The sequence below is a fragment of the Xenopus tropicalis genome, chromosome 8 (genome assembly GCF_000004195.4).
Source record: "Xenopus tropicalis strain Nigerian chromosome 8, UCB_Xtro_10.0, whole genome shotgun sequence".
In the NCBI taxonomy this organism is placed as follows: Eukaryota; Metazoa; Chordata; class Amphibia; order Anura; family Pipidae; genus Xenopus; species Xenopus tropicalis.
In genome coordinates this window covers 132,305,462-132,377,550 of record NC_030684.2, presented here as the reverse complement: position 1 = coordinate 132,377,550, position 72,089 = coordinate 132,305,462, and the positions used below count along the sequence as shown (strand labels likewise).

The following is a 72,089-nucleotide window of genomic DNA, read 5'->3' as shown; positions in this document are numbered from 1 at the left end:
ATGTAGCGCTCTCTTTACAGACTTATAAGCAAGCTATATTTTATACTGGGGTCTAGCGGTGCATCTTATAACCCAGTCCAGCTGTATTCCACTCATGAACACACCAATCAGCTATTTCTGGTTTAAAGGTTTCTACTGGATTGAGACACATGTTGTTAGCGTGCTGTAAGAGCAGGGAACACCTTCCAAGTCCCTCAAGTTTATGAGGAAACCCAAGAAATAATATCAGTAACATGTTAACAGACCACAAACAGTCTCCATCTGTAACCTGTTCAACCACTTCATCCGAGGTATTCATCCATGGTGAGGAGACGCCACGGAACGTTCTTGTGCTCAAAGGGTTATTGGGTTTTCTTTCTTATGTAAAAGGAAAAACTGAATAATGTTCCAGAATTAGGAGGATTCTCAGATCATCTGGAATATGTGAATCACGCCCTTCATCTCATAAGTCATTTGATGCCCAGCTGGGTGCAATCCCACCGGCCTTATAGGGACATTGCACAGACAAATTGAGGATTGTGAAACAATTAGTGGAATGTTTGGCTTAGTAGAACCCGGCTCCTCCCTTGTTGTTAAACAGGAGCATTAGTTGCAATATTCTGCTCTATTGCATGATAATCTAAGCACTGCAGGTCCTGTTTAACAAGGAATTTATAAGAAAATAAATTAAAACTAGGATGTGTTTAAACAATACCATCATATATTGGTATTATAACACAATAGGAGGTCTCTGGGCAGCCATAAGAAATATGCATTGTTATTTTTTTTTAACTAGTTCTCTTTCTATTCAGACCCAACCAGGTCATCGGGTCCGTCAGTCTAACCACTGTCTGCTTCTTGGGTCAGTGGGACCCCAGCAACAAACTTCAAACAGAAAATGAACAAACTACTCAATAAACAAATCCAGATGCAATGTGTCCTAATACCATTGTCAACATTATATGAAAAGTTCATTTGGAAGTGACTTTCCCTTTATAAGAGGATTAAATCAGGTGTGGTTTCTTGTCAGTTAATAGAATGAATGTTCCTTATAAATGTTTACTGTGTTAATGTTGTTTTTACGCAACCAGATTTGTACCCAGGCAATGATCCAGTTATTCAGCATTGTGCCGAGCTACTAAATGACTTGAAGGGCAGATACAACTTGTTCAGCGGATTACTGTATACACATGCTATGGTAGTGTTCCCCCAAGGGGGACTGAAGGTTTGTGCTATGGAGGTTCAGCCTGAAGCCCAGTTAGGAGAAGAATTGGGGAAAATGGACCTGAAAGCACAACCTGAAGCTCCCTTAGGGTGAGATTTTGGATGAATATGTATTTGCTGTCCTAGGTATTCTTAAAATTATGGAAAAAATGTTTAATATACCATTATTTTCCTATATCTGTACTCATTTATGAGCTACGGGCAGCTTTGGCCTAGGGGTAAAGGGTTGACTGAACTGAAAAAGTTGTACCGCTGCCCCTGTACTAAGATCATCATCTGCTCAACAGATTTCCCTTTCTTGTTCAATTCCTATAGGAGTGGGGAATCACGCTGGAACTACTTATGGGGCCATTTTAATATAAAAGTAATTGTAGTTTTGCTCCCAAAGGACTATTGTTGGCAAGTTGTTAGGGTTAGCAGAGTTGCCTACACTCGGCCCATGGGATGGTTAGCACTGGAGAACAAGGAGCCAGCTAGCGATATGAGATTATGAGCATAGGTAGGAAGATTAGTGGGGAGGTACTGGTGGGGTTCAAGCTGGGGACATTGAGGGCCACAGGAAAGGGAAATCTGGCCTTAACAATGTGTAATAGTTTCTTGTATAGGTGCAGTACATAGAAGACGTGTTATTCCTTTTGCCTGTTGTCCCTACACGTGCCACTGACAGGAACATTCCATGGGTCTTTGAAATTTTCCAGACATGCCAAGCTCACTATGTTGGATTTCAGTTCTTCAGGCCTCCATCTTCCTTTTTAGGAAATCTGTGACCAAGGCATCTTCATCAGACCGACTCTTTGTCTTTGACCAATTGTCAAGTTCGTTATCAGAATATTTGGCCAATGGACCTGGCGGGGGTGGGGGAATTTCAGGTGTCCAAAAGTTTGATATCATCGGCCAGCACGTTGGTCTGAGTTAAGTTATATTTTCTTGTAAGGCTTTCAATAAAAGCCATAAAAACCCCACAGCATTGCCTTGCTAGAAAAGTCGCTTCCGCGTCAACACCAATCAAAATGCAAACATATTTTAAGGGGGAACCTAGAAAAATGATACATGTTTATATGTGTTAAACATGGTTCTTTGCTTCTGATTTTCAGTATTTATTATGTTTATATGGAGAAACATCTTTAAGTACATTGTTCTTCATGGCCAATCTAGAAGAGCTGATCTAGAAGAACTGGTCTAGAAGAGCTGGCCTAGAAGAGCTGATCTAGAAGAACTGGTCTAAAAGAACTGGCCTAGAAGAGCTGATCTAGAAGAACTGGCTTAGAAGAGCTGATCTAGAAGAACTGGTCTAAAAGAACTGGCCTAGAAGAGCTGGTCTAGAAGAACTGGCCTAGAAGAGCTGATCTAGAAGAACTGGTCTAAAAGAACTGGCCTAGAAGAGCTGATCTAGAAGAACTGGCCTAGAAGAACTGGCCTAGAAGAGCTGATCTAGAAGAGCTGATCTAGAAGAACTGGCCTAGAAGAGCTGTCAAGAAACAAAAACGCAGGTTTTCATGGCATCCTCCTACACTCCAACCCCTCCATGACTTCAGCAATTTTCCTAGAGCTGAAGGGATTTCGTGGAAACAGGACTTAATGAATTCTGACTTCTGGCCGAAGCCGTCTGTGTTTATACAATCCATCATCTCCGTATTATTGCATTTCATCTTTTATAGCTGCTTTTAATTCGTTCCATTTGCTTGAAGGCCAAGTTCCTAACAAGATAAGATTAACTGGGAGATACATTTGTTTTCTTTATTACTTTGTGTTCCCTTCAGCAGTGAGAAGAAAAAATAGACGGCTGAATGGGTGACGGGGAAGGTAAGGAACATGCCGAAGTGATTAGGCACCATTTTGAGATTGCCTTCACATCTGCTATGGAAGCTACAGACTAAATGATGACCTAAGCAAGAACAGATAAAAAGGAAAGGGGAGATTCTTAACCCCTGATTCCCTAATCTGGGTATGTTTTCAACATCATAAAAAGAGTGATTGAAAGGAAATTGACTCATTATACCTGATTAACATGCCCTGAGCTCAGGGGCCATAGCTCAAGTTCAAACCCCAGTAGATCTAGAAAGCAAGTAGTTAGAAAATGGATATACTATTTATGGCATTAAACTAGTCCAGGTACAATGATATAAAGTAGGCCAGAAAGGTAGATGCCGAACCTTGTTTTTATTTCCAACACATGCTGTATTATGATGTAGGCTGTATGGTAGGCAGAAGGGCCTGAGTTGCCATGGCCAAATAGTGCTGGAAGGGGGGTGGTGCTTCATCTTTGCTTCCACCTGAGGAACAGGGTGGATGTCTGATAGGAGCCTGGGATTAGGCCCTAGTAAAAAGAAGACCTCCAAGGTTAGTGAGGCCCTTGGTGAAGTTGTGGAGGAGGGAATCCATGAATGAGGTGTAGTTAGGACAGGATACTTTCTGTAATAGCACTTTCTAGGAAAGTAAGGCAGACAGAATTTATCAGGAAGAGCAGTCTGTGCTCCAACCAGGATTGATGCTAGAGATCTTGGGCAAGACTGGCCTGTAGTGTAGGGACCATAATACTGAATAGGGATTTAGGAAATGTGTATTCCCTGATTCAATGTGAGGGATCCAGGTACTTTTACAAAGGTCCTAAGGAAGCACCAAGAAACCTGGCCGGCTGTCTCCATGGGGGTATCATTTGGTGCTGTCTCTGAATGCTGTGATTGTGCCTGACATGTATGTGAAATACCTCAAGGATTTACGAGTATAACAACCCTCTGCCACATTAAGAGAATAAAGCCAGATGGTATTTGTTTTATTCAAGAACTTTCTGGCATCCAGTTCTTTTATTTAGTCAGACAGCACAAGTGAGTGCCGGAGATTGGGCTACCACTGGTCGGCAAAGCAGTTTTAGGCTAAAAAGTGCACTTTAGCTACCCAGTGATAAAAATTAGACTGTAAGCTGCACTGGGAAAGTAAAATCCCTGAAATGTCTTGCCCGATATATAAATAATATAGAGAAAAGCGAATAGCTTTTACTATATAGGTAGAATAAAAGACAAAAAACAAATACTTGCAAAATGGAAGCTCAGTGGTTATTATAACAGCTCTGCAGTGCTAGGGTCCCTGGTTCAATTCCAGCCTGGGCACTACCTTCGAAGAATTTTTCTCCCTATGTCCAAACGCATACAGACAGGTTAGCTGACTCATAGTGAATGTGATAGGGGCCTTAGATTGTAAGCTCACTGGGGCAGGGACTGATGGGAATGTGATAGGGACCTTAGATTGTAAGCTCCACTGGGGCAGGGACTGATGGGAATGTGATAGGGACCTTAGATTGTAAGCTCACTGGGGCAGGGACTGATGGGAATGTGATAGGGACCTTAGATTGTAAGCTCACTGGGGCAGGGACTGATGGGAATGGGATAGGGACCTTAGATTGTAAGCTCCACTGGGGCAGGGACTGATGGGAATGTGATAGGGGCCTTAGACTGTAAGCTCACTGGGGCAGGGACTGATGGGAATGTGATAGGGACCTTAGATTGTAAGCTCACTGGAGCAGGGACTGATGGGAATGTGATAGGGACCTTAGATTGTAAGCTCACTGGAGCAGGGACTGATGGGAATGTGATAGGGACCTTAGATTGTAAGCTCTGCTGGGGCAGGGACTGATGGGAATGTGATAGGGACCTTAGATTGTAAGCTCACTGGGGCAGGGGCTGATGGGAATGCGATAGGGGCCTTAGAGTGTAAGCTCCACTGGGGCAGGGGCTGATGGGAATGTGATAGGGACCTTAGATTGTAAGCTCACTGGGGCAGGGACTGATGGGAATGGGATAGGGACCTTAGATTGTAAGCTCCACTGGGGAAGGGGCTGATGGGAATGGGATAGGGACCTTAGATTGTAAGCTCACTGGGGCAGGGGCTGATGGGAATGGGATAGGAACCTTAGATTGTAAGCTCACTGGGGCAGGGGCTGATGGGAATGGGATAGGGACCTTAGATTGTAAGCTCCACTGGGGCAGGGGCTGATGGGAATGTGATAGGAACCTTAGATTGTAAGCTCCACTGGGGCAGGGACTGATGGGAATGTGATAGGGACCTTAGATTGTAAGCTCCACTGGGGCAGGGACTGATGGGAATGTGATAGGGACCTTAGATTGTAAGCTCACTGGGGCAGGGGCTGATGGGAATGTGATAGGGGCCTTAGATTGTAAGCTCACTGGGGCAGGGACTGATGGGAATGTGATAGGGACCTTAGATTGTAAGCTCCACTGGGGCAGGGACTGATGTATAACATCTATAAAGCAGACTATGTCGGCGCTATATAAAAAACAACAATAATACGCACAAGTGTTTTATGGAGCATCACACGTCAGTGACGACGACTTGATTTTAAGAGGATTTACTACTGAACGGGTCCTGTATTTCTTTCGAATCTGCGGGACCAAAATTATTGGGTTGAGTTACAAGAGCGGGGAGTTTAATAACACGCTGATATAGGTATATAATGAACAACAGTTGTTCCATTGTTCCATTTCGTTTTAATACTCCGCCGAATGAAGTGTGTTTGGCTGGGAAACCCTCCCCGATCCCTTATAAATACCACGTCGTTACACAAAGTCTCTGTCCTGAGAGTTCTGCTATCCCTCCCGCGCTGGGGATGATTAAGAGGCTCACACTGCCCCAGCGGCGTCAATGGATAAAATAACTCAAAGCACGGAAAAAACCCAAAAATCAGCATTATTTCAATTAAAGTGAATCAGTGAGTGCCAGTCCTTCCCAGGGGATCATGGGAGGTGGTTCTGCCAGGCTGTGGGCTTGGTGCCATGCTCAGGATGATGGAGTGAAACGCAAGGAAATGCCGACTCTGCGGGCAAAGCGAAATGCGTTGGCAGCCGTGCCTAAACTAAAGCGAACGCTTATTTGCGTGGTTTCCACATGAAATCATTTCATGGTGTGTTTTTCTGAACAAATCTAATTATACCCATTTATCACAAAGTTGACCTGGAAGCTTAAATCATTTATATTCTTTCCTTCATTCTTTTAATAGAACAAAAGGCAACGGGATATGGCAGCCTGGGCCCGGATACTTTAGTGTAAATATGGAGGAAATGCATAGTAAGCGCTCTTTATTCTAATTCACATGAATTAACCCTTTCCTGGCAGTGATACCTCATTCCAGCTGTTCTCAAGGTACAACAGCATTACATTGTGACCCTCTGCCTCAGCTGGACCCTAGCAAGTTAGTGGAGGAATTGATTTAGTTGAACTGCAACTCTCTTTCGGGCACCAGTTATTCTTAATCAAATAGATGATATAGTGAACGGTACTTTGCCTTAGTTCCTTTCCAATTCATGGTCTCTACATGAGGAACCAACTTTACACCACTACTCCTCAGTGGAGCCAATGCTGCTCTTGCGTAGCTGGCCGTGTTACACAATCTGCTATCCACAATCTTAGCTTCTCTAAGAATACTTGTATCATTAGGGTTCCAAACTTGATACTAGGGTCACATTATGCTCCAGGCTCCAAACACATTCACTCCTGGTACTAGGTAGAGACAAAACAGGAACATTTCCTCCTGTCATATAACTAATGGGCAGCAACTATTAACAAGATACCTGAGTCAGTTGGAGAAGCCTCCGTCCCACAGGGCATATGTAACAGAAGTGGCACGTTCATAGGTGAAGTAGAGGTTAACACCATGGGTCCTCTACCCATATTACCCCCTATCAGCAACTTCAGAATTTCAAATTCAAAATCCAGCCCTTCAGAACACACAGCACAAATAACTGGATAAATACAGTGCCAATTCCATGTATAATACCCCAGACAACATAGCAGGATAAATACAGTGCCAGTTCCATGTATAATACCCCAGAACCCACAGCAGGATAAATACAGTGCCAGTTCCATGTATAATACCCCAGAACACACAGCAGGATAAATACAGCGCCAATTCCATGTATAATACCCCAGAATACACAGCAGGATAAATACAGTGCCAATTCCATGTATAATACCCCAGAACCCACAGCAGGATAAATACAGTGCCAATTCCATGTATAATACCCCAGAACCCACAGCAGGATAAATACAGTGCCAATTCCATGTATAATACCCCAGAACCCACAGCAGGATAAATACAGTGCCAATTCCATGTATAATACTCCAGAACATACAGCAGGATAAATACAGTGCCAATTCCATGTATAATACCCCAGAACACACAGCAGGATAAATACAGTGCCAATTCCATGTATAATACCCCAGAACCCACAGCAGGATAAATACAGTGCCAATTCCATGTATAATACCCCAGAACCCACAGCAGGATAAATACAGTGCCAATTCCATGTATAATACCCCAGAACCCACAGCAGGATAAATACAGTGCCAATTCCATGTATAATACCCCAGAACCCACAGCAGGATAAATACAGTGCCAATTCCATGTATAATACCCCAGAACACACAGCAGGATAAATACAGTGCCAGTTCCATGTATAATACCCCAGAACACACAGCAGGATAAATACAGTGCCAATTCCATGTATAATACCCCAGAACCCACAGCAGGATAAATACAGTGCCAATTCCATGTATAATACCCCAGAACCCACAGCAGGATAAATACAGTGCCAATTCCATGTATAATACCCCAGAACCCACAGCAGGATAAATACAGTGCCAATTCCATGTATAATACCCCAGAACACACAGCAGGATAAATACAGTGCCAATTCCATGTATAATACCCCAGAACCCACAGCAGGATAAATACAGTGCCAATTCCATGTATAATACCCCAGAACACACAGCAGGATAAATACAGTGCCAATTCCATGTATAATACCCCAGAACCCACAGCAGGATAAATACAGTGCCAATTCCATGTATAATACCCCAGAACACACAGCAGGATAAATACAGTGCCAATTCCATGTATAATACCCCAGAACACACAGCAGGATAAATACAGTGCCAATTCCATGTATAATACCCCAGAACCCACAGCAGGATAAATACAGTGCCAATTCCATGTATAATACCCCAGAACACACAGCAGGATAAATACAGTGCCAATTCCATGTATAATACCCCAGAACCCACAGCAGGATAAATACAGTGCCAATTCCATGTATAATACCCCAGAACACACAGCAGGATAAATACAGTGCCAATTCCATGTATAATACCCCAGAACCCACAGCGGGATAAATACAGTGCCAATTCCATGTTTAATACCCCAGAACCCACAGCAGGATAAATACAGTGCCAATTCCATGTATAATACCCCAGAACACACAGCAGGATAAATACAGTGCCAATTCCATGTATAATACCCCAGAACACACAGCAGGATAAATACAGTGCCAATTCCATGTATAATACCCCAGAACTAACATATATATATATATATAACAGTACCAAGAAAAAGATACCGCACTCACAGGACTTACTTGAGAAAATCAGTGATTTATTATTCACAACATAGCACTGACGTTTCGGCTGTCTCCGCAGCCTTTTTCAATATATAACAGTGTATATATATAAAGTGTTTCTAACACTGAAATCTAAACTTGCTCTAAACTTGAAAATGAAATGGAAGATCTGATTGGGTGGCTACGGGTAACTGCACAGGCGCAATTATTTCAGTTACCCTAGTGAAACACCTTTATTAAACATCCAGTAAAGGTTAGTCAATGTTCTCTTGTAATGACAGAAGCTCTTAAAAATTCCCATAAAAGTTATCAAATAGCTTGATATAAAGTTAGAGTTGGCTCATCATGTTATTGTGAAGCTTCCTACGGTGTTATTGGCCCTAGCACAGGATCTTGTGATACCTTATTAGCCGACTATGTTGGACCAGTGACTCTGCAGGAGGCTTTTATTTGTGGGAATGGCGGCTGCCATTAATAATGGCCTTTTCTGCATAGTAACCCTTACGGCAGTGAGAGCTAAACTCGGAACGCAACCCTGTGAGGTCCACAAATCCACCCAAGTGTTAGACCTTATCAAAGCAATCGGGGGACTTGGCTGGAGGGCTTGAGCGCTGTTTTAATATGCAGCATTAAAGCATGTGTTTGGCATAGTGGGAATTTCCCATATGGACGTGCTGTATTAATCCTTTCAAAATGAATCACATGTGCAGCGCAACAGGAAATTGAACACTGCCAGAGGTAAACCCGAAGCCTATAGAAGAGGTGATGGGCCATGGCGAGTTGAGGCTCTGGGAAAAACAACATTTTGCTGAAGATTCAGAATGAGATAGCCAAGAGAAACAGCTCTTCCCTACTTCAATGTCAATGGCCCATGCTGACTAAATGGTATTATTTTGCAATGTTGTCTGTACAAGGTAGGGTAGCATAGTGGATAAGGGTTAGCACTGTTGCCTTATAGCAGGGATACTCAACCTTCTTCACTTGTGAGCCACACTCAAATGTAAAAAGTGTTGGGGAGCCAGACAAGCATGAAAAAAGTTCTTCGGCTGGATGTCAAATAACTGCCCTGGTAGGCTATTTGGTGGCCCCATGTGGTCTGCTGGCTTGCAGGAGGCTCTGCTTGGGGTAAAACTGTGTCTCCATGGTTCCAAAACTTGCCAGAAATGTAAATATGGGCACCTACCTTGAGGCCACTGGGAGCAATATCAAAGGCAGTGGGGAGGAACATGTTGCCCCCGAGCCACGCACTATGGTTTGACCAGGACACTACCTCAGAGCACCAGGATAGGTTTCGCCTAGTAGTTCACGCTACCTCCCATAGTCCAAAAGCATACAGATGGACTAATAGGTTCCTGATGGAACTGACCCTCGTCAGAATTGCAAGCTCCATCGGGTTACAGAATGAGATACATGGTTAAACATTCTATAGAGAGTGCAGTATGATGAATAACAGGGAGCAAGCTGTTAAAAGAGATCATAGACCTTCTTCTAGATTTTGCAGTCCTACAGGCAAAGCCATTTGCAACCCTTCTTTGGGTTGTTTATACTTTGTACAGCATTTGATGTTGATGGAATCATACTTCACTCCAATCTTTACTTAGATCCTTCAGAAAGTGTCAGTAGCCTACAGTTGTGGTTTCTGGACTTATATGGTTCAAGCCCTCCTGAGGTCTAACTTGTGCCCAGAGCCTCTTTAGCTCCAAACAATGTTAGAGTTACGTTCAGGAAAACATTATTGTCTCCATCAATCAGTAATAGTTTTAAGAAAATCTTGGGCAGCAAATATGTCTATGCCCCAGTTGCTCAATTAGACTTTGGAGCTGGGCTCCAAGGAGCAAAGAGGCAATCTCCATATATGTCTCTAATTGGCCTTTAGACTGGGACCTCCCAGCCAAGGCTCTGAGTCCCTTAGTGGGGTCAGTTTACCAGTTGATCCAGGGACTGGTCCGATTGCCATCTTGGAGTCAGGAAGGAATTTTTTCCCCTCTGAGGCAAATTAGAGAGGCTTCAGATGGGGTTTTTGCCTTCCTCTGGATCAACTAGCAGTTAGGCAGGTTATATATAGGCATTATGGTTGAACGTGATGGACGTACGTCTTTTTTCAACCTAACTTACTATGTTACTATGTCAGCTCAGCCCCACATTCTGGGAACAATTGGTCTATGGAGATGTGGCTATAAAAGCCACATATTGTGACATTATAGTTCACAACACACCCCTATCGATTTCTGAGCTATCTGAATCGGCCAGAAATCGATCGGGCAGGTTAAAAAATTCAGTCGGATTGGGGACCACATTAGCTCGTTGATGCGGTCCCTGAACTGACTGCTACCTTAACAGTCATTATAATTTGATTGTTTGGCCCCAGGGCCAAAGGACCGAATTAGCCTAAATTCCCCCGATATCGCCCACCCGTAGGTGGGGATATCGAGAGAAGATCCACTCGCTTGGCGACATCGCCAGGCGAGCGGATCGTTACATGTATGGGCACCTTTACTCTTGTCTTGTATTCTTGATGCTCAGATCTGTCTCTGTATAAGTGATGTAAGTGGGGAATGTGCAGGATCAGTGGAGTTCCAGTGGTGGTTAAGCATCGACACTACAATCCCAGTATCAGTTTCCATCCAGAAGCTCTTGGAGGGGATGCTGGGGGTTGTAGTCTCGCTTGTAGCAGGCCTTGAGCTTCACCTCTTGGGGGCCTTCAGGCACTCAACAACTGCTAAAGGATCCCTGGTTTATAAAGCAGTGCGACTAGGGATGAATAATGTAACTGTGGTTTCTGTACAGAGTGGGAATTAAATGCGAGGAAGTGGTCTCCCTAAACTTAACAAAAATGTATTTTTTTTATTTTTTTTTTTTAAAAAGGGAAAAATTGAGCTGGCAAATGAGAGGCAGAGAGGTCTCTATGCTTTAGGAGCTGTGAGTTTTGCACAAGAAAACTTTCCATCTGCTTCAGAGTTAACAGCGCTCTGTGCTGAGCTCAAAGCCTCGGGGCAGCCGTTTCCACAGTGTAACAATCCTCTTGATGATTCAGCCTCTCGCTCTGCACCAGATGTTGGAATAAATAATAAATGCGAGGGAAGGCCACCTAGTATCCTCTTAAAGGGACATATTTGTGGGATTTTGTGAGAAAACCAGTGGCGGAGTCACTTTAGAGAGACAAACTGGGGTTCATCCGTAGCACGGGTTGGGTTTGGCACCGTTGGAGAGCACTCTTTGGCACGGAGGTTCCCTTTGTGAGGAGTGCATTGTTATATATCATGAGAAATTGCCTGGGCTTGGGTCACTATTTCCAAGCGTCAGAGCTTTAGGGAATGCCAAGTATCTGCCAATGAAAGGTTTTGTTTTAGTGTAGTTTTTATCCATTTAGTCATGGGCAGCACAGTGGCTTAGCTGACTTGCAGCACTAGGCTTTATTCCCACCTAGGCACTATTTGCTATTAGTCTGTAAGCTCTCACTATATCGATATGGGTTCCTCCATGTTCTCCAGTTTCCTCCCACAATACAGGAAGGATAAAGATATGAATTTGAGACTAAAAGAATAGGAGGTTATATATGCTACAGCTTATGTTTAGGGCTTCTGTACCAGCCCAAGGCACCCACAGGCCTTTATCAGGGAAGATCTGTGCCTCTGAAGATGCCCCCAGTAGCCCCCCAACTTGTTTTATGCTGATTCCCAGCACATGTTCTTGGCATGTAACCTCTCTCTCTGCTAATGTTTTGATAATTTGCAACTACCCCTAAGCCAAAAGTCTCAAAAGCAGCCCCGAGCCCACTGAGCATGTGCAGTGCCACTGACCCTCGAAAGATTGACTAACAAGATCAGATGATGGGGAGCTGTTGTGGATAACCTCGAAGGCCTGAATCATTACAGTTATAAGGCTGGAACAGTAAGTGCAGTATATAATATACAGCATTTCTATCCATATCCTTTTTCAGGCATTAAAGAACATATGACCCCCCCCCCCCCCCGCAACAAAAAAATAATCAGTGAACAGCCTCTGAAGTATTTAAAAATATGCCACTCTAGTTGTTCAAAGGTTAATAGTAAGGCTGCAGCATCCCATTAATCACTTAGGATTCCTTCTCTAACCCACTCAAACCCTCCCTTGGGAATTTGCTTTGGCTTTTGGCTACTGAGCATGCTCAGTTCTTCCCAACTCAGGTTACTAAACACACCCTCTAGTCTAGCAGCCAAAGAAAAGATGCCACTGCTGGTTTCCTCTGCTGGAGAGACATGTTTTTTCTCCTAACCTCTTCTCCTGAGCTCAGCTTAACCATTACAGTGCTCAATTCAAGCAGAACTTCTTATCACGTTAAGTTCTGCCCGTGTAAGCCTGCATTCTTCAACTTTACAGTGCACGTGTGTTGTTTGTAGATGTAAATGTCACTGTAAATGTGCGAGAGGGGATATGGCTGCCGGGTGAAAGCTGCTGTTTGTTTTAGGAAAATGTAATGGTGCTGGGGAACAGAGGGGATATAGGCAGTAGAAATGGAGTGGTTTGGGTGGGGGAGATGTGCCCAACTTATATACATGGTAGGAAAATATATGGTTTAAGAAACCCTAATGTAAAGTCCTAACATACCTCCCTCAATTAACCCTCTGACAGCATCTCCAGACCTGGACCGATCCCTCGCATCTATAAAACCTCAGTAAAAGTGAATCACTCGCCCTCGGCCGCCCAATCGCCTCTGACCACGTCTGCCTATTCAGTATCCCTCGTGCTACACATCCCCCAGCTGAACACACCTTGGCTAAAATCTATAAATACTGCCGGAGCCAACTCAGCGGGAAGACAGATACATATAAATAAACAGGCAGTTTGTATGAACTGGAACTCACTTCTTTTTTTCTAACGGATCCTCCCTGCCAGATCCAACACGTGGGTCAGTTTCTCATCGCTCCGAGGTGATGATCTCTGGTTCTTTCCTACGGTGTCTTTCCAATAATAAGTTGTAACGCGGCCAGGGTGACAAGAATCCCAAACAAGAACCATAATTCTGGGTTGGAATCCTGCTGACTTGGAAATTTAATCATCCAATCAACTCACCTCTGGCTTCATGAACAATGGAAATGTCACCTTCAGTCTCACATTCCTTTTTGTAGCCGTCAGGGTCTGCGCCCAAATGTCTTTCTACACCTGTAGAAATAAGAACCAGCCTGGAATCAAATGCTCATGTTAAACACAAGGGCTGGTTGCTGGCCACCGAATTAACACTTTCAAGTCTTATACAAATTGTTATGAAATATTATAAAGCATTAGGAAGCATAGTGGTACCCTATGGTTCTAGGTTTGATACCAACCAGGGCTCTATCTCAAGGAGCTTGTACGATCTCTATCTTCTTTCATGGGTTAAGGTGGCCATACACCTTCAGATCCGCTCGCTTGGCGATGTCATCAAGCGAGTGGATCTTCTCCCGATATCCCCCACTTACGGGTGGGCGATATCGGGGGAATCCAGGCTAATTCGGTCATTTGGCAATGGGGCCAAACAATCGAATTATAACAACGGGTATAGGCAAAGTCGGTTCGGGGACCGCATCAACGAGCCGATGTGGTCCCCAATCTGACTAGATTTTTTAACCTGCCTGATCGATATCTGGCTGATTTCAGGCCAGATATCGGTCGGCAAGGCCCATCGGCAGTGTCCATTCTGTTGTGGTAAGTACCTTTTCTTCTATAGTTGGAATTGAATCTTTGATATAGAGCAGTGATCCGCAACCAGTGGTTCCCAACCCCTTGGATGTTGCTCTCAGTGCCCCCAAACCAGGTAGTTATTTTTGAATTCCTGACTTGGGGGCAAGTTTTGGTTGAATAAAAACAAGATTTCCTACCAAATAAAGCCCCCTGTAAGCTGATAGGGTGCATAGAGGCCCCTAATAGCCAATCACAGCCCTTATTTGGCTCCTCCATGAACTTTTATGGTGCTTGTGTTGCTCCCCAAGTCTTTTTACATTTGACTGTGGCTCACGAGTAAGAAAGATTGGGGACCCTGGTATAGAGTAAAATAATGGGATGAGTTGTCTGTTGGGGATCTATATGGGGTGAATCCCAATGACATGCATATAGGAGTGGCTCTGTAGAGCAGCAGTTGTAAGAAGATATGGCAGTAGCTAGATAAGATTGCAGAAGAAAAAGATGGCGACAGTAGGTCAAGATGGTGACAGTCAACCTGCAGACCTTCAGCACAGCACCCACAGCAAAATAATGTCTTTTGCCCTAGACTGGGCCCCCCTAATTAATATAATGATCTTGACTTTAGGTAGGGTGCTTATAGGATCCAATGCCAGTATTATTCTTGGGTTAATACAGTCTAGAGCAGTCATCTTTCATTTTGTTCATGCCACCATTTGAGGTCCAAGAGTTGGTCAGAGCCCACATTAGCTCGTACCAAACTTACAGACATATGAAACCATTCTTATATTATTAATTCTGTTTTAGTTCTGAGAACATATAAGAGAGCAAATGAGCATTCACCCCAAAACTTACCCTAAATAACCTATAGGTTGGGCCCACCATGCACTTCACCAGGCCCCTTAGGGTAGCCAGTTCCTCAGTTTGGGAACCATTGGCCTAGAGATATACAGTATGCAGATTGTACCTTGCCCAATGTCTGTTTTTCTGAGGATTTCAGTACGGGGTCACGTCTTACACAAGTGCACTCAACTGAGAGAAATGAGGAGCAGCTGGGCCATTTCTGGGGATTAGTATGTTGTATGTAGGCTAAGTGGGAACAAGGGAAACAAAGAACTAGTCCCCTCAAGCAGAAGGAGAATCACAACTTGCTCATTGCCCATTTATAACTCATCATTAAGGATTAAGTTGGATTTCCAGTGGGAATGACGGCAAATTGATACTGTAAATACTTACGGCTCAGTGCTGGGAAGAAACTTCCCAAAGTCCCCAATACAGGAAGCGCTGCTACATTTTTGCAGAAATTCAGGATTGTTCTTCACGTGGCCTCAGATATCAAAAGAAAATGTAATTTCTCAATTTAACTTATGTTAGAGAGTCACAAGAATGGGCAGGGGGGGTCACAATGACCTACAGAAATAGGGGTTGGTAGCACTAGGTAGGTACCTAATATATAGGGGCAGAGACAGGGGAAAGTGTTGGAAGGGTTACTGCCTGCCCTGCTCTCATTTCCCTACAGAAATAGGGGTTGGTAGCACTAGGTAGGTACCTAATATATAGGGGCAGAGACAGGGGAAAATGTTAAATATTTATTTATTAAATAAATCCAATAGGATTGTTTTGCCTCCAATGAGCATTAATTATATCTTAGTTGGGATCAAGTACAGGTACTGTTTTATTATTACAGAGAAAAGGGAATCATTTAACCATGAAATAAACCCAATAGGGCTGTTCTGCCCCAATAAGGGGTAATTATATCTTAGTTGGGATCAAGTACAGGTACTGTTTTATTATTACAGAGAAAAGGGAATCATTTAACCATTAAATAAACCCAATAGGGCTGTTCTGCCCCCAATAAGGGGTAATTATATCTTAGTTGGGATCAAGTACAGGTACTGTTTTATTATTACAGAGAAAAGGGAATCATTTAACCATTAAATAAACCCAATAGGGCTGTTCTGCCCCCAATAAGGGGTAATTATATCTTAGTTGGGATCAAGTACAGGTACTGTTTTATTATTACAGAGAAAAGGGAATCATTTAACCATGAAATAAACCCAATAGGGCTGTTCTGCCCCAATAAGGGGTAATTATATCTTAGTTGGGATCAAGTACAGGTACTGTTTTATTATTACAGAGAAAAGGGAATCATTTAACCATTAAATAAACCCAATAGGGCTGTTCTGCCCCCAATAAGGGGTAATTATATCTTAGTTGGGATCAAGTACAGGTACTGTTTTATTATTACAGAGAAAAAGGAATCATTTAACCATTAAATAAACCCAATAGGGCTGTTCTGCCCCAATAAGGGGTAATTATATCTTAGTTGGGATCAAGTACAGGTACTGTTTTATTATTACAGAGAAAAGGGAATCATTTAACCATGAAATAAACCCAATAGGGCTGTTCTGCCCCCAATAAGGGGTAATTATATCTTAGTTGGGATCAAGTACAGGTACTGTTTTATTGTTTTTAAAAATTAGAATTATTTGCTTATAATGGAGTCTATTGGAGATGGCCTTTCCATAATTCGAAACTTTCTGGATAACGGGTTTCCAGATAACGGATCCCATACCTGTATATCCCTTTGAACAGAGACTCCCTATATATTTCTGCATCCAGACTCATTTACAGACGCTCTGTCTCTAAAATCCAGAGAGGCATCCTTCTTTTCACGCCAATATATTTCAGTAGAAACTCTAAACAAATATCTAAACACACATACACACACACACAGAGCACATTTTACAGTTGTACACCCCGTCATGCCCATCTTGTCCTCTCCCACCTCCCTACACTTCCCTCTCCATCAATCCCTTTCCTCACTTGTCTCACCCAAACATGATTAAAGGGAATGAAAAGGGCAACACGCATTCCATAGGAAAGGTCATTGCATTTAACCGCTTCCAGCTTTGGCTGGGGTACAAGAAGAGTTACTTGGCTTTGGTGTTTAGTAGAAGAAAAGTTACCAGGTTAGATTTGGGTTGGGTAGAAGAAGGCTTATTGTGTAATCTTTGGGTTGCTTGGAAGAAGAGCTACTAAGCTAGCTTTAGGTTGGGTTTCAAATAGCTTTGATTTGGGTAGAAGAAGAGTTATTTATTTAGCATTGTATTTGGTAGAAGACTTAGCTTTGGGTTGTGCAAAAGAAGAATTACCAAGTTATATTTGGGTTGAGTAGTAGAAGAGATACTGAGTTAGATTTGGTTTGGGTAGAAAAAGAGTTATAGACTTAGAACTAAAAGAAGAGTTAACAATTTAGATTTGGGTTGGTTAGAAGAAGAATTGCTGACTACGTTTTGGGTTAATTAGTAGAAGAGTTACTAAGATATGGTTGTCTAATACAATGTTTATAATAATACTAGGGGAGACCCTGATAGAAGCTCAAGAGGAACCCCACTACATCTCGGCACTGATTTTTCCCTCTCAAGTGACAGATTTGATTGATCAATGCCTGTATCTATCAATCAATTGTCCCTCTCCTTCTTGCACATGCAAAATGTGCCCCCCCCCCCCCATGAATTTCAGTGACTTAGAACTTGCTGTAACTGTTGTGGGGGCAAAGAGGTATAAAATGATAGAAGAGCTAAGCAAAGTAAGGCTAAGGGAAACTCTGCTAAGCTAATGAATACGGCAGGCAGCCTGTCACTAGCCGATCCCATTACTTATCTCTGGGAGATGGATTTTGTGGCTTAGGGTAGAAGGGGGTGGGAAGAGAGAGCCAGGGTGATTTGTGTGTCCGATTGAATCATTGCTTATACAGAACCAGCATGGTTCCCCCCTCAGCCTCTATCAGTAATGATTTCCACTGAGACTTACATTTTATTTGCTTTCCATGTGAGGGCCACAATTCTCTCACAAGCCTGCAGACTATGAGAATAAATAATGCTGATATTTTATTTAATGCTGTGCTGGGCGAGATACATATGGTTATGTCAGTCCCGGGAAAGCCAGACACCCCCTCCCACCTCTACTATCGAGTTCTGCATCCATCATTCTCCCTTCACAGGGGAAATGAAATATTAATCCTCCCTGACGCCAGAAGCTATTGGGCAGATATCTGTGGGATTCGATCATCTGAGTTAGACCCCCATATATCTATTCATAGCGCGGTCTTCTGAAGATATCCAGCCTCTTGCAAAACCCATTGGCAATTACATCTGAAAAAGACGTTAACTCTGCAAAAGGAACAAAATATATGGAAATAAAACATTGTGTGTCCTGCAGGGACAATTTCAGGGAGATGTCACTTTCTGTATATTTTTAGGTTGGTTTCAACTGATATTGTGCTTGTGAAATCACCATCTAGACTGCAAGCTCTTGGGAGCAAGCTTATAGTAGTGACATGGATGCTTGTTTCTTATATTAAGGGAAACATATTTTAACAGTCAAGGCCTAATGGCAGCTCCGGCTAGTGATGAACCCTAAGGGTTAACCTGATATCTAGTGGTGCAACTAGATGTCCATGCAAAGTCTGATAAGTGTCACCTCATAATACCCATGTCCCTAATCTCCACCAGATTCCCTATCAGTAGTTGTCAGACTTTTGTTGATTGAAAACTCCTATAGAGGATCAACCTTTTTTCAGGCCTCCCTTTATTCATTACAAGGTTATAGATGTAAGAAAACATCTAACCCTAAGTGGACTTCAGGCTGAGGCTCCCTGGCACTGCTGCAGGCCAACAATTTGGTGGCCTTTTTTGGCTTTATATTAACACCCTTCTATTCATCTATACCTCTCAACCACACCTACAATGTGGTATTGTTAGAAGAAGACTTACTGGGTAAGCTTTGGTTGAGTATAAGATGAGTTACTGAGTTAGCTTTCAGCTAGGGTACAAGAAGAGTTACCTAGCTTTGGGTTTGGTAGAAGAAACGTTACAAGGTTAGATTTGGCTTATTGTGTAATCTTTGAGTTGCTTGGAAGAAGAGCTACTAAGCTAGCTTTAAGTTGGGTAATAAAGGTTTCAAGTAGCTTTGGTTTGGGTAGAAGAAGAGTTATTTAGTTAGCATTGGGTTTGGTAGAAGACTTAGCTTGGGGTTGTGCAAACGAAGAATTACCGAGTTATATTTGGGTTGAGAAGTAGAAGAGATACTAAGTTAGATCTGGTTTGGGTAGAAAAATTGTTACTGACTTAGAACTAGATTGGGTAAAAGAAGAGTTACAGAGTTAGATTTGGGTTGGTTAGAAGAAGAATTGGTGACTTAGCTTTTAGTAGAGTAGAAAAGGTTAGATTTGTCTTGGGTAAAAAAAAGGTTACTGAATTATATTTGGGTTAATTAGTAGAAGAGTTACTAAGATATATTTGGTTTGGTTAGAAGAAGAGTCACTGAGTGATATTTGGGTTGGGTAGAAGAAGAATTACTGAGTTATATTTGGGTTGAGTAGTAGAAAAGATACTGAGTTAGATTTGGTTTGGGTAGAAAAAGAGTTACTGAATTGGGTAAAAGAAGAGTTACCGAGTTAGATTTGGGTTGGTTAGAAGAAGAATTGCTGACTTAACTTTGGGTAGAGTAGAAAAGGAGATAACAGGTTAGATTTGTGTTGGGTAAAAGAAAGGTTACCGAGTTATATTTGGGTTAATTAGTAGAAGAGTTACTAAGATATATTTGGGTTGGTTAGAAGAAGAGTTACTGAGTTATATTTGGGTTGGGTAGAACAAGAGTTATTGAGTTATATTTGGGTTGAGTAGAAGATGAATTACTAAGTTATATTTGGGTTGAGTAGAAGAAGAGTTACTGAGTTATATTTGGGTTGAGTAGAAGAAGAGTTACTGAGTTATATTTGGGTTGAGTAGAAGAAGAGTTAATGAGTTACAATTGGGTTGAGTAGAAGAAGAGTTAATGAGTTATATTTGGGTTGAGTAGAAGAAGAGTTAATGAGTTACAATTGGGTTGAGTAGAAGAAAAGTTATTAAATTATGTTTGAGTTGAGTAGAAGAGTTACTGAGTTATATTTGGGCTGAGTAAAAGACGAGTTACATTTGGGCTGAGTAGAAGAAATGATTTCGTTAGCATTGGGTTGGGTAGAAGAGTTAAGGGGTTAGCTGGGGCTTGGTAGAAGACTTAGCTTTGGGTTGTACAAAAGAAGAATTACTCTATTCTACTCTATGCTGTACGTCTGGGAACTGATTCAGACAGGGGTTCGGAGTGTGATACTTCAAATGAGACAGCAAATAAATAGAAGACTCATATTTCAAGGTTGCCCGTTTATATGTGACATCCACATTGTTCATTTAGAAATTCCAAAGGCATTTCACTTGTTATGTTCCTGGAGAAATCCAATGAACCTCACACAGATCTGCAGCAACTTGTTATGTAGCATAAAGGCCAGCAAATACAGAAACAACATGGAGCACTGATGGTAGTGAGGGAAGGGCTGGATGTGATAGCATTTTTATTTTCTGAAAGACTCTCATGGGTGGGGTAACAATTTCATTTCATCCACTGGGATGTGAGATCATAAGCAAAATGAATGCAGGGACAACTAACTATGTTGTCTGGGACTTCTAAAGCTATATCTCAGCGCGACTAAGGGGACGAGGGCTAAGCTTAGCGCCTCAACAGTAGCTCAGAGCACAATTAGCTGCTGTGGACACTAAAATGGATACTTACACTTCTAGGGTTGCTACAACGCTGAACTGTTACTTTAAGTTCACTATATAAAATACAGCATTTGTAGTGATATTCTTTTTCAGGCTTTACTTCTCCTTTATATTCACCCAGTGAATGCCCTGTTTTTCGTTTGAAAGACCCTAACAGGTATAAAACCCCAGGCCTTTTGGCTATCACCTGTAACAGAAATCCCAGTATGCGGATAGCCAACTAGAGCTTCAAAAGAGTCGTTATCCCAGGAGACGGCTCAGGGGACCAGCGAGGAGGGGAGCAGGAGATCTGGCTAGCGGGAAGGTAACAGCGTGATTGCACAGGATGGGGTGTTTGTTTATGAGAGGAGGGAAAGTGATTGCAGGAAATTGGATACACGTTCTGGAGATGAATTATTTGCATGCACCATGGATAAACAGAACGGTACTGGAAGCGATTAGCTTGGGTTCTGTAGGACAAACAGAATGTTTCTGACCTGACTAAGCAATATGTATATATGTATGGGGAAACTGTAACACAAGAAGGGTGAAGAGAGGAAATGTAAGGACTGGACTAGGGAGGCTATCCAGCACCTATCTAATAGTTGAAACTCTATTTATACCTGGTACCTTTGTGTTTTATGATTGGCTAAAAGCCACACACCTACTTGTAACCATACATTTGTCCTTGTGATTTGTTCATTTCAAACAATCCCTTCCCCAACCCCTAAGGTAATAAAGTCAGCCTACTTGGGTGGTCATTTCATTCCCCCTTTTCATTTAGGCTCTTTTCGTTGCAAATTTTCTTTTAGAGAACAGTAGACCAAAATAATACAACGTTTTATCCTGCAGCCTTGGTTCTAGACTGGTCTACGTAGTGCCATATGGCTTTAAGCCCTTGACATCTTTGTCTTTGTTTCCGAATATGGACGACCAACCCTATAACAATTTGGCTAACGGAAATATTAAGAAGTTAATGTGTAACTACAGGCTTGCTGTTTTCATATGAGCCACGGTGGAGGACGACATGGAAGAGGAGCATTCAGCAACAAGAGAAGATGGAAGAAAAGACTTGAGGAGACCTAAGGGTCCACTAGTGTTTCTGCATTGTCCTGTGCTCTGGCCAAGAGCAAAAGAACATTAGTCAAAGTAAAGGTGGCCATACACGCTAAGATCCACTCGCCTGATGACCTACAGGTGGGCGATATCGGGCTAATTCGGTCAACGATTGAATTAGAACAACGTGTATAGCCATCCGTCGGTTTGGGGACCGCATCAATGAGCCTGATCGAGATCTGGCCGATTTCAGGCCAAATGTCGGTCAGGCAGGCCTGTCATTAGGGCCCATAAGCTGCCAAATCGGTCTAAGGGACCGATATTGGCAGCTCGAATCGGCCCATGTATGGGCACCTTAAGTCATACTGCCAATGTCTTAGGCAAACTGCTCATAGCCCTCCTGACCACCTACCATAGCCCAATTCAGCGGGAATAACCCAATAACTTTGCTCATAGCCTGTACAGCAATGGTTTTTGATCTGAGGGTCAACATTTGGTCCAAAGAGAGCCATAGTTCCAACATTTTTTGGGGGGTAAAAAAAAAAAAGAATCACACCAATATTAAAATGAAACATTCAGGAATATCTAGAAAATAAATAAGCATTATCTTCATAAATGGAATGCCTCCAGTTTCTTGCCTGTGTTCTAGAACCTACTAAATGCAATAGCACCACTCCAACTGTGGAGTACTGGAGAAATAACTACCACTCCACTTCATTCCCACACTTCTACACCTAGAGATGTCTATCCCTTTGTACTGAGCACACAGAGTGCCTCAATAGTCCTAGTGGCCACTGCAAATCACCCAGTGGGCTTAGTGGTGGCTGCAGATCAAAAGCTGCTGATTAGTGATGGGCGAAATGTTTTGCCAGGCATGGATTTGCGGCGAATTTCCGCGTTTCGCCATTAGCGGATTGTTTCGCGAAACGGATTGTTCCGCGAAACGGATGAAAAAATTCGCCGCTGAAAAATTCGCCGCACGTCCAAAAATTACCGCCGGCGTCAAAAAAGAATTGTCGCAGGCGTCAAAAGAATAGCCGCGCGACTAAATAATAGCCGCGGGCGACGAAACAATAGCCGCGCGACAAAGTAATAGCCGCGTGCGACGAAACAATAGCCGCGCGACAAAATAATAGCCGCGGGCGACGAAACAATAGCCGCGCGACAAAATAATAGCTGCGGGCGACGAAACAATAGCCGCGGGCGACAAATTTTTTTTGTCGCACGACATTTTCGCCGTTTCGCGGATCTTTTTAAAGATTCGCGAATTTTTCGTGCGAAGCGAAACGGAACAGATTCGCTCATCACTACTGCTGATCCCTAAACCCTGATCCCTAGGAGTTGCAGTTGCGAGGGTTATTTTCTGTCCCCGAGTGCTGCTGTTCGAGAGAAAGTCACGGGTTTTGGAAATGTTGCCCATGCAATAATTCTTTGGAGCCCACTTTGAGTTTAGGATGGGGGGGTGAAGTCTCCTATGTATTTAGATATTTATTACAGCAGATTCTTTGTATCCCCTGTGTGTGTGAATGAGTCACATATTCCTGTATCCCATACCATTGTAATCAGAGCGAATGCGTCATTTTATAAAACACAAATAGACTGCGGTAATCAAAACCACGGAGATTACTCGAGATATATATTACGTCTTTTTTTTTTGTCATTTAATGTAAATAACTTGTAACCACAATGCCAATCAAATGAATATAATAGCAAAACCATTTGCTGGCTATGCTTGCTACATTACTTAATGCCCCCCCTTTCCCTTGTCCAAAAGAGCCTCTTGGCTGAGGCAGGTGAACATGAGCTATGACCTTCATCCCACTCCTCCAAGGTCAAAGCAAATGAGACTGAAGCGAAGAAGATTTACGACGTGCGGCATTGAGCTATATGAAGCGGAGAGGCCTCATTTTCTGATACAGGGATTCACACAATGGCGACTGGGGTAGAATTTGATCTATGGGGCTCTGGGCCCATTATTAGAAAATAAATGATGGATTGGCGCCAGATTTCCAGTTCATAAACCTGAACCCGGCAGGCAAGACATCAAAGCTCCGGGACCAAGGCCTCTTCTTATTGCCTTCAGCCACTTCTTGCTTGACAAGGGCCAAGGGGTCGCAATATCTCAAGTCCAGGCAACCATTTTATCCATAATGAAAGAGGGGAGCGGGTGAAGCGATCATAACGACGCTCAGCGGGATAGAGCTATTCCGCCGTGCCTGGGGTCTAAGGCCTGCCCCATTACTGACCCCACTCAATAACTGGTTTTCATTATCACGGGGGAACAAAAAAATAAGCGTGAATCAAAAGGAGGTGGAAAGAGCATTTGAAAGACATTGAAGCTCCGGCCTCCTCCTGTGGCTCCTATAGGGGTTTCATTTCATCTCTCTCTGGGGCTTCCTCTCCTCACATCAGGACCTGTTTAGTTTCAGCTGTCAGTAGGAGGTCAACTGCAGGGAAGTGCGTGGCCCCCGGGGTCCGACATTGGACAGTGACTAAGGAATGAGGCCAGAAAATCATATGGATTTAACGCCCTCATAAATCCAAAAATGTTAAAGAGCTTCAGCTTGAATAGAAATGTTTCTATAGGGCAGTAGGTCATAGGAGGAAAGGCAAGTAGCAAGATGAATACAAATGTGGCCTCACAACTAATATAATGTTTCGCTGCCGGGGTCACTGACCCTAGGACACATCTTTCTGGTTCTCTACTCCTACCCTGGGCTGTGCACAGTAGCATTAAAGTTAGACTCTAGGGCAGGAGCACAGCCCACTCCCAACGGACCCCTTGGAAAGAAATAAGCACTAGAATACTACCCCATAGTTATATGCAATACCCATACCCACCCATCTCCAACCAAGACCAAGCCCAACCCATGGCAAGCCGTCATTATGCCACTGATCCACAGCTTTAGGGCCCCACATTACTGGTCTGAGGGAAATGATTATAATTACTGGGATGGGGGCCTAAAAAAATTGGCCTTTTCTTGGTCATTGGTGGGAAACATAGGAGACATGGGCTCAACTATGGCCTTCAAAAGAGGCCTGCACTGAAGAAGGATGCAGTATGGGCAGACTGCAGTCAAGTTTGGGTATCAGGTTTTGGCTAATAGGTTTGGCAGTGGGGCAATAACCTTATCCCCCCTATGGGGGGGGCAGGACCCTCCCAAGTTGGAAAATGTTTAATACAAACCTCCATTTTTGCAGTTGGCTCACCTGAATGTATATTTGCACCTCCAGAAGTTTCACTTTGGAAGAAGTGCCAGCTGCCGAGGCCGGAGATAGGCCTAACTAGGAATGTAGTAGAGTTAAGGAAGGTTAACTGAGGTAAAGCAACCTGAAGCGCTGAACTGGTAAGGTACAGAAAACCAGGAAAACTGGTCCCTTAATAGTGGAGAAAATAGCATTAAACAACCCTGTATATAAAGGAATGAGATGATAAGGCAAGGGGGTAATTATGTGAGCACAGCAATCCCTTAAAGGCATATTGTAAGATTTATTACCATTGGACAGATGTCAACAACTTCTATGATGAAGCTTTTAACTACTACATCTCTGCTCTTGTGCCCCTCACCCCACCCACCAAGCTAAACTTTATATGCTTATTAAAGGGCTAATTTCTCTGGAATGCAGGTAAACTGATGCCGATTGGCTCTCTCCTGAAAGGTAAAGCGGGGTCGATCCGTTTTAAACCCAGCGCCAGATCTCCATCCTGACGTCGCGCTCCCCGCAGGATTACAGACTTGCTTGCATTCGCAACTTTCTGCTATTAATATTTCCAATGAAATTTGCCATTTAATATCTGACAAATGTGCAAATAAACGGATCCGGCCTCCTATAGGAAGGCATTATATTTCCTCGGCCTCGTGTGTAATTGAAACAAATTGCTCATGGTTTGGCTGGGGTGCAGCTCGGACTATGTGCTGAGTGGCTGGAAATGCAGCAGAGGGAAGGGAATTCCTCGGGAAATGGGGCTGATTGTGTTTGGAGACTGGTATCAGTTACTTCCAGTGTCTTGGGCAATGACAGGATAGATATGCTTAGACAGATAAAAGTTTCAGCAACTCCCTGCACCCTTCCGACAGCTTTCAGGTGTTGGGCAGTCAATACCTACATGCAAGATATTACAATTCCCCTTGAGGAGTATGGGTTTCTGTATCACATTTCTATACATTTTAGTAACATACATTGTATTCCTTCACATAAGTACAACAAAAATGTTGCATATCTATGGTCTGATCAGTTTGAGTCTGGAAGGATTCAGTATGTTTGAGTCTATATTTCTGGATCTTTGGCTTATAGAAAGTTTACGTTGGCTGCACTTTCCTTTGTCTAACAGGGTGACATGATCTGTAACGGGACTACACTGACCTCTGCTGGCACTAAAGGTACAACACATGCAACATGGCATTGCTTCCATCAGCTACAGCTGTACATTTCCACTACTACTTAGTTTGCTTCATGGCACTATAAGAACTAATTGACAAAATGTGCAGATTTTGTTACTCAAATTATATAATTATCAAGGACACTGGGACAAATAGTTCCAGGGGTACCCAGGGCACAAATAAGCACTCACCCCAAATCCCCCCTAACTGGCCTTCAGGCTGGGCCCCCTTAGCCCATAACAAGGTTACAGATATATAGAAACATTGGGGTAACAGTCACCTTGCTATAGTTCCAGGGGTACCCAGGGCACAAATAAGCACTCACCCCAAATCCCCCCCTAACTGGCCTTCAGGCTGGGCCCCCTTAGCCCATAACAAGGTTACAGATATATAGAAACATTGGGGTAACAGTCACCCTGCTATAGTTCCAGGGGTACCCAGGGCACAAATAAGCACTCACCCCAAATCCCCCCTAACTGGCCTTCAGGCTGGGCCCCCTTAGCTCATAACAAGGTTACAGATATATAGAAACATTGGGGTAACAGTCACCCTGCTATAGTTCCAGGGGTACCCAGGGTACAAATAAGCACTCACCCCAAATCCCCCCCTAACTGGCCTTCAGGCTGGGCCCCCTTAGCCCATAACAAGGTTACAGATATATAGAAACATTGGGGTAACAGTCATCCTGCTATACTTCCAGGGGTACCCAGGGCAGAAATAAGCACTCACCCCAAATCCCCCCCTAACTGGCCTTCAGGCTGGGCCCCCTTAGCTCATAACAAGGTTACAGATATATAGAAACATTGGGGTAACAGTCACCCTGCTATAGTTCCAGGGGTACCCAGGGTACAAATAAGCACTCACCCCAAATCCCCCCCTAACTGGCCTTCAGGCTGGGCCCCCTTAGCCCATAACAAGGTTACAGATATATAGAAACATTGGGGTAACAGTCATCCTGCTATACTTCCAGGGGTACCCAGGGCACAAATAAGCACTCACCCCAAATCCCCCCTAACTGGCCTTCAGGCTGGGCCCCCTTAGCCCATAACAAGGTTACAGATATATAGAAACATTGGGGTAACAGTCACCCTGCTATAGTTCCAGGGGTACCCAGGGCACAAATAAGCACTCACCCCAAATCCCCCCCTAACTGGCCTTCAGGCTGGGCCCCCTTAGCCCATAACAAGGTTACAGATATATAGAAACATTGGGGTAACAGTCATCCTGCTATACTTCCAGGGGTACCCAGGGCACAAATAAGCACTCACCCCAAATCCCCCCCTAACTGGCCTTCAGGCTGGGCCCCCTTAGCCCATAACAAGGTTACAGATATATAGAAACATTGGGGTAACAGTCACCCTGCCTCGACTGGAACTCATACGACATACATTCATTTCCATGCAGACACATCTCTATAGAGAAAAGAAACAGAAAGGTCCATTTTTGGCCCAACTCAAGAGGCTTCCCACAGGGAAACACATTTATAACGGGCTGGTATCCAGAAGAGGTTCTTCTCAGGCAACACCAGACCACACACACAACCCGTTCAATGGGAGGAACATCTGGCCTGTCGATTTCTCCAAAACGAACAAACACAAATCTTAGACAAACACCGGGATCCAACACGGATACATTCACACGAGCAGATCTAATAAAAAGGGGCTTGTCACCTTCCAATGGAATTTTTTTTTAGCAAATCCCAGATCACTCCCACGCTTTTAAAGAACTACAGAACCAGGTATGGCTGCATTATGTATACGGATAAAGATTTGTGATTGGCTGTCTGGCAAAAACCCTAATGAGCACATCATTCCCTGAGTGTGCCCATTACACCTGCACCAAGGGAATAAAAACTCATTGCTCGGCTAAATGTTGCCAATTTATTGTGCAGCCAATAAACCAAGAGATAAATATGTCCACAGATCTATGGGGAATACCCAATGCATCCCTGGCTCGTTATTGGCAATGCCCATATCACTGCTGAACATGGCCCGCTGCCAATTCTCTCTCCCATTCCACTTCTATAACACGGTACAGCTCCATGGTGGTCTTGGCATCTTCTACTGACGAATGCCCATGGCTGCCAGTCTGCAATAGAGAAATAAAGAATGATGAGTATTGAGATGGAGGTGTTACCAGTTTAAATTGCTTGGTGTAGCCTGTTATACCGGTTATAGGGCTATGGGAAGCAGCTGGACATGTGTCTGATAATAAAAACTAAAGTGCCTCTTTACTATTAACGATTATGGTATGAAAACTACTGTGTGCCCATGGCTTCACTGCATGACACAAACGTAAAAGGGAATATTACGGTCACATTTAGGGTGAGGACACACTGGGCTACTAGTAGCAGCTATTTTTCAAGGTTACTAAAGGCCAGAAAATCCCCTGCCATAGACAATACTGAGAATTGCCTCTGCTAAAACACACAGAGACATTTATGAGTAAATGATCAGCATTGTCTTTTTTAGTAGCAGCGACAAGTAGCTGCTACTAGTAGCTCTGTGTGTCTTCACCCTTAGAGGTCTGTTTCTGATAACAAAATACATAAAAGACTGAGCCTTTGCTGAACTTACCTGGATATCTTTGTGCAGAAGCAGCTTGGAGAGTCTCTTGAGTGAGGCGACTTCTTTTTCTGGGAGCCCAGCTTTGCGGTTCAGGAGAGGGATCTTCGAGGTGTCCCGGGTCATTTCCTGGGGGTGGAAATAATTGAGGGCCTTGTAGTCATTGTGGATAGCGTGTCCGACCACTACTTTCCCATTGAGGATTTTAAGTATCTGAAAGAGAAAATAAAAGGTGCAAATAAATTCTCTTATATGTTCATTCAGAGAGCTGGAACCTCAGTGTTTTCCTGGTGACAAGACTCCTTTGGCTAATTACTGGTTTTAACCAGTAACCAGTGGGAACCAATTGTTATGGATAACAGGCTGAGGACAAATTTGTCTCTTATATCCATATATAACATATCCACATTTTATTCTCTGGCTGGAATGTACCACTGAGTATGTTAGCAGGTGGAACTGTTATGTTTAGGACTTTAATCCTACAATTTCAATCTGAATATTAGTTTTAGATCGTTGTATTAAAATGTACAATCGATACCCAAATGTTCCCACTAAAATCTAAACGTGTATGGCTTTATACAGATTGCTCAAGCTGAACCAATCCCCTCACAGCTTACTTAGAAACAGGATAGTAACCAATGCAGTAACACAACATAGTCTGCTTGGTTTGTATGAAGACTAGTAATGCAATAAGGTATCAGAGAAGGCTTATAGCGAGCATATGTATTTGGCCTGGGGTTCCATTGCTATAAACATGGTGTGCACATCCCTGCACCCAATAATCTGCAATGTATTTATTACTGATAGCTTCCCCTCATTCATTACTGCATTACTTGCCCTCACACAGCTCAGCTGGTAACTGCAGTCTTTAAAAACACAGGTATAGGAACTGTCATCCGGACACTCATGATCCAGAAAGCACTGAATTCCACCAATAAATTCCATTTGAGCTAATAATTTACATTTTTAAAAATGATTACCTTTTTCTCTATTATAAAGCAGAACTTTATATTTGATCCCAAATAAACTTCATGAATCCATATTGGTGGCCAAACAATCCTATGGGGTTTTTCTCATGGTGAAATGATTTCTTTTTACTAGGCCTACAGTATGGAGATCCAAATTATGGAAAGATCAGTGTAAAACTGAAGGTACCAAGCACTCTGGATTACAGGTATGGGACCAGTTATCCAGAGTGATTGGTACCTTTGGTTTTACAGCAAGCAGCTAGGCAATACTGAATTGTCTGCAAGGATTGGACTAGAGATCAGAAGGTGGAAAATGGCACAGATAATATAGTTTTTGAAAAGGATAAAGAAGGGGAAATCAGTCATGAATGGGTAGGCAGAAGACATACATGCAGAAATAGATTCCCAGAAGAAAATAGACAAGACATTTTTTTTGACTGGTAAAATGTAACAGTAATTCCCGTTAAAAGGGAGAGAGCACAGAAAGCAGATGGGTGAGATTTTTAAATAATAAAGACGATTTATAAAAATGTTTTTTTTCTGACAGGGGACAGTTCATATTCAGACTACTGCCTGAAGGTGAACATCCTCTTTAAATATTAGATTAAGTATGATATCTGAATTCCAGGGCTGTGGAGTCGGAGTCATGTAGTTGGAGTCGGAAGCAATTTTGGGTCGGAGTATTAAGTAGGACTCCATAGCCCCGGCAGGGCTCTGGAGCTAATTTGGGTAGCTGGAGTCAGGCACGGTATAAATTGAGGAGTCAAAGGATTTTTGTACCAACTCCACAGCCCTGCTGAACTCCAATTCTTCCTGTTCCAAACCTACTTTGTAAAATTTGCCTACTTGTGTCTGTAAGTTACCTTCCCATCTAGATTGTAAGCTCAACGGGGCAGGGACCTCCATCCTCTTGTGTCTTTGACTCTTACCCTCCCATATAGATTGTAAGCTCAACGGGGCAGGGACCTCCATCCTCTTGTGCCTTTGACTCTTACCCTCCCATATAGATTGTAAGCTCTACGGGGCAGGGACCTCCATCCTCTTGTGTCTTTGACTCTTACCCTCCCATATAGATTGTAAGCTCTACGGGGCAGGGACCTCCATCCTCTTGTGTCTTTGACTCTTACCCTCCCATATAGATTGTAAGCTCTACGGGGCAGGGACCTCCATCCTCTTGTGCCTTTGACTCTTACCCTCCCATATAGATTGTAAGCTCTACGGGGCAGGGACCTCCATCCTCTTGTGCCTTTGACTCTTACCCTCCCATATAGATTGTAAGCTCTACGGGGCAGGGACCTCCATCCTCTTGTGCCTTTGACGCTTAAATTATTGCAACTATATCTTTTATTTGTGTTTTTTGTAATACTTTGTATTTATCTATTATCTTGTACAGCGCTGCGTACAATAAAGATATACATTATTGCTAGGATCACTGTTTCCAGCAACTATATTTACTGTGTTTTAATAGAGCATTATATTCAGACCCTATTAGAACTATCTGCTATCTCCTTTCCCTGCAAAACCTGACATTAACTGTGCCAACACCCCCCTCCCCACCAAAAGAAATGAATTTATCAATTTCCAAACCTCTTTCTGTGCAACATCAAAAGGAGTGGCGTTCCTCAGGTGCTCTCTTCTGATTCCACTCCATCTAGTCCTATAATCAGTCACGGGGCTTTTGGGTTTAATGTATTTGTCGTACATCACATCCCCAAACCAGTTTACGATGCTGCAACGGGCCAGGTTGCTGACTCTTCCGTTCGGCCCAGTGCCCACCATTTCACAGTCTATGGCTACGGCTTTGCGAGATGGCACTGCTGAAGAAGGAAGGCCGCTATCAAACTCATTTAAAACACTGTCCTGGGGCTGCCCTGGGAAAATGGGGACCTTTGCGTTGAGGGTATGCCCATTCACCCTTGCTGGTTCTGATGAGCCCGGGCCCTTAAAACTGGCCTTTGTTGTTTCCTTTGGCGTAAAAGTAGCCGAACGGGAATGATGAGGACCGGAGCTGAAATGGTTAATCAGGGTATTAGACTGAACTGGCTTTCCTTGATGTTTGATAGGCGCTCCTTGCTGGTGAAAACCATTAAAGACGGTGCTGCTTTTTGTTGCATTAGACCTATTAAACTGGTTCCAGGTCCCACCTTGTTCCCCTTCTTTCTTGCCTTGTGCCCACGACTTGGCCTGGTGCCCCGGGGCGCTGTTTGGCACAGGCCGGTTTGGTCTCGGAGGGCACTGCTTTTGCTTCAGCAGACCTTTCCTCTCCAAGTACTTCCTTCGCTTGTTGAAGCGTTCATGCTTCTTGTTGGTGTATTCAGCCTTTCCAGAAGGCTGGCTGGCACCCACATTCAGGTTTAAAAGCAGGTCCGACATGGCCGACTCGTAACGCGGGACGGGGTTTATAAAAAACTATGTAAAAATAAACAATTGCATAGTCCCAGACTTCTTACTCTTGCATATAAAACATCCCGTGGGTGGAGCGAGAGAGAAAATCATCTCCTTGCCTATAAAGATAAGAAAACAAATGTATCAATAGAACTTTATGTATATTTAATATTACGTTTATTGTATTAATGGTGCCAGGATACTGGGCCCTAGCACAATGTTACACCGTACATACCCTCAAAAGTAAACATATCTTATATATATATATATATATATAGTTATCATGCTGTGTAAAAGGTGAAGTGAAGTATTAACGGTGATGTTGCCCAGGGCAACCAATCAGCAATTAGATTTCAACAGTTAGAAAACCAAAGCAAAGCATCTGATTGGCTGCTATGAGCAACATCACTGATAATGTTTTACTCCACTTTTTACACAGCATGATAAATATACCCCTGAATGTCCAAGACCATCTATTTATAAGATTTCAAGGAGACCATGGAGCTAATATACTGACATAGCTGCTAAAATGAACCAGTGCATTACCCTTGATTTTTACACTCAACATCCAAAAAACAAATGTTCTATAAAGCTACAGTCACCGCTACTTTGTACAGGTATGGGACCTGTTGTCAAGAATGCTTAGGACCTGGGGATTTCCGGAAAAGGGATCTTTCTGTAATTTGGATCTCCATAACTTAAGTCTGCTAAAAATAATTCAAATATTGAATAAACCCAATAGGATTGTTCTGCCCCCAATAATGGGTAATTATATCTTAGTTGGGATCAAGTACAGGTACTGTTTTATTATTACAGAGAAAAGGGAATCATTTAACCATTAAATAAACCCAATAGGGCTGTTCTGCCCCCAATAAGGAGTAATTATATCTTAGTTGGGATCAAGTACAGGTACTGTTTTATTATTACAGAGAAAAGGGAATCATTTAACCATTAAATAAACCCAATAGGGCTGTTCTGCCCCAATAAGGGGTAATTATATCTTAGTTGGGATCAATTACAGGTACTGTTTTATTATTACAGAGAAAAGGGAATCATTTAACCATTAAATAAACCCAATAGGGCTGTTCTGCCCCCAATAAGGGGTAATTATATCTTAGTTGGGATCAAGTACAGGTACTGTTTTATTATTACAGAGAAAAGGGAATCATTTAACCATTAAATAAACCCAATAGGGCTGTTCTGCCCCAATAAGGGGTAATTATATCTTAGTTGGGATCAAGTACAGGTACTGTTTTATTATTACAGAGAAAAGGGAATCATTTAACCATTAAATAAACCCAATAGGGCTGTTCTGCCCCCAATAAGGGGTAATTATATCTTAGTTGGGATCAAGTACTGGTACTGTTTTATTATTACAGAGAAAAAATTGAATTATTTGCTTATAATGGAGTCTATGGGAGATGGCCTTTCCGTAATTCGGAACTGGATAACAGGTTTCTGGTTTTCCCATACCTGTATTGCTTATTTTTATATTAAAGCCCTCTCCTATTTGTATTCCAGCCTCTCATTTAAAATCATTTCCTGGTTGCTAAGGCAATGTGGACCATGGCAACCAAATAGTTGCTGAAATTCCAAACTGCAGAGGTGCCGAATAGAAAGCTAAATACCTCAAAAACCATAAATAATAAAAAAAAAAATGAAACCCAACTGCATATTGTCTCAGAATATCACTCTCTACATGATGCTAAAAGTTAATTCTAGAATAGTGGTGATATTGAGACACAATAAAAGTGGAGATAGATTTGTCGGATTTTCCACCTAATTCACAAACCTCTATCTCTACTTTTGTGACTTTGTCTTTTAAACAGACAGTTTTCAGAGTTTGTCGTTTTTCCGACATTTTTTTATGAATTTGCCTTTAGCTCTTAGTAAATCTGTCGGTGCCCCCAAACCCAGTCCCACAGCTACAGGAGCCTTGGGGTAAGGATTTTACCAGCAGGATTTTGCATTTCATATGCCATTTGTCATTTCACTTTGGGGCATTTCCTGAGGGGTAATTTTAGTTTGCCCGGGGAAACTATACATCAAGCTGGGTTTTTTATGTTTAATATATTTCTGTGTAATGTCACTTCTGTAACAAATTCAGCCCACACACCAACATGCCCGGTGAATAGAGGTCCCACAGGACTAGGGCCCACTGGGTTTTTATCCAGTGCCCTATTGGGCCAGTCCAACCCTGTACCCCAATATCCCAGTGTGGGTGCCAGTGTGTATGTGCCACCAAGATGGCTGCTGGGAACAGGTGGGGGCCAATGCGGTCAGGCAGCTCTGTAGTTCAGGACATGCTATGATAAGACATGCAGAGATAAGTTGGGGCAAATGTCAGTGAAGTGATTAAAGAGGGGGCACTGCTGCTGCTAAAACTAAACATTTGCCTGGGAGGCTTTACTTTTCCTTTTAATAAAAATGTTTACAATATATTCACTCAAAATGTTATTATTGCCTCATTGATTAAGCTAAAACTAGCGTAACCATGCAAATGTGAGGGGAAAACTTATATATAAGATATAAATTAAAAAATTTTTAATCACTGTTTTACTTGTTTATAAAATGTTAATGAGGCTTTTTGCACCTATTGTTCTAGGGTGAGACAGAAACTTGTCCCCTAACAATAGGCTGCTAATCCCCATTACTGATCCCCCATCCCATGTTACTGATCCCCCAATGGGGCCCCTACCTTAGGTGTGAAGTGGAGACTGGGTGAAACCAAACAAAACAGAAGAGCTTAGAATTGATCTGACAGTTAGATTGAGCTTTACTCCATTTTGAAAATGTCGTTAAAACGTAGTAATAAATGTCGTTTAAACGGCAAATTCACAAAAGTGTCTGTAAACTGTCTTTCTTTCACCAAAAACGGCGGTTGAGTCGGAATTTAGGCGGATTTCTGTTTGTGAATCTGGAGAAAGTGTTTTCCACCACTTTTACTCCAAATAAGGTCTACCTCCACTTTTGTGAATCCCCCCCCCCCCCCCTAAAGTGTTGTCCCTCTTATAGAAGTTCTCCTTGTCAGGGGAGTATAACACAACAGGAGGCTATGGGGATAGAGACTAGGGATAATGGATCTTAAGGCAAGAGTGAAACTGCAAGCTGCCTATGTAACAGCATTAAAACAATGATACACTCACATAAAATGAATGCAAGTGGCGCATAAATGTAGGTGTTTGGTTTGGTGGCCTAATGCCGTAAAGCAATAACCGATTACACTGGCACAGAGCCTCGCCTTCTGGCTGGGAAACGAAACTAACGGCACACAGAGAGAATGGGGACTAGAGAGCGGCCGAAGGGAAGGCAATTCGGAGCTATATCAGTCGGGACAATGGGGCATTCGGAGACCAGACTAGTAATCGGGAGGCCCAACAGGGTTAGGAAGCCAAGTAATGTCGGTAAGCGCCACAGGGAAGGCAAAAACCAGCGCACACAGGGGGACCACTAACTCACCTCGCTTACGGGCTGAAGCGGAAAGGAAACTGTGAACCAACTTCCGGGTTGTGACGTCACTCTCCATAGCAACCGAGAGCGGAGTACTGCAACTATGGCGGGGCTGCCAACTCTCTCCAAATCCCTTACAGACACGTTGTGGGCACTAGCACTGAGCCCCAAACGTCCGGGGTGCGCCGTTTAGTTAATAAGCCGCGGCACCGTAGCTCCGCGAATTTCCCATAGGGCCTCACGCTTGATCACATGTGTGCGTCAGGTCACGGCTGTGCGTCAGACTCACGCACTGCTGGAATGACGCATGCGCGGTAAGGTAGCGGAGTTCGGAGCTAAAGTAAGGGAAATTGGCTCTGTGACAGACTAGTCTCGGTGAGTTCTTTGAGGGACGCTGGGTATTTACACAGGTTGTAGTTACAGTCGTACTGTGGGGTTTATTTACGGTTGTGTCTAGTTCCAAGTTGGTAATGGAACAGATTAGGAAATAGATCTTTTAATATAGAGGGGCTAACTTCTAGTGGTAAAAGGAGCAGTAATATAAACTATACAATTTGTATATATATATATATATATATATATATATATAATTTCCTAGTTGGTAATAGAACAGTGTATCTTTACATATAAGGAAACAGACATTTTGAAATAGACTATATTCTAGTTGGAAAAGGAATACTAATAGAAACTAGACAATATATATTTATATATAGTCCCACCAAACTGGAATATATTCCAGTTTGGTGGGACTATATATATATATATATATATAGATAGATAGATAGATAGATAGATATTCCAGTTTGGTGGTATTATATATAAATATATATATATAGGAATAGAAGTCACTGGCACTCACGTGTAAAGCACAAATTCTGCCTGGGTGCAGTGTCCAAAATCCGGACACAGAATAGAAAATAAAGAAGCCGCTCTCACAGGACTTATGTGAAAAAATAGAGATTCCTTTAATGAATGGTGGACTGACGTTTAGGCTGAACACCTCAGCCTTTCTCAAAGTCTCAATATATATATATAGATATATATTCCAGTTTGGTGGTACTATATATAAATATATAGATAGATAGATAGATATTCCAGTTTGGTGGTACTATATATAAATATATATATATAGATAGATAGATATATATTCCAGTTTGGTGGGACTATATATATATATATATAGATAGATAGATAGATAGATAGATAGATATTCCAGTTTGGTGGTATTATATATAAATATATATATATATATAGATATATATTCCAGTTTGGTGGTACTATATATAAATATATATATATATAGATAGATAGATATATATTCCAGTTTGGTGGTACTATATATAAATAGATAGATAGATATTCCAGTTTGGTGGTATTATATATAAATATAGATAGATAGATAGATAGATAGATAGATAGATATTCCAGTTTGGTGGTACTATATATAAATATATATATATAGATAGATAGATATTCCAGTTTGGTGGGACTATATATATATATATATATATATAGATAGATAGATAGATAGATAGATAGATAGATATTCCAGTTTGGTGGTATTATATATAAATATATATAGATAGATAGATATTCCAGTTTGGTGGTACTATATATAAATATATATATATAGATAGATAGATATATATTCCAGTTTGGTGGTACTATATATAAATAGATAGATAGATATTCCAGTTTGGTGGTATTATATATAAATATAGATAGATAGATAGATATTCCAGTTTGGTGGTACTATATATAAATATATATATATAGATAGATAGATATTCCAGTTTGGTGGTACTATATATAAATATATATATATAGATAGATAGATATATATTCCAGTTTGGTGGTACTATATATAAATATATAGATAGATAGATATTCCAGTTTGGTGGGACTATATATAAATATATATATATATATATAGATATTCCAGTTTGGTGGTATTATATATAAATATATATAGATAGATATTCCAGTTTGGTGGTACTATACATAAATATATATATATATATATATAACAAAAGAAAAAGTGGATGCCGCACTCACAGGTCTTAATGAAAATAAAGAAAATTTATTGTGTCAGACACATTTTCTTTATTTTCATTAAGACCTGTGAGTGCGGCATCCACTTTTTCTTTTATTCTATATGATTTTGTATACTGCACCCAGGCACCTGTGTCCTTATAGAAACGTGAGTGCCTGCTTCTCCTCTTTTTGATATATAGATAGATAGATATATATTCCAGTTTGGTGAGAGTCTTTAACAAGCCACTTAATATAATATAGTCTGTTAAGTATTCATTCTGGAGGTATAGTTTTCCTTTAAAAAGAGTATTCAAAATGATATGATAAAGTTGCAGATCTATATTAAATGAAAAAAAAAAATCAACATTTTATTTCCACTCATTACAACATTATTAAAAACATAATACAAAAAAATATGAAATTGTGAATGTTTCCTCTCCCTTTCACTCCATTTAGTATTTCTAGTGTAGTTGTGGGAATAGTCTATTTCCTAGTGGGAAACACGTTATTCGAAGAAGGCGCCAAATAGGCTCTGAATGTCGAGTTTTGGAGACGGTCACATGTTCAGGCGTCACTCGCTGCCATTAGTAACTGGGAACTAGTAGCGTGTCAGTCTGCTGGGGGCTTTCCATGCCAGCAATGAGAGCAGAGACTTTCACTTTCTTGTTTCAGCTATAAATCATGTAAGGCCTTTTATTGTAATCTTAGTTCTGTCTAGGAGAAGAATCCTTAACCCATGAACAGAAAATATACATCTGTATTACATTTCCACCCATATTTAGAGCTTTGAAAGCCCTAATACAAAGTGTTCTGCAGCTCAGGTACTTGTGTCACTAGGCTGCTGTAAAGCAGTGCTGTGATGATGGAGATTTTAGTAGCCCCGCCCCTGTAATGTACTGTCTAGAAATTATGTTGCATGAGGGTTTAGTTTCCCTTTATCACCAAGCACCTGTTCCTATTCTGACTTCACAGGAGTATTTGTTGTATAATATTTAATTTGCTTTTGTGTTATTTTACTAGCTTATACATCATCCTGTACTGAGAACCTTGAGCAAATCAAATTTCTTAATACTTAACTTTAAAATGAACACATCAAGCCATACCTTTGAATTTGCATGATTCCATCAGCCACCTGAGGGGCTTTGATAAGTCGCAGTCTTTCTTTGCCGTCCCCCTAAATTCATGTGAACATAGCCTTGTCTGCCCAGCCTCGTAGCAATCGGTAGGCAACACAATAGCAGGTCTCCCTGACACCTTTCTTGAATTTGGATTCATTGGCCAGCTAATATGCATTATACAGTGAGAGGCAGAGGGTTCTGACACCACAAATACAATAAAGGCAAAACAAAGCAATGCATCCTTCTAAAAAGCCACTTATCTCAGTTATTGGCTGCTTTGTATGTAAATCTGTATGTTCATTGTATATGCCCATTTATTGTGCAGCGCTGTGGAATATGTTGGTGCTTTCTAAATCCATAATACTAAAGGCTGTGAGAGATATTCATTTTCTATTTCTATTGTTTTACAGCATCAATATCATGTCCAGCCTCAAGTCCTTAACTCCGCTCCAGCAAAAGCAGCTTGCCGAATATATTGCCAGGGTTTTGTCTGTTTATGGTTTCATCACAGATTCCTACATTATTGTAAGTATCCCTCCCTGTATCATTCTGCCTCGTGTATTCAATATACAGACAGAACCCTCATGTAAGAGGAATGCTTGTATCGCTATAATTACACACAGCACTGTATCTTTATATTGCCATTTATATCCTACAGGAATTTTTCACCGACAACCTGTGGGAGCAACTTCCAGAATCCTGGAGAAAGGCCCTGTCGGATCTTTCATCCCCTGAATTAGCTGAGCAGCTGCTGTCTAATGGAGGGAGAGATTCTATCAGGTAAGGGGCTGTTTAAAAATATTATATTCAAGTGCTTGACACTCTAAATAAATGTTCTGTTTTTACAAGCCTTGGTACAGGGGGAGCAAACATTACATTAGCTGCTTACTATGATTGGCTAGATAATAAATAAGCTAAAGGCTGCCATGTTCTTTGTATCAGGAGTCCGGATAGAGACTCCAGAAAGATACAGAGTATAAATCACCCTTTGCATCCAGGCTGGTTCTGGTGACCCATTGTAGTACTGAATTGTAGTATCTTAAAGGAACAGTAACACAAACAAATTGAAGTATTTTTTAAGTAATTTAAATATAAAATGGAAAAAGTTGTGTGTTTGCTTTAGCTACTATACATTATATAAACAAAGCTGTTATGTGTCCAGGAAGGAAGCTGTTATGTGGCAATTCAAGCTAGAAAAAAGGAGAAAAGGCACTGTTTGCACAGAAGATAACAGATAAGCTCTGTAGAATACAATGGGACTCTACACAGTTTATCAGTTATCTGCTGTAACCTGTGCCTTTTCTCCTTTTTTAATTTGAATGGCTGCCCCCAGCTTGGTTAATAGGGTTTCTGTAGCAAACGCACATCTTTTACCAGTGCAGGGCAATAGTAAAAAATATTATAATTACTTTGATACACATTCATTTTTTTGGTGTTACTGTTCCTTTAATCTTTTGTGGTGGGGCTTTAGTTACCCTTTAGAATAGTGAAACAATGCCTGGGTGCCTTGTATAGCTGCAGTCCGTCAGAGACAGTATACATTGAATGAAAGCCGTGCTACAATGTTGTTTTCCAGTTACAGGTCAGTATGGCCGCTGAGCCTGTTAGCGCTGAAGGCGACGGCACACTGCCTGGCGTTTCCCAGGATTCCTGTGAATGAGGCGGCCAACAAAAACCATAAAAGGCCGGAGGAATTTTGTGAAAATCACTGCCAGAGCAACAAGCTGGATCCTCTCTTCCGGAAGCATGTGAAGCCGAAAAAACAGCACGAAATCCGGCAGCTGGGCAAGGTGAGAATTTACATGCTACTCAGCTCAGACAGCAGTCTGGGAATATGTGCTATTGGTTTTTGTTTTTAACCCTTTATACAAACATTGAAACGTTGACCCGTTATACAAGTTTAAAAATAGTACGACTTCATGATTTTCCTTAGCTTACCAAGGTAAATTCTGTATGTATGCATGGGCTGCTACTCTTTATTCACCCACTTAGCCCAGTCCCTCCATAAAGCTCCAAATAAACTGGAAACTCAAACAGGGGATTAGCCGCCGTGTACGCTTACATCAACAAAGCGCTGTTGGTATATTTGCCGAGCACTCAGGCATTCCCTTGTCATTACACACACGTGCAGGGCTGTTTTGTGCCCTGAGGCTACTTTTTCTCTGTAATAATAAAACAGTACCTGTACTTGATCCCAACTAAGATATAATTACCCCTTATTGGGGGCAGAACAGCCCTATTGGGTTTATTTAATGGTTAAATGATTCCCTTTTCACTGTAATAATAAAACAGTACCTGTACTTGATCCCAACTAAGATATAATTACCCCTTATTGGGGCAGAACAGCCCTATTGGGTTTATTTCATGGTTAAATGATTCCCTTTTCTCTGTAATAATAAAACAGTACCTGTACTTGATCCCAACTAAGATATAATTACCCCTTATTGGGGGCAGAACAGCCCTATTGGGTTTATTTCATGGTTAAATGATTCCATTTTCTCTGTAATAATAAAACAGTACCTGTACTTGATCCCAACTAAGATATAATTACCCCTTATTGGGGCAGAACAGTCCTATTGGGTTTATTTAATGGTTAAATGATTCCCTTTTCTCTGTAATAATAAAACAGTACCTGTACTTGATCCCAACTAAGATATAATTACCCCTTATTGGGGGCAGAACAGCCCTATTGGGTTTATTTCATGTTTAAATGATTCCCTTCTCTGGCCTATATAGTAGAGGGTAGTGCTCCTCTATGTATAGAGTGGGGCTAAAGGGAGACCATTATTTTTGTTACTGTGCCAGATTTCTTCTGCCCCTGCAGCTGGTGAGGATACTGAGTGAAGTAACCGGATGTGAGCAAGTGGTGGACATCGGCTCTGGCCAGGTAATGATAAATGGGCAGACAAAAAAAGGGATAAAGGCCACACTTCCCCATGGTTAAAGTCAGTCCTTTATGTTGTAGTTAAATAGGTGGCTGCTGTGGGGCCCAAAATGCATTTTGGAGTGGTAAGCCCTAAATTATAGGACTTCCCACAATGCCTTTCATTTTCTGTATTTATCAAGCGACATAATTACAGAAGGGTGCAAGTTATTGTGTTCATGCAAATATCTATGGGTCTTTGCTGGAGGGGGGAGACTGTATTTCTAATACATTGTGTTTATAACCTGGCAAGAAGAAAAAATTTAACTTTACATACGAAATAAACATTTTACATTTTTCAATTTATATAAATGAGTTACTGTCCCCAGCAATTAGGGTGAAGACACACAGAGCTACTAGTAGCAGCTACTTGTCACGGCTACTAAAATAGACAATGCTGATCATTTACTGCTAATTGTCTCTATGTGTGTTTTAGCAGAGGCAATTCTCAGTATTGTCTATGGCACGGTGTTTTCTGGCATTTAGTAGCCATGAAAAAGTAGCCGCTACTAGTAGCTCAGTGTGCCTTCACCCTTAGACAGCAGTAGCTGGGGCCACGATGATCGAAATCTGGCTGGAAATTGCCCAGATATCAGTCGGGCAGGTTTGATTCTATGAGGAACACATCTGACAGGCCTGGATGTCTCTCTGTATGATATTATCATTAGCTCCATGTCAGTGATTGGATCAGCCCAATCTGGACTAGCACGGGGGTGGCCAAATGGGGCCCAGATCTGCTTGTTTGGCAACCTTGCAAAATGAGTGGCATTGATTGCTCAATGGTTCTCACTGATTTCTTTTTATCCCATATACCTCCAGGGCCACTTATCGCGGTTCTTGTCCTTTGGCCAAGGTCTCTCTGTTACAGCGGTGGAGGCTGACAAACATCTGGTTACAATGGCTGCCAAGTTTGACCATGACTTGATGTACATGTTAGAGAAAAAGGTAAGTAAATGCAGAAAGTGGATCTGAATCATATTCAGCTTTCATGCAGGGAAAGCTACCAAACAATAGCTCTCTATAGCACCACAAACCTGGCTCATTGCCTCCCTTGAGTCTTTCAGACAAATGCCATGACTTGCTATTCTGATATATGTAGAATCCCTACCATAAAACTCTGAACTCAGTTCATCATCTTTACAGTACTAATGATCCAGGCCTTGAAATTGTCACAGGAGTTCCTCATCTTTGTTTTGTTAGGAGTGTCAGTGGCACCGCACATGCTCAGTGGGCTCCAGGCAGCTGCTGAAAAGCTGAGCTTTTAGGGGTCATCACAATTCATGAAGCAGAAAATGATTAATTATTATTTTTATTCATTATATATCTTCTGTAGTGCTTATACAGAGATTGTAAATCATTCACATCAGTCCCTAGCTCTATTGCTTTCCATCATAGACTGAACCAACTCAAGCACTTTGCATGGGGGGTGACAATCAGTTTACAGGTAGGTGGACTGGAGAGGGTAACATAGCATTAGTTTTAAATGTCTACAGGAGGTTTCTGCCCCTTAGAGCTTTCATTCTAAGTAAGGTATGTGTTATCACATTAATAATGGAAGCTACTGTCTGTTTTATCCTTTTCTAGAGCCACATTATCACTGACCTGTCTCCAAACCCTCCGAGGCATGTTATGGCGTGGGTTGATCCCAAGGCATCATGGGAAGATCTGGCTAAACAGTTGGGTGAATGTTCATGTGTGGTAAACCGCAAATGTGGTGGCCATTTTAAAGCACAATGTATTGGTGGTACTGTGAATGGACATGCTGATCCGGGCTCCAGTACAGAGAACCCAGGGGAGTGTCTCAATGTAAAGCTACATTCTGGGCAGACTGCTCCTGTTCTAGGAATAAACTCACATTCATCTCATGGATTAGCCAAACATTCTGCATTTGAGCCTGTTACATGTTCCTGCCATGATGGACAGGTTCCATATTCACCTTCAGACAAGTTTCTCCTCACAGGACTCCATGCATGTGGTGACCTTAGTGTGGCCATGTTGCGCCACTTTGCAAGGTGCCCTAGTGTGGTGGGAATCACCTCCGTTGCTTGTTGCTATATGAAGTTAAGCACCAGGGAAATGCCAGAACCACCGGGTGTCCTGTCTTCTTCCCACCCTGCCCAGGCAACACAACCACTAGAGTATGGCTACCCACTTAGTTCTTGGGTTGCCCGGCTTCCCGGACACAAACTGTCGTATAAAGCACGGGAGGTGGCCTGCCATGCCATAGAGGATTATATGGAACGGCTACGGGGGGAAAGCGCCATTCTGAGAACCCATTGCTATAGAGCTGTGCTGGAAACCGTTATCCGCAGTATCGATCCCAACATGAAACGCCCCGGGGTGCAGACCATTAAGAAGGCCCACGAGCTGCCATTCAGAGAGTAAGTGTCATTTCTGTAATGTCTCTCAGTCTACATAACCTTATGCTATATGCATAATATGTCTCTTACACTATTGGGATTATTTATCAGTTTTCAAGTTTGTTTTTCTAAATTGAATAAACTCACATATTGACCACTTACTTATTAATAAGGAAAACTTGTTCAAATAAAAAGCCAATACCTTGAATTTATTTTTAATTTATAAACTCTAAAGACTCAAATAGAATTCAAAATTTGGCTTGACTTTGCCTTTTTCAGCTTCCATTGACTTCTATAGAAATTCACAAGCTTTTAGAGTTTTTTTTTTGAATTGTGAAATAAACTTGATAAACCACCCCCCCATATATACGTCACAAAGCCAGGAAGATAATGCAATGATGCTATGTTAGGCCACGCCTCTATCTAACCCAACAATACATTTCTACACTATATTACATTTCTAGTTTAGAATGAGCCTTCTGTAGATGAGTATTACAGTATCCCTCTCTTCAACAGGTACGCTCGCGAGGGGCTGAAACGGGTCGGGCTGGATCCCGGCACCACCTTGGATGAAGTGCTAGTGGAGCGACTGCTTTCCCAGCATCAGAAGGTGGTGGCTTTCTTTAGCCTGGCCCTGCTATTGGCTCCATTAATAGAAACTCTCATACTGCTGGATAGGATGATTTTCCTACAGGAGCAGGGTATGTATGTACAGGGCCGCCATCAGGGGGGCACAGGGGGGACAGTTGTAGGGGGCCCAGCCGTGATACAGTTTTCAAGCTTGGGCTCCCTTAAAAGAATTACGGGCCCTGTCAGCTGGTAATTTGATTGGTTGCACCCCATGCGTACGTGTTATAAGGGGGAAGGATGCTGGGGGGAGCTGGAGGATGCTGGGGGTGGAGCTGGAGAATGCTGGGGGTGGAGCTGGAGGATGCTAGGGGGTGGAGCTGGAGGATGCTAGGGGGTGGAGCTGGAAGATGCTGGGGGTGGAGCTGGAGGATGCTGGGGTGGAGCTGGAGGATGCTAGGGGGGAGCTGGAGGATGCTGGGGAGGGAGCTGGAAGATGCTAGGTGGGAGCTGGAGGATGCTAGGGGAGAGCTGGAGGATGCTAGGGGAGAGCTGGAGGATGCTGGGGAGGGAGCTGGAGGATGCTGGGGGTGGAGCTGGAGGATGCTGGGGGTGGAACTGGAGGATGCTGGGGGTGGAACTGGAGGATGCTGGGGGGGAGCAGGAGGATGAAAGGGGGGAGCTGGAGGATGTTGGGGAGGAAGCTGTGGGGGGAGCTGGGGGTGGAGCTGGAGGATGCTAGGGGGGAGCTGGAGGATGCTAGGGGGGAGCTGGAGGATGAAAGGGGGGAGCTGGGGGATGTTGGGGAGGATGCAGTGGGGGGAGCTGGAGGATGCAGGGGGTGGAGCTGGAGGATGCTAGGGGGGAGCTGGAGGATGCTGGGGTGGAGCTGGAGGATGCTGGGGTGGAGCTGGAGGATGCTAGGGGGGAGCTGGAGGATGCTGGGGGTGGAGCTGGAGGATGCTGGGGAGGGAGCTGGAGGATGTTCGGGGGAGCGGGCCATAGTATGAGGATACTGGGGGAGGACCAGCGATGTTTTAGGGGGTCCCTGCCCTGGTACCAATGCAAAACGTAACCCCTGGCTACCAATGTTTTAGGGGGGCCCTGATGCTCACGTATCTGTTTATATCACATACTAACACACCCCCATTGTGCTATCTTGCAGGATTTCATTGTGATCTGATCCCGCTGTTCAAGCCGGAGTTTTCCCCCAGGAATCTGGTGCTGGTCGCTACCAAAGCAGGAGCTTCTCCAGTTAATGTTTGGCAGCAACTCGAGCAGTTAGGGGAACGGGCAGGCAACGGCGTACTTAGTGGCACAGAGAAGGGTGCGGCTGTACGGTAGGCTCATCCCATCCCAGTCATAGTCAGTATTCCTCAAATATTTTAATTTTAATAATTTATTGGAAAAATAAAACTTTAAACCATGTTTGGGTTCTGTTTTTTTTTACTAAAACTTCATCTTCTTCCAGATATTTGTCGTGCTCACATTCTTATACTATACCCTAATATTGTCCAATAAAATGGTACCGGCGCTGGCATAGCTTTATAGAACTGAATCTCTTAGTACAGGCTATGAGCAAACTTAGGGGGCTGTTCCTGCTGAATTGTGCTTAGTACAGGGGAATCCCTATGCTGCCATAGTTTTATGGTATCTCTCTGTACAGACTATGAGCAAACTTAGGGGGCTGTTCCTGCTGAATTGTGCTTAGTACAGGGGAATCCCTATGCTGCCATAGTTTTATGGTATCTCTCTGTACAGGCTATGAGCAAACTTAGGGGGCTGTTCCTGCTGAATTGTGCTTAGTACAGGGGAATCCCTATGTGCCATAGTTTTATGGTATCTCTCTGTACAGGCTATGAGCAAACTTAGGGGGCTGTTCCTGCTGAATTGTGCTTATACAGGGGAATCCCTATGTTGCCATAGTTTTATGGTATCTCTCTGTACAGGCTATGAGCAAACTTAGGGGGCTGTTCCTGCTGAATTGTGCTTAGTACAGGGGAATCCCTATGTTGCCATAGTTTTATGGTATCTCTCTGTACAGGCTGTGAGCAAACTTAGGGGGCTGTTCCTGCTGAATTGTGCTTAGTACAGGGGAATCCCTATGTGCCATAGTTTTATGGTATCTCTCTGTACAGGCTATGAGCAAACTTAGGGGGCTGTTCCTGCTGAATTGTGCTTAGTACAGGGGAATCCCTATGTTGCCATAGTTTTATGGTATCTCTCTGTACAGGCTGTGAGCAAACTTAGGGGGCTGTTCCTGCTGAATTGTGCTTAGTACAGGGGAACATATGTTGGAATAGTTTCATTTTCTATAAATGTATCTATACAGGCTGTGAGTGAACATCAGGGCTGTGCCACTCAGATGAATGAGTCTGGACTACACAAATGTATAGTAAGGATTTGGGGAGGGGCTACGATTTTCCCATGATTATTGTGGCAGCAGTACTCGCAGGGATATCCTATAATGGGTGTGACATACAAATATTTCCATGTAATATCTTGTTTCTGGTGCATGCGGCAGGTAGAACGGAACAACAGGTACATTTTTGAAATTTTAAAATTTTTTATAATTATATAACGTAAGAGATTTTACTATACAGTGATGAATATTTCTACATTTATGATCTGCAGATACAGTCCTTTCGTATGTACCCAACTGGCGCCCATATACAGTCTCCTTTACTATATACACCCCATGGCTCAGTGCTGGCTAGCCCTGCAGCTCTGAATTGCTACATAATCATCCTTGCTGATTGACTAATATTGTCTAAAGAGGGTACATCATTTTTATAATTTACAGTAAGTTGATAGTACAGTAGGGGGTACATTATCCCTCAGTGACTGCTAATATCCTTATCATTTACAGTAAGGGGTACATTATCCCTTATAATACATGAGTGATACTCAGAGTTCCCTGTATAACTCAGCCTGCAGCCTTGTGCCTTTATATGGGCACTGAACCCCTCAGTGACTGCTAATATCCTTATCATTTACAGTAGGGGGTACATTATCCCTTATAATACATGGGTGATACTCAGAGTTCCCTGTATAACTCAGCCTGCAACCTTGTGCCTTTATATGGGCACTGAACCCCTCAGTGACTGCTAATATCCTTATCATTTACAGTAGGGGGTACATTATCCCTTATAATACATGAGTGATACTCAGAGTTCCCTGTATAACTCAGCCTGCAGCCTTGTGCCTTTATATGGGGGGCACAGAACCCCTCAGTGACTGCTAATATCCTTATCATTTACAGTAGGGGGTACATTATCCCTTATAATACATGGGTGATACTCAGAGTTCTCTGTATAACTCAGCCTGCAGCCTTGTGCCTTTATATGGGCACAGAACCCCCCTCAGTGACTGCTAATATCCTTATCATTTACAGTAGGGGGTACATTATCCCTTATAATACATGAGTGATACTCAGAGTTCCCTGTATAACTCAGCCTGCAGCCTTGTGCCTTTATATGGGCACAGAACCCCTCACTGACTCCTAATATCCTTATCATTTACAGTAGGGGGTACATTATCCCTTATAATACATATAATCCCAGTGTCCCTGCCATCAGAATACAGAAGAGGTAGCTCTGTGGGTGACAGTACTAATCACTTATCCTACATGCAGGCATGGGAAGCTGCTGGGGACGTGCCGGGGGTGGGAGAGCTGATCAGTTGGGGTTCTTGGGCATCACTACAGAGTAAGTCACATCCTAAGGGAATAAACACAGAACTGGTTATTGGCTATTTACAGCAGACAAGAGATAGAAACACATTGTAGTTGAGTTAGAAGGTCACTATAACCCTTGAGCTTAGTACAAGAGTGAGATTATAAACAGCAATAGAAGGCCTGGGGCAAGTGATAAAGAGTTTAGTGCCCGCCAGTGAGACAGTAGGGGTTGTTTTGATTGGCATGGCTGTGAGTTATGTGGCTGCCCCAATAATACAGGTGCTTCCTGCATTCAGTAATGCTGTAGTCCTGAGGGGTAAGTGGAGAAGGGCACATAGTAGGCTTCCCCCAGCCCCCTATCCACCCCTTATCCTGTGTGCCATTCAGACACGTATATGGGGGCATTAAGGTCAGGTTTTGGTCTTGGGTTCCTTTCTTGTAGAAGTCAAAAATGCAGGTAAGTGTCGTTATTATACTCACATTATCGGCTGGAGTCGCTGGGGGAGCTGGGGAAGCTGCAGGAATGATATAGAGAAGGGTTAGTGTTACAGGAACATGTGTCATAGGATTCACACATAATAAGCACATACATGTTAGGCCACATCAGCCAATGAATGGGCAGAATTCTGCCTTTTGCTCCCACACTACTTCCTGTTACAGTTAGAGCTGCATCATTTCCTGTCAGCTGATCTCTGAGGGAACACACAGCCCATCACTAAATGTTGGCTCAAGGGAAAGGATGTAAAAGGGCAATATTTACTGATATATATATTCCAGTTTGGGGGGATTCTTTAATAGGTCTGGGGGTATAGTTTCTTTTAAGAATTTGAGCAAATGATTCCCTTTATATAGTATATGCTCCCAAAAGGGTCGGACTTACTTTTCTTTAAGTGATTGATATCAATGTAGGTGTAGCACACATCTTGTCCAGCAGAGGGCGCGCCTGCATAAATCCAAAACAAACACTGATGTTATATTTGTACAAATGAGCAATATATGGAAATGCAGGAATACAATGTAATATTGGATATTATTTTGTGAAGATCTAATGAATGCCTTAGTAACCAATCAGAATTGTATTGTGGGTTTTCTTTAATAGGAATAAAGTATCTGTTCTGGGTGCATACAACATAAAGTATTAGAGAAAAAAATAGAGGTAATTTCTCAGCAAACATGGCGGGTAAGGAACAAGTACTGAGTTGTATCTGTACCTGGGTGAGGAGGATCCTCAGAAGACGCCGTGTCTTCATTTACTGCACTGTGGGTTAAAAAATATAGCTTAATCTTTGTAAATGGTATGAAATCCAAGTCCGACTTGGGACTCCTCCAGTTACATGGGAGTAGGAGAAACAATAGGTTAGCTGAAAGCAGTTCTAATGTGTAGCGCTGGCTCCTTCTGAAAGCTCAGACTCAGGCACACTTTACTGCTGCGCTGCAAGTTGGAGTGATATCCCCCCCCCCTCACCCCCAGCAGCCGATCAGCAGTACAATGGGAAGGGAGCAAGATAGCAGCTCCCAGTAGGTATCAGAATAGCACTCAATAGTAAGAAATCCAAGTCCGGCTTGGGACTCCTCCAGTTACATGGGAGTAGGAGAAACAATAGGTTAGCTGAAAGCAGTTCTAATGTGTAGCGCTGGCTGAAAGCTCAGACTCAGGCACAAGGCACTGAGATGGCGCCTACACACCAATAATACAGCTACAAATACATTTATTGGTTCAAGAATAAAAGTTTAAATGGCAGAGTGAATTATTTGCTATGTAAACTGTAATATAGAAATACATGATCCAAATGCCGACCAATCAGGTGAGAGGTGGAGCAGGCAAAGACATTTGTTTTGCAGCTTGGATTTTACATTGTGCCTGAAGCTTGCAGAAGGATTGGGGTGTCTCATGTGGGTTTGCTTCCCCTTTAGGCAGGACAGCTATAATTTAAGATAAGGACGTTTCTCATTACTTACATAGCTGGAGTCTTAGTGAGGGGAAGGTCTAGGGAAAGAAAAGAAGAGAGCCGTTAGTTTGAGTCCAGGTTTAATCTACTGTCTCTGAGAGGTTTAGCCTAATAACATATAGATGTGACAATTTGCCTTATATGTGTGGCACAATGAATTCCTGCATTGGGAGAGTAAGGATTTTGACTTGGAGATGGAGTGTAGTTGTACCTTTTGCACAATGGGATAGTCTCGTATTCACTTAGACTATTTCACAGTAAACATATACATGCTAGGCCCCATCAGCCAATGAATGGGCAGAGTTCTGCCTTTTGCTCCCACACTACTTCCTGTTACAGTTAGAGCTGCATCACTTCCTGTCAGCTGATCTCTGAGGGAACACACAGCCCAGCACTAAATGGCGGCTCAAGGGAAAGGATGTAAAAGGGCAATATTTACTGATATATATATTCCAGTTTGGAAAAATTCTTTAATAGGCCACTTAATATGATATAAACTATCAGTTGGTTAAGTATTCATTCTGGGGGTATAGTTTTCATGATAGTCTCTTTCTTTTTGAAGCAACCAGTTCCCCCCTTCCCTTAGGCTCACAGAGTGAAGTGATGGATTCCCAGAATCCATCACTTCACAATGGAACAAGGTTATGTAGGGGTTGCATTACACTGTGAGCCTAAGGGGGATGGAAGAAGGTTCTTATGAGTAACACGGTTTCCTTTCAATCTGAGGAAACAGGCTTTGCTGTATGTATATTTATATATAATGTAATCCAATTGAGCCCATGTCAAAAAGCAACATGTTGCTGATAAGCCACGGGTTTGGCTCATTGCGCTATAGTAAGTGGTACGGGGAATATTAAAAGAGAAAAGGATGATGAATGGCTGAAACTGAAGTAGAAGCTGAAAAGACACAGGTTGACATATAAATAAGATTGTACTGTATGTAGGATGGAAAAACAAGTAGAAAGTAGTTGCTTTGATAATCACCTACCTGCATTTGATTGGTGGGAAGGAGGTATTGTGTGTCCAGCCTTTTGTCTGAGCTTACAGAGAGCTACAACCATTATGATAACGACGAGTATCGCCAGCAGGGGGAGCCCTACTGACAGCAGTAAGTTGCTCTTAGCTAGAAAGAGAAAGATGACACTGGTAAGGGGCTCCAGTATTACAAGATTTTTGGTCACAGTTCTGTAGGAGTTAGCAGGTCACAATTGCTAGCTTAGCTAGTCCCAGTTAAGCTTGTTGGAAATGGCTTGTTTAATTGTGACAGGGGCCCATATTGCTAATGGCTGGAGGAAAGTGATCAGAGGCTTTAGCTGATGTATTGTATCTGTGGTCAAGTCAGTTGTACTGTATCTGTGGCCGAGTCAGTTGTATTGTATCTGCGGCCGAGTCAGTTGTATTGTATCTGCGGCCGAGTCAGTTGTACTGTATCTGCGGCCGAGTCAGTTGTATTGTATCTGCGGCCGAGTCAGTTGTATTGTATCTGCGGCCAAGTCAGTTGTATTGTATCTGCGGCCGAGTCAGTTGTATTGTATCTGCGGCCGAGTCAGTTGTATTGTATCTGCGGCCGAGTCAGTTGTATTGTATCTGCGGCCAAGTCAGTTGTATTGTATCTGCGGCCGAGTCAGTTGTATTGTATCTGCGGCCGAGTCAGTTGAACTGTATCTGCGGCCGAGTCAGTTGTATTGTATCTGCGGCCGAGTCAGTTGTATTGTATCTGCGGCCGAGCCAGTTGAACTGTATCTGCGGCCGAGTCAGTTGTATTGTATCTGCGGCCGAGTCAGTTGTATTGTATCTGCGGCCGAGCCAGTTGTATTGTATCTGCGGCCGAGTCAGTTGAACTGTATCTGCGGCCGAGTCAGTTGAACTGTATCTGCGGCCGAGTCAGTTGTATTGTATCTGCGGCCGAGCCAGTTGTATTGTATCTGCGGCCGAGTCAGTTGTATTGTATCTGCGGCCGAGTCAATTCTTCACTCCACTTTTCCAAGCTGTTGTCTGGGACTGACATTTGTGATGCACGTGTTTCTACCCTTATGTATAAAATACACTGTAGTCAATTCATGTAAGTAATAGCCCATACATGCTTAATTCAGTCGACTATTACCGTACTGCCTGACATGCATTTCCAGTTGTGTGGCCCTTCCAACCAATAATCCTGCAGCCCCGGTGGATTGAGGCCCATCCCTAAAGTATCATTTCCATTGGCTGAAAGGAAGTGAAGAGGAAACACATCTGTGCAGCTCCTCCTCACTTCCTGTTGTTCAGATCCTTTGGGCATGAATACTTAATTTACTACTTAATTTACTAACTGCCATTATTTAAAGACATTCACAACTTTATTTCATACATTCATAAAAAGAACCATGGGACTCACCTGTGTCTTCCTTGGCGGCTGCTGAAAAGTAGAAGAGAGGGAGAGTTAGAGAATAATAATGTAGCAGAACATCACTGAGCATTAGTGCTGTATTACCCAAAGGGGAGTGGGTTCCATGGACTGGGTGGGTTTTACAGACACCAAATGCAGTTATAAGCTAAGATGGAAAGTGAATTTATCTGAAAGAGCTTGGGGCCACTTTCTATTACTTTCCAGGGATACAGGGACCCAATCCCCCACCCAGGGGATAAGCTTTCCCTATTCCCCCACTCCTTACATCAATAATACATGGCCAGTCTCAGCATTAGCCCCACAGGATAGGCCATTGATCCAAACAGAAATAAAACATTCTGGCAGGAACTGTTAGGCAGATCCTTTGCAACTTCTATCATTTTCCTGTATATTGTGTAACTTTTGGAAATGCAAATACAGGTTTTTAGGGTCATGTTCTGCTATAAGGCAGTATGTGGGTCTTTCCAATATATGGGAATATAGACAGCAGCGCTTCTCTGTTCTTCTCCATATTGGGGTCTAACTGCACATGTATAATATCCTGACTGCTCAGCCCGGGCCGGGGAAATGTGCCACTCACTGGCAGAACTGAATCCCTCAATAATTGTTCCATCTCTGTATAATGCAAACTGCAGCCATGGACTCTCACCTGGTGGGGTTATGAACATATCAGAACCTTCAGTGAACATATCAGACATATCAGAACCTTCAGTGATCACTTTGGGGCTCGCTGTTGTTTCTGGCCTGGGGATCGGTACTAGAAGGGAACCAGAATGAGACAGTTAATAAATAGAGACAGGAACAAGAACAGGAGGAATGTTCTGGCACCAATGTTAAAGGAAGCATAGATGCAGTAGAGCTGAAGTTTAAAGTAAGGCAATCAGTGAAGTAAAGGAATGAGTGAGCTTGTAAAGCCCTATACAATGTGTTAAAAAGAAAGAAAGTAATAGTAACATAGAACCGTATCTGCGGCCGAGTCAGTTGTACTGTATCTGCGGCCGAGTCAGTTGTACTGTATCTGCGGCCGAGTCAGTTGTACTGTATCTGCGGCCGAGTCAGTTGTACTGTATCTGCGGCCGAGTCAGTTGTACTGTATCTGCGGCCGAGTCAGTGTACTGTATCTGCGGCCGAGTCAGTTGTACTGTATCTGCGTTGTACTGTATCTGCGGCCGAGTCAGTTGTACTGTATCTGCGGCCGAGTCAGTTGTACTGTATCTGCGGCCGAGTCAGTTGTACTGTATCTGCGGCCGAGTCAGTTGTACTGTATCTGCGGCCGAGTCAGTTGTACTGTATCTGCGGCCGAGTCAGTTGTACTGTATCTGCGGCCGAGTCAGTTGTACTGTATCTGCGGCCGAGTCAGTTGTACTGTATCTGCGGCCGAGTCAGTTGTACTGTATCTGCGGCCGAGTCAGTTGTACTGTATCTGCGGCCGAGTCAGTTGTACTGTATCTGCGGCCGAGTCAGTTGTACTGTATCTGCGGCCGAGTCAGTTGTACTGTATCTGCGGCCGAGTCAGTTGTACTGTATCTGCGGCCGAGTCAGTTGTACTGTATCTGCGGCCGAGCCAGTTGTACTGTATCTGCGGCCGAGTCAGTTGTACTGTATCTGCGGCCGAGTCAGTTGTACTGTATCTGCGGCCGAGTCAGTTGTATTGTATCTGCGGCCGAGTCAGCTGTACTGTATCTGCGGCCGAGTCAGTTGTATTGTATCTGCGGCCGAGTCAGTTGTATTGTATCTGCGGCCGAGTCAATTCTTCACTCCACTTTTCCAAGCTGTTGTCTGGGACTGACACTTATGATGCACGTGTTTCTACCCTTATGTATAAAATACACTGTAGTCAATTCATGTAAGTAATAGCCCATACATGCTTAATTCAGTCGACTATTACAGTACTGCCTGACATGCATTTCCAGTTGTGTGGCCCTTCCAACCAATAATCCTGCAGCCCCGGTGGATTGAGGCCTATCCCTAAAGTATCATTTCCATTGGCTGATAGGAAGTGAAGAGGAAACACATCTGTGCAGCTCCTCCTCACTTCCTGTTGTTCAGATCCTTTGGGCATGAATACTTAATTTACTACTTAATTTACTAACTGCCATTATTTTAACACATTCACAACTTTATTTCATACATTCATAAAAAGAACCATGTGACTCACCTGCACCTGTGTCCCCCTTGGGACAGGAAGAGTTAGAGAATAATAATGTAGCAGAACATCATTGTAACACAATGAGCATTAGTGCTGTACAGGTATGGGATCCCTTATCCGGAAACCCATTATCCAGAAAGCTCCGAATTACGGAAAGGCCGTTTCCCATAAACTCCATTATAATCAAATAATTCAGAATTTTAAAACTGATTTCCTTTTTCTCTGTAATAATAAAACAGTACCTGTACTTGATCCCAACTAAGATATAATTACCCCTTATTGGGGGCAGAACAGCCCTATTGGGTTTATTTAATGGTTAAATGATTCCCTTTTCTCTGTAATAATAAAACAGTACCTGTACTTGATCCCAACTAAGATATAATTACCCCTTATTGGGGGCAGAACAACCCTATTGGGTTTATTTAATGGTTAAATGATTCCCTTTTCTCTGTAATAATAAAACAGTACCTGTACTTGATCCCAACTAAGATATAATTACCCCGTATTGGGGGCAGAACAATCCTATTGGGCTTAATTACTGTTTTATACATTTTTTAGTAGACTTAAGGTATGGAGATCCAAATTATGGAAAGACCCCTTATCCGGAATACCCTTGGTCCCGAGCATTCTGGATAACGGGTCCTATACCTGTATTACCCAAAGCAAAGTGGGTTCCATGGACTGGGTGGGTTTTACAGACACCAAATGCAGTTATAAGCTAAGAAGGAAAGTGAGTTTACCTGAAAGAGCTTGGGGCCACTTTCTATTACTTGCCAGGGATACAGGGACCCAATCCCCCACCCAGGGGATAAGCTTTCCCTATTCCCCCACTCCTTACATCAATAATACATGGCCAGTCTCAGCATTAGCCCCACAGGATAGGCCATTGATCCAAACAGAAATAAAACATTCTGGCAGGAACTGTTAGGCAGATCCTTTGCAACTTCTATCATTTTCCTGTATATTGTGTAACTTTTGGAAATGCAAATACAGGTTTTTAGGGTCATGTTCTGCTATAAGGCTGTATGTTGGTCTTTCCAATATATGGGAATATAGACAGCAGCGCTTCTCTGTTCTTCTCCATATTGGGGTCTAACTGCACATGTATAATATCCTGACTGCTCAGCCCGGGCCGGGGAAATGTGCCACTCACTGGCAGAACTGAATCCCTCAATAATTGTTCCATCTCTGTATAATGCAAACTGCAGCCATGGACTCTCACCTGGTGGGGTTATGAACATATCAGAACCTTCAGTGAACATATCAGACATATCAGAACCTTCAGTGATCACTTTGGGGCTCGCTGTTGTTTCTGGCCTGGGGATCGGTACTAGAAGGGAACCAGAATGAGACAGTTAATAAATAGAGACAGGAACAAGAACAGGAGGAATGTTCTGGCACCAATGTTAAAGGAAGCATAGATGCAGTAGAGCTGAAGTTTAAAGTAAGGCAATCAGTGAAGTAAAGGAATGAGTGAGCTTGTAAAGCCCTATACAATGTGTTAAAAAGAAAGAAAGTAATAGTAACATAGAACCGTATCTGCGGCCGAGTCAGTTGTACTGTATCTGCGGCCGAGTCAGTTGTACTGTATCTGCGGCCGAGTCAGTTGTATTGTATCTGCGGCCGAGTCAGTTGTACTGTATCTGCGGCCGAGTCAGTTGTACTGTATCTGCGGCCGAGTCAGTTGTACTGTATCTGCGGCCGAGTCAGTTGTACTGTATCTGCGGCCGAGTCAGTTGTATTGTATCTGCGGCCGAGTCAGTTGTATTGTATCTGCGGCCGAGTCAGTTGTATTGTATCTGCGGCCGAGTCAGTTGTACTGTATCTGCGGCCGAGTCAGTTGTATTGTATCTGCGGCCGAGTCAGTTGTACTGTATCTGCGGCCGAGTCAGTTGTATTGTATCTGCGGCCGAGTCAGTTGTATTGTATCTGCGGCCGAGTCAGTTGTATTGTATCTGCGGCCGAGTCAGTTGTACTGTATCTGCGGCCGAGTCAGTTGTACTGTATCTGCGGCCGAGTCAGTTGTACTGTATCTGCGGCCGAGTCAGTTGTACTGTATCTGCGGCCGAGTCAGTTGTATTGTATCTGCGGCCGAGTCAGTTGTATTGTATCTGCGGCCGAGTCAGTTGTATTGTATCTGCGGCCGAGTCAGTTGTACTGTATCTGCGGCCGAGTCAGTTTTACTGTATCTGCGGCCGAGTCAGTTGTACTGTATCTGCGGCCGAGTCAGTTGTACTGTATCTGCGGCCGAGTCAGTTGTACTGTATCTGCGGCCGAGTCAGTTGTACTGTATCTGCGGCCGAGTCAGTTGTATTGTATCTGCGGCCGAGTCAGTTGTACTGTATCTGCGGCCGAGTCAGTTGTACTGTATCTGCGGCCGAGTCAGTTGTACTGTATCTGCGGCCGAGTCAGTTGTATTGTATCTGCGGCCGAGTCAGTTGTATTGTATCTGCGGCCGAGTCAGTTGTATTGTATCTGCGGCCGAGTCAGTTGTATTGTATCTGCGGCCGAGTCAGTTGTATTGTATCTGCGGCCGAGTCAGTTGTATTGTATCTGCGGCCGAGTCAGTTGTACTGTATCTGCGGCCGAGTCAGTTGTATTGTATCTGCGGCCGAGTCAGTTGTACTGTATCTGCGGCCGAGTCAGTTGTATTGTATCTGCGGCCGAGTCAATTCTTCACTCCACTTTTCCAAGCTGTTGTCTGGGACTGACATTTGTGATGCACGTGTTTCTACCCTTATGTATAAAATACACTGTAGTCAATTCATGTAGTAAGTAATAGCCCATACATGCTTAGTTCATTCATATAATAGAACACTATGCATGAATACCTAATTTAATACTTAATTTACTAAATGCCATTATTTAAAGACATTCACAACTTTATTTCATATATTCCTAGAAAGAACCATGTGACTCACCTGTGTCCCCCTTGGCGGCTGCTGAAAAGTAGAAGAGAGGGAGAGTTAGAGAATAATAATGTAGCAGAACATCACTGAGCATTAGTGCTGTATTACCCAAAGCAAAGTGGGTTATATGGACTGGGTGGGTTTTACAGACACCAAATGCAGTTATAAGCTAAGAAGGAAAGTGAGTTTATCTGAAAGAGCTTGGGGCCACTTTCTATTATCAATTTCTATTAGTTGCCAATATATTGTGTAACTTGTGCAAATGCAAATACACATTTTAGGATTAGGTTCTGCTATAAGGCAGTATGGGGATCCTTACTGAGTATGAAAATATAGACACCAGCGCTTCTCTGTTCTTCTCCATAATTTCTTCTCCGTACTGCACATGTATAATTTCCTGACTGCTCAGCCCGGGCCGGGGATACGTGCCACTCACTGGCAGAACTGAATCCCTCAATGACTGTTCCATCTCTGTATAATGCAAACTGCAGGCCTGGACTCTCTCCTGGTGGGGTTGGAGTATAATGGCAGGATATGGACCAACGAGAACCATCAGTGATCACTTTGGGGCTCACTCTTATTTCTGGCTTGGGGATCGGCTCTAGAAGGGAAACCAGAATGAGACAGTTAATAAATAGAGACTGGAACAAGAACAGGAGGAAAGTTCTGGCACCAATGTAAAAAGAAGTGTAGATGCAGTAGAGCTGAAGTTCAAAGTAAGGCAATCAGTGAAGTAAAGGAATGAGTGAGCTTGTAAAGCCCTATACAATGTGTTATAAAGAAAGCAAGTAATAGTAACATAGAACCCTGTACATACACATCTCATGTACCCTTTTCTTTAAATGTCAAAGGACATATTTTGCACGTTCCTAAAAACCAACAGAATCATGAGAATGACCTCCTTCCTATAATACGTGTAAAATGTTTTCTATTTTGGATAATATGAGCCAAACTACATGGAAGGAAGATCTGATTTCAGTAACTGCGATTATTTTATTAAACAGAACCAGGGGAACAGCCATTCCTCTGTTCTACTGATAGTTGTCTCCTTCAGTTATGTGTCATCATGGAGTGGGGCAGGGTGCAAGCTGGCAAGTTTTTTTTTGCTAATTGTACCCTGCCCCACTATTAGCACTACATATGGGTGCTCTGTATTCCAGCAGGTACCACTATATTTGTAGTGACTGGGGGAGGGTCCGGAGGGGCCCGAAACGTTGCTCTTTGCTTGTTTATATGTACTTGGGCAAATAAAACACATTTTTTTCACGATTTGCATCTTCAGTGTGCTACTGGATTTTTTTGCTGGGGGAGGAACATAGGCACATGTCTTTATTGTACTTATCATTCCGATTAGGGAGCACTGACACAATCACTCAATGTATTTGTAGCTGTAATATTGGTGTGTAGGTGCCATATCAGTGCATTGTGCCTGAGTCTGAGCTTTCAGCCAGCGCTACACATTAGAACTGCTTTCAGCTAACCTATTGTTTCTCCTACTCCCATGTAACTGGAGGAGTCCCAAGCCGGACTTGGATTTCTTACTATTGAGTGCTATTCTGATACCTACTGGGAGCTGCTATCTTGCTCCCTTCCCATTGTTCTGCTGATCGGCTGCTGGGGGTGAGGGGGGATATCACTCCAACTTGCTGCGCAGCAGTAAAGTGTGACTGAAGTTTACGTACCTTGAGCTGTAAGTGCTTATTGAATCAGCGCTAAGGGGGCACTATTTTGCATCTGGCATTTTTATAAATGTACGCCAGATCTGTGTGAAACTGTATGTGGGAAGGGATCTTATATCCTGGCTTCTAGTTAAGTAAAAGCTAGGCCCTGGCATCATTACATAGATAAATAAATATATATTCATTTGATATAGAAATTCTATTCACTCTAAGCCAACATGTACAAAGAGAAGGGCTTGTAATAAAGTTATCTTTCCTGGGCTGTAGAGTAAATAATCACAAATATAGGGAATAATGTAACCCCTTTTGTAAAATATACATACCGGTATATATTTTCCTGAGTTATATTTTTGGAATTCCATGACCTGTGTGTCACTTTTTTTTTCACGGTTTACTCCAACCATGGAAAAACACAAGTTTGAATTTGATTAAATTTGCCCCCAAGTGTTGTGCTTTGTTCCTGGGTGCTTGTATTTTATTTCTAAGGGGACCCTGTGTAGTTACCCTCTTGGAATCCATTGGGTGAGACACTGATCATGTCGGTACCAGTTATCCCAGTCCCACTGCTAAAAAAGAGGGTTCCCAGTTGTGTCCTGTGCCCCAGTAGGTAAGTACCCTGAGTCACATGGGGTATAATCCTGAGAGAGAATGATCTTGCATATTGGACAGAGTGAGGATACTTACCCTTTATCTGTATATTCACAGCCTCGCTCTTCTTTATCTCTTTAGGACTGGTTGTAGAGTTTACTGCACATGTGTAATCTCCTGAATATTCTTTCTTAAATGAGTCAATGTGCCATGTATTGTCTTTGCTGAAGTTGTACAACTTAAATCCATCCCTGTATAAAGCAAACTCCAGTGTATCCTTGGGCAGTGAGTGAGAATGACAGGTGAGGGATATGTGGGAGCCCTCAGTAATCAGGTCTGGGCTCACTCTCAGCTCCGGGTTAGGCAAATGCTCTGTAAGAGGAGAAAAAAAACCCAGAAAGGAACATTATTTTACAACAAACTTGACAATAAACAACATTAAACACTTATGTGGATAAAAATATAATTTAGTATAAAATAATGTTCCTATAGGGATCCATTTCTCTAATGCAATGGGAAATAATAGGATATTTATAGAAATAAGTTGTTTTAGTCGCCCACAATAACACTGCTGCTTTTATATCATTTATTCACTGAAAGCTTTTTAACTCTCATTATTTAATGACAATCAGAATATTTTTTTCAATATTTAGCATTAAAAACTTACCTGTGTGTCTGATCCCATCTCCCTTTCCATTGTGATTTGGGGAGTCGCCTGAATCTCCCGTGACCGTTGCTGAAAAGTAAAACAGAGAAATTATTAGGGAAAAACAAGCTGAAAAGCCCTCAGAATCAGCGCTGTCACATTGATACTAGGGATGCGCCCAATCCACCATTTTGAGATTGGGTTGAACCATGAATGCTGCCTGAAAGATTTGGCCCAATCCCAATCCTAATACTAATAGCCAGAACACTACTTTCAGCTCTCTAACCTCTTAGTTAGTCAGTGACTTGAGGGCGGCCTATGGGACATAACTGTCAGTTAGTTTGCTTTTGAATCTGACCTGCGTGCTCACAAACTAACTGACACTTATGTCCCATCTGCCCCCCTAAAGTCACTGACTAAGAGGTTAGAGAGCTGAAAGCAGGAAGTAGTGTTCTGGCTATTATGTTAGACATCTGCTCACTCCAGCCTTTATAGATTACTTATTGAAAACACTTTTTATGTTCCACAGTCTGTCCATCTTATCCAGTTTCAGGTTTACACTGAACTGTTCCTTTAAAGGCCGGCGCCCAAGCTGGAAATATCACTTAGTAAAAGGGAGAGTTTATTATTGTTACATATGCGACAGAGTCACTATAGATACTGTTACTAATAATGATTGGGGTAAGCACTCAGTCCTTCACTTTCATGGGATCAATCCTAGTCCTCTGGTATCTCTACAGCAGGGATCCCCAACCAGTGGCTCAGGGCAACATGTTGCTCCCCAACCCCTTGGATATTGCTCTCAGTGCCCCCAAACCAGGGAGTTATTTTTGAATTCCTGACTTGGGGGCAAGTTTTGAATAAAAACAAGATTTCCTACCAAATAAAGCCCCTGTAAGCTGATAGGGTGCATAGAAGGCCCCTAATAGCCAATCACAGCCCTTATTTGGCTCCTCCATGAACTTTTATGGTGCTTGTGTTGCTCCCCAAGTCTTTTTACATTTGACTGTGGCTCACGAGTAAGAAAGGTTGGGGATCCCTGCACTACATGGACATTCAATTATATCATATTCAAATGTTCATCTGATGGGAAATAAGATACTATATATATATTGATATTATATTATTATTAGAACTTGAAAAGGAGGTCATTTTTGAGGAACAAAATATTTTTCTTCAGAAGAGATTTAGGGAAATGATATATTGTGTAAAATGAGTCGGTGGTGTTTTGCTAGAAGAGCGGAAAAATGAAAATTGTGTAGAAGTTGAAACATCTCTGCTCCTCCTCTTTGGCTTTTGCTCTTCTGATTGTTTGGGCAGTTGGACTGAATGAATGGAACAAAGCAAAGGTGGCCATTGCTCTCATATGATATAAGGTATCCACCCATTTGGCCAGTCAGATTGTTTGAGGTTGGGCCTGTGTATGGTCACCTTCTGAAGCAAATCCAAGTTGGAAAACACTGGCTTATTGTATAAACTGGCTAAATGTGTGATCTGGACTTTGGCTTCTCTCTTGGGAAGATGGTGGGGTAGGGAAGATAGGAAGATTCTAGAGATAACTGTACCCCATTAAGAGACCTAGTTAGGTTCCATACACATTTTCTCTATCTGGGATAGTGTAACCAACCTGCACTGAGTGTAAGGGGTCGGGGATACCACACATGCACAGCCAATAATGTAGGAATAATGCAGGAAGGTACAAAGCAAAATGACCCAAAGCAGAACATTTGGGTTCCATGATGCAAAGAATAAAGCTCCACATTGCAAAGACTCTGCAAGCCTAGAACTGTAATGTGTTTCGGTAAGGGGAATTGTTTATATAGTGTTTATCTCCGAGGGCTGAAGGCACGTTACAGCCACCAAGGCAGCCATGATGAGTGCACCAGAAGTTAGGTGGCTTGCCCATGGTCACACAAGATCCCACACTGAAAGCTGATTACTTACCCTTTAGTCTAGCTCCTTCTCCCTGGGAGGAAGCACAGTGTGATGTAACACAACCAGAAATAGAAATATATTATGTAATTTTTGTTGTGGTTTGTGTTCATCTTCCACAGAGACTTGAACTTCATGAGAAGTAAAACCCCCAAAACAGATGAGAAGATAACTCAGTTACGATGAAACGGTGCTACTAATGTGTTCCATTACAGCAGTGTCTCTTAACTGTCTTGTATTGGAAGGTGAACCATGTGCCCCCCCCCTAAAATGGTTTGCAATTAATTTTGTACCTGTTTTAATTACCATTGGCTGTTGTACAAGCACAGTCCCCAGCCCCAGTCCTTAAGAGGGATATTAATGAGCTGGAGAGAGTGCACAGACTGCAACTAAACTGGTAAAGGGGATGGAAGGGTTAAACTATAAGGTTAGACTGTCAGGGTTGGGGTGCTCTCTCTGTAGCCTGTCAGTGTTGGGGTGCTCTCTCTGTAGCCTGTCAGTGTTGGGGTGCTCTCTCTGTAGCCTGTCAGTGTTGGGGTGCTCTCTCTGTAGCCTGTCAGTGTTGGGGTGCTCTCTCTGTAGCCTGTCAGTGTCGGGGTGCTCTCTCTGTAGCCTGTCAGTGTCGGGGTGCTCTCTCTGTAGCCTGTCAGTGTTGGGGTGCTCTCTCTGTAGCCTGTCAGTGTTGGGGTGCTCTCTCTGTAGCCTGTCAGTGTCGGGGTGCTCTCTCTGTAGCCTGTCAGTGTTGGGGGGCTCTCTCTGTAGCCTGTCAGTGTTGGGGTGCTCTCTCTGTAGCCTGTCAGTGTTGGGGTGCTCTCTCGGTAGCCTGTCAGTGTCGGGGTGCTCTCTCTGTAGCCTGTCAGTGTCGGGGGGCTCTCTCTGTAGCCTGTCAGTGTCGGGGGGCTCTCTCTGTAGCCTGTCAGTGTCGGGGTGCTCTCTCTGTAGCCTGTCAGTGTCGGGGTGCTCTCTCTGTAGCCTGTCAGTGTCGGGGTGCTCTCTCTGTAGCCTGTCAGTGTCGGGGTGCTCTCTCTGTAGCCTGTCAGTGTCGGGGTGCTCTCTCTGTAGCCTGTCAGTGTCGGGGTGCTCTCTCTGTAGCCTGTCAGTGTCGGGGTGCTCTCTCTGTAGCCTGTCAGTGTCGGGGTGCTCTCTCTGTAGCCTGTCAGTGTCGGGGTGCTCTCTCTGTAGCCTGTCAGTGTTGGGGGACTCTCTCTGTAGCTGCTTATACCATACACATTCCAACTCTGCCCTGGGGGGATACAAACCAGGACCCAAGTGCCTGCTAGTAGGTGGCACCGCTGTTCTTCCCATTCATACTCCCAACAAAAGATAAAAACCCCATGCCTGCTCTACCCTAAAGGGAACACTAACCCCTAATTTGGAAAATAGAAATCTTCAGTGGTCTTAGTTAATTATAAATGTAATTTCTCCTGGCAGAAGCATTTGTCTGTCCCAGCTGCCTGAGATCCGTCTTTAGGGGAGGGGGACTGAATTCTGTTACATTGTTTAGAACATCAGAACCAGGAATACAGTTTTAGTTATTGCAAAACTTTGTATATTTCAGTATATAATAGTTTATTGCCATTATGTCCCTGCTGGGATCAGACAGCCGGGGGGGTCTTAGCACTTCTTACCATTGGGTGCCCACTAGCTGTTTTCTAAGTTTCAGGTAATACCCTTTGTTTACGAAGCAAAAACACAGAGTAAAAGTGCTAGAAAAACCAGAAACGCTTTTTCGAATGTTAAAGTAAGTGTTTCAATGCAGGGTGAAGGCACATCTACATTATGCAAAGATCCCATATCTGGGAAATCCAAGCTCCCAATGTTTGCAGATAATAGATCCCATAACTGTATGTAGCATCCCCCCCCCCGATGTTCATCACATAAAATCATAATCCTAAATATAATTTTTCTTATAGTTTGGTTAAAGAAAATGAAAGTTGTCAGACTGTGTTTAATATGCTTTGTGGATATAATGCTGCCAAATATTTATCATTAAGTAAAACAGAGAGAGAGAGAGCCGGGTACTTACTGAGCAGGATCCCAAACAGCAGGACTAACATGTTGGCTGAGACTGGGGCACTGACATGGGGACTGTACAGTAAGTGCCTATAAGTTCCCCCCAAACTCACCACTCATTTCCCTTCCTGTTTCACAATCTGCTGTCTCTTTATCTGATCTTTCTCCTGTGGTTTCACATTAGTGTAAGAACCCGGCTGCAAACAAATATAAATGCATCATCAGTTCTGCTTATGTTCTATATACATACAGTTGAGGAGCAGCACAGCAAAATATATATAATAATGTACCGTATATACTAGAGTATAAGCCGATCCGAATATAAGCCGAGGTACCTAATTTTACCTAAGAAAACTTATTGACTCGAGTATAAGCCTAGGGTGGGAAATGCAGCAGCTAGGTTTTAATAATCAAAATAAATACCAATAAAATTACATTAAATGAGGCATCAGTGGGGTATATGTTTTTCAATATTTATTTCAAAGAAAAACAGTAAACTAGCTCTGTAAGCGGAGAAGAGGGTCAACAAAAACAATATGAGTAGTACCCCATGCTCATTGCACATTGGCAAACTGGCAGCAGACCCAGTCCCGGAGGGATGTAAGGGGGAATAAGTATTGCTAGTGGGAGCCTAGGCCAGGGCACTGGAGGGTCTTGTTTGCGGGGGGCCTAATTTGCACACAAAGGAGAGAGGGTGCTAGTCTAGAGGGACTCATGGCACCCGACTCGAGTATAAGCCGAGGGTGACTTTTTCAGCACTTTTTGGGTGCTGAAAAACTAGGCTTATACTCGAGTATATACAGTGCATTGGAAATGAGCCCCCTGTAGTGGATGACCTGTAAGTACTTAATACTATACATAAACATATACAGAGCACTCCCTTCATGTAATTTAAAAGAGAACTAAAGCCCTAACTTAAGAAGGATATCGGTTGTCTGCATCGATCAGGCAGGACAAAAGATTTTGATTGGGCGCCATTGAAGATACCTGAGCAAAAGCTGCTCTTAGAGTTGATTTGTCGGATAGGAGTTGAATTCGTATTGTTTCTACCTCCATACCATCCCTCTGCCTACATAAACCCCAGTGCTGCTATTCTTTTGTAATGTATGTGCCCTCCTGCCCCTCCCCCGCCCATCACTCAGATTGTACTGTGGGGGCAAGGCACTGTTCTGATAGGCTGGAGTGCTGTTAATAAAATGCTGGCCAGCCCCCAAGCGCCATCACTCATGAAGCCGTTCAACTTGTAGCCGTGCCGGAGAATAACAGCAATAGGGTTTATGGAGGCAAAGTGGCACGTTCCTTTTAAATCCTGTAATGTGTCACTATCCCTTTAAATTTCTTCATATATCAGTGAGTGCAATGGTTTAGCTCAGCTGACGTGTGACATGTTGTCACTTTAGTGTCATTTTAGTGGTGAGCACAATTTCCCCTTTTGATGCTTTTTTTCTCATCGTTTGTCTCTTTCCCCACGTTCATGTCTTGTTCATGTGCCTGCGACGTGGGAACAGCTATTAATTCCAGGGGGGGTCTCATTGCAGGAAGGATTAAATGTATAAGATGCTATTGCATTTTCCTATTTCCAAATAAAGTATGTATGTATGTATGTATGTATAACTTTATTCATAAAGTGCCACAAGGGTACGCAGCGCTGTACAATCTTACAATATACACAATTACACACAGGGAGGACAAGTGATATAATAAATAAATACAATAAATATATATATATATATATATACACAGGGTCGGACTGGGGGGTGCAGGGCCCCAGCCAGCCATGTCCCCTACCCCCCCGCAGGGCCCCCCCTAACCCCCCCGCAGGGCCCCCCCTAACCCCTCCGCAGGGCCCCCCTAACCCCCCCGCAGGGCCCCCCTAACCCCCCGCAGGGCCCCCCTAACCCCCCGCAGGGCCCCCCCTAACCCCCCCAGCAGGGCCCCCCTAACCCCCCCGCAGGGCCCCCACCTGATGTCCTCCCCGAGCGCATATAAATTGAACGCATCAGGGGAGGAACAGTCAGAAGGGGGAGCGCCGGCAAATGTCGGACTGGGCCGCTGGGGCCCACTAGGACCAGGGCCCACCAGGATTTTTCCCAGTGTCCTGGCGGCCCAGTCTGACCCTGTATATATATATATAAGTGCCATGTGGTATGAGACACAGTAGGAAGGAGGTCCCTGCCCTGTAGAGCTTACAATCTAAGTGGTTGGGTAACATACAGGCACAAACTGGAAGGTAAGAGGGCACCAGGTATGGGCATTTGCCCTTAAGCGCAGGACTGGGCAAAAGTTTATTATTCTTTCTGTGTATTTTATTCCCTATAGAGACCCCCCTATAGCGTATCCCTCAGTGCTTATTAGAAGGAGGCACTTGCGCTGTAGATGCCGATTTCACATTTCCAAGTGTCAGAAAAACTCTCCCACTTTTCATTCATTCCTATAGGAGTTGTAGAATTGTATATATCAGTGGGTGAGAGTTGGAGTTCACCATTAGATACATATGCTTCTAAAAATCCCATAGTAATGAATAGAAAGTGGGTTTTACTGTAATGGTTCTTGGAGCCGTGCCCTAATATTGCCGACATGTTGGTACAACCTTGTTCTAAAGGATCTAGTTATCCGACCCAGTTTTCTCCTGAAGAAGGAAGGACCTTGGACAAAACAGGAGGGTTAGGAGAGAACAAGACAGGGAAAAGCTCTGGCTGGAAAGCTGAGTTTTGGGGTACAGTGATCCCTCAGTGGGGGCTATAACAGAGAACTGGCATTTCATACTGCATTGGTTTCCTACTAATGTGGGGGGAGTTGTATCTGTTGGTGCCACATTATCAGTCCCACGTATGTACTCTTTGCAGATTTATCAAAATAGCTTAATGCAAAAAAACATCACTTCTATTCATTCCTATGGGATTTTTAGAAGTGTCTTAATCAAATGGTGAGTTCTAACTTTCACCCAATGATAAAGACACTTTGTAAAATCCCATAGGAATGAAAAGAAAGTGGGTGAATTTGTATGAGGTGGGTTCTAATCTCACATTTTGATAAATCTGCCCCCAAATGTGCCTATATGGATTTGTAGCATTGTAACTTTTTAATGTTTATACATGCATTTTCAATATGGAATCACTGGTGAGAGTAAGGTTCTCTTTATATTATTAAGTTCAGGTTTGACAGATACTCACATGGGGCTCATTTACTTATCCACAAATGCTCCGAGGGTTCGTTCAATTGGTCCGATCGTATTTTCCACGACTTTTCCGACACTTGCGTGACTTTTTTGTATTTTTTTACTATTTATTACTATTTATTTATTACTATTATTACTATTTATTACTATTTATTTATTACTATTATTACTATTTATTACTATTTATTTATTACTTTTACTATTATTACTATTTATTACTATTTATTTATTACTATTTATTACTATTTCTTTATTACTATTATTATTATTATTATTACTATTTATTTATTACTATTATTACTATTTATTACTATTTCTTTATTACTATTATTATTACTATTTATTTATTACTATTTATTTATTACTTTTACTATTATTACTATTTATTACTATTTATTTATTACTATTATTACTATTTATTACTATTTCTTTATTACTATTATTATTATTACTATTTATTACTATTATTACTATTTATTTATTACTTTTACTATAATTACTATTCATTTATTACTATTATTATTACTATTTATTTATTACTATTATTACTATTTATTACTATTTATTTATTACTTTTACTATTATTACTATTTATTTATTACTATTATTACTATTTATTACTATTTCTTTATTACTATTATTATTATTACTATTTCTTTATTACTATTATTACTATTTATTACTATTTCTTTATTACTATTATTATTATTACTATTTCTTTATTACTATTATTACTATTTATTTATTACTTTTACTATTATTACTATTTATTACTATTTATTTATTACTATTATTACTATTTATTTATTACTATTATTACTATTTATTACTATTACTTTTATTACTATTTATTTATTACTATTTTTACTATTTATTTATTACTTTTACTATTTATTACTATTTATTTATTACTATTAGTATTATTACTATTTATTACTATTTATTTATTACTATTAGTATTATTACTATTTATTTATTACTATTACTAATTATTACTAATTATTACTATTTATTTATTACTATTATTACTATTTATTACTTTCCTTCAGGTTGTTGACTTAACTATTAAGAATTGTAGTTTAGGACTAATGCACAAGGAGAAGAGTGTGCATTTTTAACCAGGTAAGTAATTTCGGACCATGAAATGCTTTCTTTATTTAAACTTATCTCCTGACATTAAGGGGCAGATTTATCAAAATGTGTAGAGCTTAATGCACAAAAACTCACCCACGTTCTATTCATTCCTATGGGATGTTTATAAGCATATTTATCAGTGGGTGAAAGTTAAAACTCACCATTTGATAAATATGCTTCTACAAACCCCATAGGAATGAACAGAACGTGGGTGAGTTTTTATATATTAAGCTCTAAACTCAAATTCTGCCCCTATATCTAGGGTAGCAGGGGTATGTTATTAGAGTCTGTTGTGCGAGTTTCAGTAAGAGACCCATGGCTGCCATGTTGCTATACATTTTTGTGATGTTAATGGCAAAGAAGACATAATTTCTTCCATTAGGCAGATGTCATTCACACTTGCTATCCACTCCTCTATCGTGGGGGGGGGGGGGGGTTAGTATCCCTCCATTTCCTAGGAATATTAATTGTATGAGAAGGCTTCTTTTAAATATTTTCTCAGATTTATCTGTATGGAATAATAAAACAAGTCGTGGAGTGAATTCTATTTGGCATCCAAGGATCTCTTTACTTATTTTTTCTACCTGTTCCCAAAAGAGTTTTGAGCTGGGGCTTGTAAACCAGATATGTGACAATGTCCCTCTATCACTATGACATCTCCAACATCGCTGATCAGGCATTAAATGCATCTTATATAATTGTGTTGGTGTTCTATACCAATAGGATAGGGTCTTATATGAGTTCTCTTGAAATCTATTGCTTATAGAGCATTTTGCTATTAGTCTGAAGGATTTTTCCCAATCTTCTTCTTCCAGGTTAATCTGCAGTTCCTGTGACCAAGTGCGCACAAAACAAGGTAAATTTATGTCATTTTTATTTTAGTTTTCATATTAAATATTGGTATCATTTTATACATCAAAACATATTAATATCAAAGCAATTTACTGAGTAGAGTTGGAAAGTAAATAGGACCTGGTCTCCTCAGGTTTAACAGTTGGGTTCCACCTGCTGGGGGCTCTTCAAGTGATGGAACAGAAGACAAGAAGCCAGAAGGAATATGAAGGCCGACGCCGTCAGTCTCACTGTATTCTGCACTGTGTAATTTCTACCTGGATTGGTGAGAAGTGTAAATGTACAGTTACCAGCACAGTATGAATGGCACACACTGGGATAATTTTATCAGGGGCGTTCCTTCTATTAGATTAGTTGAAAACATTGCCTCGGGCAGTATGTTACCAGGGTAGGCAAAAAGTCCCTTTCAAAGTGTAGGGACCCATAGGGTTAATATGCCCCATGGCTTTAAACCCTACCATTTCCTTCTTTATGCTGTTATTGGTGAAATACCCATGTATCAGTTTATAGTTTTGCATATGTGCCTTATTGGTTAACAGGTTGACTCCACCCTTTGCACTCTAATATAGTGTTTAGCAAAGGGGTGGGGCTTCCTCTTTGGCTGCATCTGTGTCTCAGGTGGAAGGTCCACTGAGCCTGGGATCAACAGGGCCCCAGTAAGCCATTTACCCTAGAGTATACATCTACACTCTAGAGAAGTCGGGGGAGGGGACCCCATGAATGAGGAACAGATAGACAGTTACACTCCATAAAGCACATTCTAGGAAAGTGAGATAGAGAGGAAAGGAATTAAGAGCAGTTTTGGCTCCACCGAGGAAAGTAGCTGGAAGTATCCTTCCATACAGGCACTGTTTAGGGCCTTAGCATAGGGCCACGTCTAAGACATAGGAATCAGGCTAGTACCTTAACCCTGATCCATATTTAACTGTTGGGATCCTAATACAACTAAGGTATACATCCTAAGGACTGAGGTATCTATCCAGACTGCCCTCCATAGTGGTGCCATGCTGACAGGTGCCTTTACCCTGCCCAGTCTCATTAGAGGTGGGATACACTGGCAGGCACCCTCTCTTACTGTCCTCAGAGTGTGGTACTGCTATTTCCTCTGTGTGAGTTTATATAATAACCCTGTGCACTAATTGTCTTGGACAATAAACCAAGTTATTGTTTGTTTCATCTGCCAAGAACCTTCTGGCGTCCATGATTTTCCATTCACTTTGCACATAGCATCAGTGAGTTGTAGTAGCACAACACCCCTATGGATATTTCCACTTAGCGAAAGCCCATCTGATGTGTAGAGTCCTATGTACCCCATGCTCTAAAGCCAATCTCGCTGGCGCTGCCCATTTTTAAAGCTAAATAGATGTTACACAAGCATAACTGGGATACTAATCCACTGGTTGGGGCAGTTAACCAAGAAGCTCCTGGTGAATTTGGGCTTTTCTGCCTTCCCTGATAGCTGTGTCCCAACCCAGGAACCTCACAGGCTAACCAAGTTCTAGTTCTTGCATCTTTTTGCCTTGCCTAATCTGAGAGTTGCCAAGTGAGCGGATCTTCTCCCAATATGCCCACCTACGCGTGGGTGATATCGGGCTAATTCGATTAAAACAGTGGGCATAGGCACCGTCGCTTTGGTTCTCAATCGGGCAGGTTTGATTTTTACGTTGGATTGGGGATCACCTTGGCCAATCGAGATCTGGCTGATTTCAGGCCAGATGTCGGTCAGGGTGGACCATCTTTCGTGCCCATACACGGGCAGATAAACTGCCGAATCGGTACCATTATCAGCAGCTAGAATCGCCTGTGTATGGCCACCTTAAACGCTATAGGGCCCATGTACCAAGTTTATCTTCTACAACTGCTTTTCTGTACTTTTTTCCTACTCTCTCAGGCTTTCTGGCTGGTGGGAATGTGACCCGTGAAGATGAACCTGGTTTTCAAAACAATTTAGGGCTCATTTACAAGATTTCCCACCAGTCGGTTGTGCATAAAACTCCATGCATTAAGGTGCTTGTGTCAAAATGCGCAATTGCTGCTGCGCTTATTGATGCAGAGAAGCCCTGACAATAACCCCATGGTTCCCTCAGAACCCTGTCCCCCCATTTTACATTGTTATACTAGACCCCCGTTATTCTTTCTCTAATATGAATGAACATGTTTATTACCTGTAGATAAGGTTATAGGAACATAAGGGTCTGTATATTGCTTTAACTTGCACATAAAAGCTTGGGTTTAGTACATTCAGTGCTAGAACATGTAAGTTCCCGACTCACCACTGACAGCAGCCAAGGGAGCTGGAACAGAGTGAGGGAGGAGGGGCAGGTATCTGCACCCCTTGTGTAATTATAGGGGTCTCATTCCTCT

General features: G+C 42.5%; 3 protein-coding genes and 1 long non-coding RNA gene across 5 annotated transcripts; 2 read left to right on the top strand and 2 right to left on the bottom strand.

Moving 5' to 3' along the window:
* Nucleotides 1-28,126: 28,126 nt before the first annotated feature.
* Nucleotides 28,127-35,652, bottom strand: isg20l2 (interferon stimulated exonuclease gene 20kDa like 2). Of its 2 annotated transcripts, none has more exon segments than NM_001004997.1 (4): nucleotides 28,127-28,353; nucleotides 28,842-29,042; nucleotides 31,385-32,301; nucleotides 35,642-35,652. In NM_001004997.1, coding segments are annotated over 3 exon segments (1,101 nt in total). In that variant the 5' UTR covers nucleotides 32,171-32,301; nucleotides 35,642-35,652; the 3' UTR covers nucleotides 28,127-28,239.
* Nucleotides 35,653-39,194: 3,542 nt separating this feature from the next.
* Nucleotides 39,195-46,028, top strand: rrnad1 (ribosomal RNA adenine dimethylase domain containing 1; the record flags this gene model as incomplete). The annotated part of the gene is given in 8 exon segments (NM_001045663.1): nucleotides 39,195-39,309; nucleotides 39,443-39,564; nucleotides 40,361-40,574; nucleotides 41,609-41,671; nucleotides 42,527-42,652; nucleotides 43,292-44,088; nucleotides 44,584-44,768; nucleotides 45,800-46,028. Coding segments are annotated over 8 exon segments (1,791 nt in total). The 3' UTR covers nucleotides 45,979-46,028.
* A 2,088-nt stretch (nucleotides 46,029-48,116) lies between these two features.
* On the bottom strand, nucleotides 48,117-64,614 carry LOC100490516. Its single transcript, XM_031891822.1, has 14 exons — nucleotides 64,575-64,614; nucleotides 60,638-60,706; nucleotides 60,067-60,342; nucleotides 58,023-58,430; nucleotides 57,716-57,736; nucleotides 56,017-56,124; nucleotides 53,295-53,402; nucleotides 52,634-52,654; nucleotides 51,248-51,382; nucleotides 50,270-50,297; nucleotides 49,522-49,568; nucleotides 49,191-49,253; nucleotides 48,791-48,825; nucleotides 48,117-48,353 (listed from the first exon to the last, which is right to left on the bottom strand). Exons 1-14 carry the CDS (start codon nucleotides 64,603-64,605, stop codon nucleotides 48,312-48,314), a joined length of 1,392 nt encoding a protein of 463 aa, XP_031747682.1. The 5' UTR covers nucleotides 64,606-64,614; the 3' UTR covers nucleotides 48,117-48,311.
* A 4,160-nt stretch (nucleotides 64,615-68,774) lies between these two features.
* LOC116406885 lies at nucleotides 68,775-70,195 on the top strand. Its single transcript, XR_004219826.1, has 3 exons — nucleotides 68,775-68,861; nucleotides 69,689-69,729; nucleotides 69,859-70,195. It is a non-coding gene; the product is annotated as an uncharacterized LOC116406885 (long non-coding RNA).
* The last annotated feature ends 1,894 nt before the right edge of the window (nucleotides 70,196-72,089 follow it).

Bases quoted from the DNA above. Each gene is read 5' to 3' on its own strand.
- isg20l2 (XM_012968237.3), bottom strand. From the start codon at position 32,170: ATGTCGGACCTGCTTTTAAACCTGAATGTGGGTGCCAGCCAGCCTTCT. The intron at 29,043-31,384 runs GTTTGGAAATTG...TTTCTCTTTCAG, and splicing joins TTGATGTTGCACAGAAAGAG to ATACTTAAAATCCTCAATGG. The intron at 28,354-28,841 runs GTAAGTTCAGCA...TCTCTATTGCAG, and splicing joins TTCTGCACAAAGATATCCAG to ACTGGCAGCCATGGGCATTC.
- LOC100490516 (XM_031891822.1), bottom strand. From the start codon at position 64,605: ATGTTAGTCCTGCTGTTTGGGATCCTGCTCA. The intron at 60,707-64,574 runs GTAAGTACCCGG...TTTACTTTTCAG, and splicing joins GCTGTTTGGGATCCTGCTCA to CAACGGTCACGGGAGATTCA. The intron at 48,354-48,790 runs GTGAGTATAATA...TTATTCCCTTAG, and splicing joins CAGCGACTCCAGCCGATAAT to GATGTGACTTACTCTGTAGT.